Here is a 72,089-nt window from a genome sequence, read left to right on the forward strand (position 1 = left end):
TTTAAACTCATTGTTCTCCGCACTAAGCTGAATTTTTGTTTATCATTCTGCTTACTATAGATCTCAGAGCGGCAAGCAATGACTCGCCACAGAGTAGCTGTTACAATGTCTTAAGATTTTCCTGGCCACATTTCATTACGTTAATCCCACAGGATGAGAGTAAGACCACTACTACCATTTTGGGCCATATTTGAAGCCAGCTTGATTTTGTTGAACTGCATCAAGAGCTGCCCAGCAACTGCCTCCTAAGTCCAATTAAAGAGGGCAGTCCTGAATCCATTTAAAGAGTAAAAATCACAAGTAGCTATAAAGCAGGTTCACAGAAGAGAAACAATGGGACAGTAAGGAAGTACAGAAAAATGTCCAAAATAACAAAACCCACCATGATTAGAGAGGATCGGGAAGGGACAGGCAGGGTCAGGGGGGGCCAGGGAAGAGCAGGGAGGATGAGGGCAGGGAGGGTCAGGAAGGGCCAGGAAAGGTCAGGGAGGATGGGGGCACAGGGAGGGTCAGGAAGGGCCAGGGAAGGTCACGGAGGATGGGGGGCACAGGGAGGGTCAGGGAGGGCCAGGGTGCGTCAGGAAGGACCAGGGTCTAAAAAACAAGTCAAGGTCATGGGTTGGGGCAGGTCAGGCTCCAGGAAACAGACTTAAAAACAGCAACTAAGCTCTTACAGTAAGTGGAAATTTATTTTAAACAATATAGCATAATGGCTCCTGCCTTCAAAATGGAGTTAGGCAGATTCTTCAGTTCTTTTTAGCTTTCCCTTCAGTCACATTTTTCATGATCCAAGAGGAAAGCAGCCAAGGGTTGTTTTGTTTCCAAAGAATCTCCATTCTCTCTGAAGTCTTGTGAGTTGGGACTTCACTATGCTTGTCTTAGCATTCTCATTTTCTGAATTCCCACTAGATTGAGCCATACCTATGCACGTCTTTATCTAGTGTTTCTTAAGCAGGAAGCTCCAGACTCTACCACATGCCCGCCCCCCCAAACCAGTTCTGTGGTTCATAGACCATATGTTGCTTCTTGGTACACATTTTCCATATTACTTATTGCCTTGCTTTGACAAAATACCTAAGGAAGACAACTTAAGAAAAGGTCTATTTGGCTCACAATGAAAGGGTTCAGAGTCTCATGGTGGGGAAGATGTGTGGGCAGAAGCATGAAGCAGCTGGTCACACTGTCAGGAAACAGAGATGAAGGCTTGTATTCCACGCATTGTATCATTTCGCTTCAGTCTGGGATTCCAGCCCATGGAATGGAGCTATCCACATGCAAGGTGAATCTCACTGTAGCACTCAAGACCAAAGACACACCTTGGCAATTGCAATCTAGTTGACAATGGAAATTAGCCACCACAGGAGCTTTGAGAGAGGCACATTATAAGATATGTCTCCGCATTCAGAGGGGCTGATAAGATGTTCTGCCAATAACTAGACTACATAACAAAAATGTATGAGCATCTAAACTCAAATCTATTTAGGGTATATTTTGCTTCCATGTGAAATGTACTATATTTGTGTCTATAAATATTGTAAGGATTCAAAAATCACTAAAGCATATTGTTAAGATCATCTGTGGCATGGAAGACAAGAATTATCAAGATAATTAAAAATCATTATCAGGTAACAGTTTTGGTCCTACAATTAATCTTTTCCTTAGAGTCATCTTGTTTGAATTTCAGTCTGTTTGTATACTTACTGCCTTAATATCGAAGGCAAAACCAACTAGATTACTTGATTGAATAAAATAGACACTGATGTTGACTTTACCATTCTAAATTCATGGGTTCCTCTCTGTTTCTTATGAATGCCATACAGAGGTGACAGGGCTGCTCTAAAAGGTCAGCGTGTTCAAATACCTATGAATTAGGAAAAACTTCACTTTACTTTTGTTAAGTAAAAAACTACTAGATACGAATTTGCCAGCCTTATCTCTAAGCAAAATAAATGCCCTTCTCAGCTTTACACACCTATAATAAAGTCTATTTATTGTGTCTGGAAGTGGAAACGCTTAGAAGCAACAATGTCCATTTAAACAATTCACTAATTAGCTAATGCTCATTTCCTGCTGAATAGGCTAGGATAAGCAACGGTTTCCAGTGAGTGGTACACCCTCCAGTCCCATTCCCACGTGGTGTATGTGTACCAAAGCTTAGCTATGTGGCTGCAGTGGGCTATATCCATCTCTTGAACCTCCAAAATGTGATCTTAAAAGTGAAGTCTTTATTAATGTAATTAAGTTTTGAAAGGAGCTCATGTTGGATGGGGAGGGACACTTAGACCTGAGGAAAGGACACAGACACTTAATCAGTGTTCTACTTCTTAAAAAATGAAAAAAAAAAAAAGACCCCTAGAATCTGAAGGTAAGCAACGAACAAAAGGATTTGCCCAGAGCTTTCAGAGGGAGCATAGTGCTACTGACACCTTGGTTTTAGATTTCACAGCAGAATTTAAAAAAAAAAAAAGGAATTTCTGTTTTTTGTTTTGTTTTTGAGACAGGGTTTCTCTGTGTAGCTTCGGCTGTCTCACTCACTCTGTAGACCAAGCTGGCCTCAAACTCAGAAATCCATCTGCCTCTGCCTCCCAAGTGCTGGGATTAAAGGCGTGCACTACCACTGCCCGGCAATTTTTGGTGTTTCAAGTAATGCAGTTAACAATAATTTGCTATGGCAGCCCTAGAAGACTAATACAAATCAATTCTGCCAGGGGAATATCTCATTACCTTGATTGTATAAGCTAATGACCAGAGAACTGCAGTTTCCTTGACAGCTACATTGAATATTGTGCAATGACTAGATAAAAGTGTGGCCTTAGGCAGGGCGGCGGTGGCGCACGCCTCTAATCCCAGCACTTGGGAGGCAGAGAAAGGTGGATTTCTGAGTTCAAGGCCAGCCTGGTCTACAGAGTGAGTTCCAGGACAGCCAGGGCTATACAGAGAAACCCTGTCTTGAAAAATCAAAAACAAACAAACAAAAAACTGTTGGATCAATGTGAGTAACTCAGTACTAAAAGATGGGGAAGTGTAATGCCACCTACATGGATGATGTGATTTTTACCAGAAAGGCAATGGAGAACGCCCCTCAGTAGACTTATAGGGCCTTCCCTGTATGTGTAATTACTACTGGGGAACACAGATGCACCATGAAAAGTGAGACAAGGCCTAAATTGTATGGGAAATACTTACTAAGAATGTTTAGATTTTTAAGTTAAAGTGTCTAAGGCTTTGTGATAGCCCGTTTTAAATCACTTTCTAACCAAACTGTTCAAGACAAGAGGGTTCTAGCACTGTTAGGAGCAAATCAGTACTATGCAGCATCATTAACTTTAAATGCATAGGTTATTTCACTGCTTTTAAACCTTGCCACCTCATCGATGCTCTTGACTCTGCAGGTGCTGATGACTCCAGGTGATAATTTTCTGCTGGACAATTTTCCTGACAAGGCTATAACTGTGTGATTTCAAAGTTTCTCTGCTTGAAAGCCTGGGCATTTTTGGATGAGATGCATGGCATATATATATCTCCTATTATCAAGTGTTAACAATGAGTGTGTCTCTTCTGAGCTCTTTCTTTATACATGGTTGTCTTGTTACAGACCTCAGCCAAACTTTACAAAGACCTTTACCATTCATTTTCTACCATCTCCTATTTAGCTATATTGTTTAATGTGGCAGGGATATAAAGCTATATTCTGAGAGCAATCTATTACCAGATACAGCTAATCCATTGCTGACACATGAGTCAGTCAGGTCTGCCTGAATGCCATTCTCAATGAAGAACCACAGGTAAGCTAGAGACAAGAGATAATTTATTTTTATTTACAGTTTTTCTGAAAAAAAAAAAAACAAAAAACAAAACAAGTTATAAGAAAGCACCAACTATATACCAGTTAAAACTTTAAACTAGCAAGCTCTCTTAAAAAAAAAAGAGCAAAAATATTACTAAAGAACAAATAAATTAATGGCTAAAAGGTATTAACTAAACGAAACTATATTTTATTAAAATAGTTTATTGCAACAATTATACTCAAGATCAATACAAAGTTATTAAATTTATACACAAATGAATAAACCTGTAAGTATTAATAATTGTGAGTAAACAAGATAACATTAGCCTGAAAATCTATATGCAATCTTCTGAGGGTTGCTAACAAAGCTTTAGAAAATGCTGCAAATAAATATTGAAGAAACAACAGCAAAGAAAATAGAGTTGATGATGGGTTCAAATCCACTGATTCCTAGATGATAAGCCCTCTGGCAGGTGTGTGTGAGCAAATTACGTGTGCCTTCTAAGGGTGGCCGGAGAGAATCTGGCTTGCTCTTGCTTACTTCAGAGTCCAGGAAACTTCATAATTAGTTAAACATCCTAATTTCAGAGTCCACCCATGCTAAATCTACTTTTCCAGACATATCTTCCCTCATTATATGTATAAAAGGACACCACATTCCATTCCATGTACCTATAAAAGTACCTACTTGGTTTGGATCAGCTATCCAGACTGTAAGAAATCATGATTGATCCTGATGTAATTTGCACACCAGTTAGATACACCTGATGAAGTAGACTGCTGATGAATTAAAAATACAGTAAGGTGCTAAATGAATCTACTTCATTATGAAATGAAGACTTTGCTCAAGAATAGATTTTATTAGCCATTTGGTTGCAAATTGTCACTCTAGGTATAGGTGATTTATTCAGAGTACTTTTTAATGTAGATGAATCCGATGTAGTCTTTCTTGAAAGAAAACAATCATTTCTCCAGTTGTTGGGGGGTACTAAATGCTTCGTACACATTAGCAGCAAAGTCTTTCACTTGCTCCATCATCAGCAGATCCTGGTAACAATGATGACAGAACAGATTGCAAGAGGTTAGATGGTATGAAATTCATCTCTACAAGGCAATGCATCTGTCTTGAAGCTTTGTGTACTTAGGAACAAGGAGAAAGTAAGGGAAGGCATGCTTTTCTTACACTAAACCACAGGAAATACTGGTCAGTTTCTTATTTCTAGAAAATAAAGCATATAATTCTTACAGATGTAGTATATATCTATTTTATATGAACACATACACATACACCATACACATACACTTTATAGCAAAGGTTCTCAACCTCCTGATGGTGAATATAAAGCTGTGGGAAGAAATCACCTGTTGTTTTAATGAACTGAAATGTCATGTTTCCTTAAGGCAGGACCACAGGCCTCAAACTGCGTCAGTATTAATTGGGAAAAGGGAATTTCTTCAATGTAAACCAGACTCTTTAAAATTCTTACGACAGTGTGGAAGTTATCAGAACTTCCGATACATCTTGTCAGTTCAGAAAGAAGCAACATTCCTATCTCCTAAATCTTCTTTTAAATGTATTTTGAGAACTATAAAATGTTTTCCTTTAAAATGATGGGAAGTGAACTCATGAGGCCCCAGGGAGTGGGGAGGTCTGGTGGGGTGGGGACATCCTCAAGGAGACAGGGAGTGGGTGGGGAAGGTATGGGATGTGGAGCAGTCAGAGGGTGGACCGGGATGGGGATAAAATCTGGAATGTAAGAAAAAGATTAAATAAAATTTAAAAAACGGGGTGGGGTGGTGGTGGTGGTGGTGGTGCCGTTTTCCTGAGGCTGCTTCTGCACTTCTGCAGTATAGCTGCAATGCATCTCAGGCATCCACACACCTCCTGCAAGTGTAAACTGACTCCAGTACTCAGATGATAAGGTGTGTTTGCTTGGTTTTGGCATAGGTCTTGTTGTAGCCCACACTGGCCTTGGCTTGGCACTCCAGCCTTGGCCTGAATGCCAGGGTTACTGATGTGCATCGTCACACCCAGCTGCTGCTTATATTATTGTGTAAATGAAAAACACATAAATGTCTTAAGCTTAGAGATTTTTCCATTACTAAAAACCAAAACACAAGCAGGACCCAGTGACACAAAGATGGACACAGAGGAGTCCTCGGCTGTCTCCACCCTGAACTACTCACACAAGGAAACAAACAAAAACCATATTTACCATTAAATGGCATCTACCCCAGCACACCTTTACTAAATCAAGCTGACGATTACTAACTCATGTGTGGGTAGGGAGCTGCTTGCCACATTTGTGTTTATAAGTTCAGTCTGCTTCTACACCTGACTGGCCTGGTGTTCTATTTAAACAATCTGTTGCAAGTGCTCTGCTACTATTTACTCTGTGGAGCGAGTTACTGGACTTGGCCTTCACATGACCAATTTTCCTGTTGTTGTTTTCATTGTCTCTGTAGTTTTCTCAATCCAAAAGGCACAGTTTGGTGCTACATGGGGCCAACAAAAACATGAACATCAAGATAGTTATGTCTCTCAGTTCAGGGACAGTATGATGCTTTTCTCTTATTATCTTTCAGTTGATCCTGTGTGGGTTTCTATGTCCGTAGGAACCATAAGCTTTCCCCTCATTTTCTTGGACTCTTGAAGTCATGTCTGTAAATCCTAATGGAGCACTGACTGAAAGCACATTTCTTGAGCAGTTGGACTCAATATCTGAAGATAACCATGTCAAAGGCATTCCAGCCTTCACTACCACAGATCCATTTGCTCTTTGGTAAAGCCCATGGGTCCTTATTCAAAATCATGACTACAAATGCAGACAATAAAGCCTACCTTTTGGGTCTGATTATCAGTTATGTGGGTTTAAATTAAAATGCAATGTACAAAATTACTTAAGCCTTAAAGCTATGGCTGCTGTATTATTCACTGTTGTATTTTCATGAATTTGTTAAAATGGATGTTTACAGGTCATGCCAGACATGTTGGCAGAAGCAGAACTGTGTAAGGCGTAAGCTCAGTGACATGCCATCGGCCTTCTTTACTGGTTCTTCTGCAGTGTGAATGGCTAGCTCTTAGGTTTGGGAGGTGTGACCAGAGAGCACAGGGCAGAGCCACCTGGGTCTAAAGGACAGGCTAATGACTCAACAGGAGCGGAAGCCCCTAGTCATTGGCTCTGTACTGCCACAAGAGGATAAAGTCTCTCTAGAACACACATTATATGGCTTCAGAAAATGACACTAGGAAGACGTACATGTACATGGAGGCCTTAGAATCTGCACAGCACATCACCACAGCTGTTTGCCACTGAGCCATGCTGTAAACCTTTTAAACCTCGAGTTTGTGGGTGACTGAGAAACGTCCATAGATCCAAAGCCATCCTCTACTAGAGCACTTTCCAGAATGAACTCCGAAGGAGAGAAACAGTGGAGCTGTAGCTAGTGTGGGGAGAACTCTGTATCTTCTGGTGAGGCTTCGGCAAGCAGCCTGGTGAGGTACTCCTGACAGCTACTCTATTAGTTATGAAAACATCCTGTTTACCACATACTTTTAAAGTTTTTTTTCAAACTATGAAGAACTGCATTGTTAATGCAAAGTATGATGCTCCACAAATTATTGCTAGTCGCCAGGACATCCTCCCCGGAGCGCAGTCTAACGAGAGTTGGACAGCAGGGGAAAAGTACTGCTATGAATTTGCTGTTAAGCTCTTGTGGGCAAGCTTCCACTAGGAATATGGTTGCACGCTCTATTTTAAATGAATGATCACAGCAGGGAGTGTACTGTCATTTTGGAAACAACCATGAACACAGCTTCTTTTCAGTACTCCCAAGCTTCTCACTTACCTGCACAAAATGACTAGGCGTCTCACTGCAAACTGAATGGATCTGTCCATTCACTATGGGAATGATCTTAGCTAGAGGCAGGCTGACACTGGACAGACTGAAAACAAATTACCACAGCAGTTACTTTCTGAAATATACACAGGCATTTAACATGTTAATTATAAAAGTATACACATATCACTGAAGAATACTTATAGAAATATATTAATAGAAAACCAAAATATAACTTTCCCACGTAAAAATAATAACTAGAGTTAATTTTGTGGATACTTTCTTCTGACAATTTTTATATATTTTTATACTTTTTAATTCTTTTTCAACGAAAGCTCTCTACCATATTTTTGTCATAAGAACCTTTAATGCTTTCTATGTTTCTGTCTGTTGTTTTCAATGATTAGGTAGTAGCCCATACGAGCTATCGCACTGTCACCAGCTCCCTAGAGCCAGCACTCAAGTTCTTGTCCAAGTTTTTTCAATATTTATTTGAGTTATCTGTGTAAACAGAGTTCTGGGTCAAAGGGTACATGTTTAATGTCTGCAGTATCCATGCCAGCTGCTTCTGGTCTCCCTATTGAGTGAGAAGTCCTGCCTCGGTGCCTCTCCCGCACCACATACTCCTGTCCTTCATCTTGGTCCCCCTGACAGGTGAACACATTGTAAGTCTTTATTCCTTGTGAACTTTCAGTCATTATCTGACCAGGTTAACTTTACTATCATGTGACATTATACCAATAGAATTGCCTTCCAATCTCCCATGGGGTTTCAATAGTATTTTGATCATATCTATAGACTGATGTTAGGAGAAGAATTTAACCCTTTTATTTTCCTGGGTTTCTAAGTATAAAGTTCTGTGGCTGTCAAACAATATTTTTCCAGTTAAAAATGATCTTACATTTTGAAAGAATATACTTAACTTAGAAAATTATGAGTCAATTAACACCTTATTAGTTGTCTATCTTAAAAATAAATATAAGAAAATTCAATGGTGCTCTTAAATTTTGGTCTTTAAAATTAGTATTTTCTTAGTCTTTTTACATTCATCAGAATATGCAAAAGTACAATCTGAACACCCAATATATACAATCTTATTTAACACCCCAATATAGACAATCTTGTTTCTGTTTCTGAATGTAATAAAAATCAGTCTGCTTCATCAATAAGCATATTTGCTCTTGATTTTAATTTTTATTATATCAATTTTTATTTATAGTAAGATACAATAAATTTCTTTCAACCAACAGTAAAGATGATTTTTGTCCTGCTAACATTTTTATTATTTACTGTGCACGTATGTGTGTGTGTGTGTATGTGTGTGTGTGTGTGTGTGTGTGTGTGTGTGTATGCAAGGGAAGGGAAGGGAAGAGTACAAACTGGAGGAGTCAATTCTTTCTTCACACCATGCAGGTTACAAGAATTGAACGTGGGTCAGCAGGCTTGGCAGTAGGCGGCTTTACCAACAGAGCCATCCTGCAGGCGTTGTTTTATTAATATGTTTTTGTTATTGTTCCCTGTAATAGTTTTCCAAACATTTAGTCCTTTCATTTTTGATATTATTCCTAGTTAGTAATAATGCTGAAGTATAACTAAAATTCTATTTTCTGATGTCATTCATGTTATTGTCCATTCAGCCTTCCTTGCCTTTAGACCTAAAATAACTTTTTTTTTTTTTTTTTAACTCATCACTTGAAAAATCTTAAGGTTACTTTAAGCTCTAAGGTGAGAGGTGGAGAGCTGGCTCAGAGGTTAAAAGCACTGACTGTTCTTGCAGAGGACTAGGGTTCAACTCCCAGCACCCACATCAGGCAGCTCACAACCATGTCGTCCTCCAGTTTTTGGGGTTTTGGCCCTCTCCTGGCTTCCTCAAGCACTAGCACATGTATGGCAAATAGTAACACACATACAAATGTAATTTTAAAAAATTAATTTTTAAAATAAAACAAATGTTTAAAAATGAAAAGAATGACAGTGGTTGTAACATAAACAAATTCTTGATCTCACACACTGAGCTGCACTCCAACTGCATCAGCTCTTGACCAGCCGCCCTTCTGAACATCTACAATATCATCTCCTCCTCCTGCACTGCCAGCGTTTGCTACATTCACCTGGACCTTCAGGTCTCAGTTACATTTCGAGCCGCTCCTTAGTGGCCTGTGTTCTTTTGCTTCTCTTAGCACACATTACATGCTTCCCCATCTATGGTTTCCTATTTCATATCTGTAGCCAACTTCATCCTTCAGGACTTTTAGAAACACTTCCCTCATGTTGTATGTCATCACTGTTATACAATATGGTATGGAGGTTGCAGACATCACAGCTCTTTAAGAAAATGAATCAAAGGCTAGTGAGATAGCTCAGCAGGAAAAGTCCTAAGGACCCAAGATTGATTCCCAATCCCCACATTATCAGAAAGAATCATCTCCTGAAGGCTGCCTCTCCCATGCAGACACATAGACATATGTGCATGTACACACAAATTAATGCGATTATAAAAATTATTTTTAAAGCAGGGTCTTTCTATGCAACCCTGGCTGGCCTAGAACTATTGTAATTCTGGACCCAACTACTGTAATTCTTTACCTCACTTGGGGGAGTAACTTGTACTTTGACAAGTACAAGTGATCCTGGAAATTCATTAATTGGAGTATCTTGGCTACAGAGAGTAAGATTAGTCTTCAGCTGAAATCTATTTTTAAGGTAGGTATAAACTGTCTTAAGCATGAACTTTACTACTCTGAGCACTCTAAATACTCACCATTAGGGGCAAATTATCCTTTCCTGCATAATAAAGAAGGGACCTCAAGAACCAGCCAAAATATACCTTCTCTAGACCCAGGCTAAGAGTTACATTAGAAACCCCCTAAAAAAACTCCCAACAACACAGGTAGTAACAGAACTGACAAACATTACTAATAATTGAACCAACTAGGTATTCCCAATTCTATAATGACATAAAATGAATATGTTTAAGCCTTTCTGAAAATAATTACTGAAATATAAATAAAATATAACTATAAGAATAATTCATTGAACAATAATCTACAAGAGTGTCTGGTTATTGCTATGGTCAAACCACTGAATATAATTCAGGCCAATAGTGACTACCTTTTTGGCTTTTGATTCTAAAGAATTAAAGAAAAATGGATTTTGACTTAGTAAAACGGTAGTTTCAGAATGCTGTAGTAGCAAAGGTATGGGGAGGAAAATGCAAATATTATTAAGTTCAGAAGGAACTTTTGTCAGCTACTGGGTTACAAGAGTTTAATTTGCTGTAAGTGTAGTTTATCACCTAAGACTTCTTTTTTTTATAAAGAAATTACTTATTTTTATTTTATGTATGTTTGTGTTTTGCCTGCATATATGTCTGTTTGTATGAGGGTGTTGGATCCCCTGGAATAGGAGTTACAGACAGTTATGAGCTGCCATGTGGGTGCTGGGAACTGAATTCGGGCCCTCTGGAAGAACAGCTAGTGTTCTCAACCTCTGAGCCACCTTTCTAGCTCCCTAAGATTTCTTTTTATCTGGTACAACAATATAAACATATCCAAAGCATCACATTTTAAGAGCAACTGTTCATATTATAATGTTTTATATTCCATGTTACCTGTTTATGGAGTTACCATGTTGTAGGTCCTGTTCAGTTGGTCGAAAGAATTCTGCCATGTTATCTAGAAGCCGACTGAAGCCTCTGTTTAAACAGGTATTCAAAACTGTACTAAAATCTGGACTAGATAAAATAAGAAGTATAGCACACGTTTTAGATTCCTAGTGGGCAAAACAAATAAACAAAACAACCCTCCCCAATTCAATAACTATGTGGTTGCCTTGGAGAATCATTAACATTTCTAGTTACAATCTAGTTTTCATAGCATGAAAACTGTCTAAATTTACCAAAGTCAGTTTTTCAAAATTAAGCATAACAATCTGTTGTATTGTTTAGCCTAACATCATGAGACTATTCATTAGATTTGTTTCATATTAATATGCATTTTAAAAATGTCAGCTGGCAAAAAGACAAACAAATCTATCCAGTATAGAAGCCAGCATGGAGGGTCCTCAAGGACTAACAGTACACCCATCATGTGATGTGGCTATGCCACTCCTGAGTGTTTATCCAAAAGGGTCTTAGCATGTCACACAGGCAGGCAACTGCACACTCATGTTTACTGCAGCACTATTTACAATGGCTGAGTCATGCAACCAAGCCTAGGTGTGCATCAACAGAGAGATGGAGGAATAGTACAAACAATTTGGTATATATACAAAGTGGTAATGTTTGGAAGAAAATGGATACAACTAGCGCTAATCATATTAAATAAATGAAGCCAGTCTTAGAAAGACAAGGACATTACTGTTTTCATTTGTGGGCCCCACATTTTATGTGTACACACAAAATAGTATATAGATATGTGACATGAAAGAAGGCGCGAAGCTGGCTAGGGAAACGAGTAAGACTGCTGGTTGGGAGGGGGTGACAGGGAGCACGGATAATACAGGAGAGGCCAGCAGGGAATGGGGGATATACTTGCGGTACCCAACTCTGCTTCCCTCTGCTTTACATAGGAAATCCTACCTAAAGCAGAGGAAGACATCAAAATTTTAATCTTCAAACTGGGCGGTGGCGGCATACGCCTTTAATCCCAACACTTCGGGCACGCCTTTAATCCCAGCACTTGGGAGGCAGAGGCAGGCAGATTTCTGAGTTCAAGGCCAGTCTGGTCTACAGAGTGAGTTCCAGGAAAGCCAAGGCTACACAGAGAAACCCTGTCTAGAAAAAACAAAAAACAAAACAAAACAAAACAAATTTTAGGTAATGTATTAAATATTTGCTCTGGAAACTCTAGAAAAAAGTCATATTTACACTGAAAATACAGGTAACATTTATATGCACTCTACATACCTTTCCAGCATGTCTCTTGTCTCATTGAGAAGTTTAATAGTGGTAATATCTCTGGGAGAAAGCCCATAGGCCTGTAAAAACAAAAATCTATACTTCAGAGTTGCAAATATTACAAAGTCATGAATGAAGTAATCACAATAAAGACTCAAGCATTTGGGAAACTTGAGTATCTCTGCTTTGTCAAGAAAAAAATCCTGCCAAATGAAAAAATACGTACATATAAAGGTTTATGTAAACATGTAGGCAGTATTTAAAACATGAAATGAAGCGTACTTTGTAAGGCTTTCTTTATTTGGGATGTTTTGGATGTTTCTGGCATCCATAAAGAAAGCAAGTAGCAGATGTTAAGACTAATAGGGGACAGAGTGCTGGCTCAGTAGGTCAGTGTCCTTGCACCACAGGCCTGCAGACTTGGGTGCGAATTCCCAGTGCTCTTGTGAAAATCCAGATAAGGCTACACATGCCTATAACCCAAGCACTGAGGACAGAGACCATCTCAGAACTTGCTGGCCAGTTAGCCTAGCCAGAATGTCAGGTTCCAGGTTCAGTGAAAGCCTATCTCAATGCAGTTCAGTTCAGAGCAACAGAGGAAGACACACCTGCTCTGGTCTACACATGCTTGGGTACCTGCACTCTTCCGTGGATGCACCACACACTACACACACAACACAGACCAGCACACACTTCTTGAACTATTGAGACATTTTATTAGGATGTGTGAAGTTTCTCATTCTTCTTTCCTTTCTTTTTAGTCTAACTATTGTGAAGCTCCTTGTTTTATCCTATGTCTCAGTTGAACTCAGTATGGCCTGGATCCTTGCCCCATTCTCCACTCTCCATTCAACCCTGTACATTCTTTTTACTTTGTACCACTGTTGAATTCTAAGACTTGGAAATTGTTTTACAGGTTTAGACTTTTTAAATTCTCTTGCATTTCAATGAGATCCTATTTTATAATAATTTGCTAATTTCTTTCATTAATCTCTCTCTTTTGTTTGAAACAAGGTCTCCCTATGAAACCCAAGCTAGCCTAGAACTTAGTGAACCTCCTGCCTCCTGAGTGCACAGCACAGCTGGCTCTTTCATTAATTTTGTCTCACTGGTCCTCTTTACAGTCATAAAACTCTCTTGATGGGTCACAACTTTCCTTTCCTTTCCTTCCCTCCGTCCACTGTACTTTTTATTTCTTTCTTGCTTAATCACAGTCTCTCTCAGCACCCAAACAGGCAAAGAGAAAACCCTTGAGCAACGATAATGAACACTGTAGTCTACAGGGCCTCCCTGCTAGAGAGCAATCTGTTCCAGCCTTCTCCAGCTATATGTCAGAGCTATGATTCTCCAATAGCAGAGAATGGATTCAGCTGAACCTATAAATAATAATGTAAAAGACTTACTAATTTAAAAAAGTTACAGAACCTGAATATATAACCAAAACCCTTTGGCATTCGTATTGTTCTTAATGAGAAACTTCTGTAACACCTGCTCAGGGCATACTAGGGTACAGCGCACAGTAGGGTATAGCAACACCAGGACTGGTATTAGAACAGGCCTTGTTTGCTTCTCAGTTGAGTGGCTAGAGCTTCCTTCTGGTTGTCGACCTACAACCATTATTCATTCTTTTAAAAAACATTTTACCTTTTTTTTTAAAAAGGTTTATTTATTTATCATGTGTAAGTACACTGTAGCTGTCTTCAGACACACCAGAAGAGGGCATCAGATCTCATTATGGATGGTTGTGAGCCACCATGTGGTTGCTGGGATTTGAACTCAGGACCTTCGGAAGAGCAGTCAGTGCTCTTAACCGCTGAGCCATCTCACCAGCCCAAGGTTTTACTTTTTAACCATGCGTCTCTCTCTCTCTCTCTCTCTCTCTCTCTCTCTCTCTCTCTCTCTCTCTCTCTCTCTCTCTCTCTGTGTGTGTGTGTGTATGACATTACATATATATTAACGTTAGTGTTAACAAATACATGTATTAACATTTTATATATATGTAACAACAATTAAAGAAAAAGAGGACATGACTTTAAGCAAAGCTGAATGTATTCCTAGTTTCATTAAAATTTAATTCTGCAAACTGAAGTGAAAATTTTTATCTAGCTGCACAAAGCTCTTCATGATCTTGTCGATAGTATGCTTTTCTTCTAGGTTCTCTTTGATCTCATATAAACATTGCTAGCTATTCTAACTGAACTTTTCTTATGTTTAAGGCTTTATTAAATTCTTGAAGTCTAAGACTCAGAAATCCATACTTAAAGAGAGAGTAACAGATTTGAGAAATCCAGAGTATGAGTGAGACAATGAGAACTGGTTATGAACTGTACCTGAGCTGCCAACGGCGTCTCCTCATCTGGCATCATGTACTGGCACAGTGCAGACTTGGGTACATCTTTATCATTCCAAGAAGACGAATGCTCCTCAACAAGAATTCTGATTTCTTTTAGTTTTTGCTCCAAGTCCAAAAGGGACAAGGAATGTTTAAGAGAAACACTAGAAATAGAGGAAAGTAAGTCAGATAAATTAAAATGACAGGACACCCTTCATAGCCTTCCTTTTCCAGTAAGCTGGTATCTGACACCCTGTACTATTTAGTCTAGCCTGATGCTGCTGGATTGGAATGGACTGGGAAGCCAGCCACCAGATAAGGCCATTACTACAGAGCCATAGTAAGCCTTCACACAGATTTCACAAGAAAAGCCCTGTCATAATTACAGATATTATTAGTGTAAGGGATGGGTAGGCAGATTTTAAAGTATTTTTTATATTTCTAATTTGTTTGGAAACCAGTCAATAAACAATAAAATCTGAAAAATAGTCCCCAGTGTGAAAAGGCTGACATTGATCTAGTAGATTATAACACGTATGCAGGGTTGGTGTCTGCATCAGATGACCCAGTTCCCTACGACAGTCCTGTCATCCCCCTTGGCTCTGCAGTACTGAGGAGTGAATGAGAGACCTCAAGCATACAGAGCAAATAAATACTCTACATATGCCCATTCCACACCTACTTTTTCCCTACTTTTAAATTTGGAGACAGAGTCCACTAGTTTGACTGAGTGGGCCTTATCTGTAAGCCTGGAACTTGGGATCGTCCTGCCTCAGCCTCAGAGTACCTAGGATGACAGAACTGTGCCACCATGAGCAGCTCTAACTTTTATTTTATTACCAGAACAGGAAGTCAGAAAGGACAGAGGAATATGGCATACCTTCCTAAGATCCTCTGCACAGCTTGTTTAATGACAGTGACCAACTCTGTCAGGCCTATTAAAAGAAAAGCACAATTAAAAGGAAAACAGAGCCTTGTTCACTTAAAACCCTCCTCAATAATAAAAACATGCTTCCTGCAGATTGGAATCTTACCATCTCCAAGGAGGTGTTGAATACTTGATAAATACTGCTGCTGTACATCTGGGGGAGCAAGAATGGTCTGTGTAGAACAGAAATCAAGTTAAAGGTGCTTTTAAAGGAGAACATTCTTTAAAGTCTGTTTCTTAGAGCTGAGTTCAAAGTACTCAGAATAAGTAATATTTAGTTAAACATTGAACCTCTTAGAAGATAAAGTAGTGTATGCTCAAGTCTGTTATACTTACAGTGCCATTTTTGCAAACGGTTGCATTATCCAGGTAAATATATCCACCAATTATGTTTAATTGGACTCGCAAAAGAACCACCAGCATACACGTGCTATATACAGCTACAATACTTCTTGTGAAACCTTCAGAGAGAAGAGAAACCCTTTGGCATTGTGACTAAAACATCAATAAATGTATAAAATCATGACCTATTCCTTTGACTACTTTTTAATAAGCTAACTTTAGCAAATATAACAGTAAATGGATCAAGCACAAAAATATAACAATTTAAAATATTTTATACTTAAGGTGTCTCTTTATAATATACATATAATAATTTATGTTCCCCCTCTTCCTCCCAGTCTTTTGTTTTTAAGCAGGGTTGTACTCTGTAGCTGAGGTAGGCCTCAAGCTCAGGATCTTCCTGTCTCAGTGTCGGGATAGCAGGCTAGTAGTACTTCTCAACTGAAGTACTACTTATAAATATGTATTGGACAGAGAAATTATATGTTAGAAGCTGGGAAAGGAAAGCAATTTGGGCATGTAACTCTGTTGGTATGCTTGCCTAGTGTTCATGAGGCCCTGGATATCTCTCCAGCATGGGTGTGTGGATGGGACAAGGTAAAGCAAGACCTGAGGAAGTTGTAGCTTTAGAATTCAGAAGTCCAGAGAGCTAGCTTAGAACTTAGGAGGGTGGAACATGAAAGAACTCCTGCTATCAGTGACAGGTAAAAGTGAAGGCCAGTAGAGATTTGGATGAGGTAGAGAGGATGGGAAACAGGAAGACTTTGTCTCCCAGCAGCCCAATATGGTGCTCAGGGGCAGAGAAGGGAGCACAGGTGTCCACGGTGTCCACTGCTGTGGCCAGCTGAAAAAGCCCCAGTGGATTCAGAAGCACAGAGATGACTTCTGGTGCCTATAAGGACTGGTTGGGTAGAGACAAGAACAGAAACTAGGGTGTAGTATCAAAGAGCAAGTAGGCGTGAAGAAATGAAGAAAGAGAATTTTGAAATAGCTGTTCACAGGGCATGTGAGAAAGGGCAACAGCTGAAAGCAAATATAGGACACTTAGAAAGTTTATGTTGTCTTCCAAAGGGGAGGCTCAGGCATCATCTGGGAGATTCATCAGCTGAAACAGGTGAAGACATTGGAAACCTTTCTGGTATAAAGGTTTGAGACATATGTAAAAGGCCTAGGAATGTTCTTTGATTAAAATTTTTATTACTAATAAAATTTTGTGTAAAATATGAACTTAAAGGTGCTATTTAGATTGGATAAAAAAAATCCTTTAAAATACATGAAAATAAAATACCTAACATAAGCGCATACAATTTTTATACCATACCTTAAAACAATGATATCACTACCATCACTAACAAAGTGTTGTCTAGAAACAGACACTGACCTCCTTGCTTTATGAATATTTAGATTTAAACCTGGCTATTCAGTGAGGTAGGAAAAGAAGAGTCATGTACATACTATGATACAAAAAGTTCCTTTTACATCTAGCTCAAGGATGTGCTGTCATACAGAATATTCAGGCTTACTTATTATCTTTAGGTCCTCCCATATTTCCAGCTTGTTTGAAGGCCTAAAGGAAAAAAAAATCAGAAAACATGAAGATAATTATCTATATAAGTTAGTACTTCTTTGAACTACATAGAGCTATATTTTAAAGATTAAAATTAAAACAACTCACAAATTTTAGAAACTCAAATAACATACAAATATAGAAGAAACAAAGTCAAAAAAGATAACAAAAAATTATGTAATTCTTTTAAGAAATACTAACAACCACCTTTATTAGTGTACACCCTTCTAATCCTTTGTCCTCTTTTGGGGCATATACATAAGCATACTAAAACAGTAAAGTTTTTTGCCAGGAAGTTTCTTTCCTCTGCTTATTATCCTGTATATAATCAAGGAGATCCTGTGATCACTCAAGCATAAGTAATACATTTTTGTTGCTTTACAGTATTATTATAAGCATATAAATTGGCACATACGTTCGATGCTCAACAAACTGAAGATATTCTCCCTCTTTTTGTTCAAATCATTACTGGAGGCTATTCAGGTTGGCCCTTAAATCTGTTTGCCTAAGCCTTTACTCTTTAACTTTAACAAGAAAAGCTGTTCGGAGTTGATCCTGCTCTAAGCCTGCTGCAGATCTGAAAGTACCCAGTTTTTTTAAGAGTTCTGGCTCCTGGTGGTTGGGATTGCTGGAGAGCACAACCTTTGACTCCACTCATTCTCAGTGAGCTACGCTGGTGCTATGGTGGCTTAGTATTGTCTCAGAGGACTGTGTATTGAAGGCTTGGCAATTGGGGTGACATGTTTGGGGTGACATGTTTGGGGTGACTGAGCTGAAAGCTATAGGGAGGTTCTAGGTCATTACGGACACCTACCAGGGCATTTGGAGACCCTGGGCCATCTAGTATTATTCTTCTCACTTCTTGGCTATTATTAGGTGACAGCTTGCTCCACTGTGCCTGGCCCACAAGGACCATCAGAGAAATACATCTGCCAGATCTGGACTGGGAACTTCAAAATTACAAAACAAAATAAGCCCTTTGAAGACCTCTTACTATAAGGGAAAAATGACTACTAAGCTGTTAGATATCTATATAGTATCTATATGTATACATTTAAAGATAAACTATAAGCTTATACTGATAGTTTAATTCAAAGCAAGCTTTATAGGATTTTAATCTAATTTTGTTGACCTTATACATGTATTTTATTTTGTCCATACTAGACGCCAGTGAAAACAACAGTCATTAGTCTCCTTCACCCCTCGGTTCAAGCATAGTAGTCCTAAAATAGTTATGTAATATTCAAAAGGGATTAGAGTTTTAAATTCTATGTAACAGGAATATTTATTTTACTAAGAATATTTAATTACCTTTCTGATTTAAAGACATGTGGCATAGTTTCTGTCTTTGTGCTTATACAAAGTTTATTTTACTATAAATATTTGGTATAATATTTAATGATTAATATTTTATAATGACATAAAATATTTACACAGTTATAAAGACAAATTGATACAACCTTGTACGTTGAATGTTATGTTTCCCTATTCATTGATGATTTAAATATGCTTTCACTTCTGTTGTACTGCTTTATAAACATGTATGTATTTTTCAATTTATTTAAAACTGCTCCTTAAATAAATTAGGATACACTACAGAAGTTTTATTTACTAAAAAATAAAATAGCAATGTATCCAGGAGACTAGTCCATAGTAGCACAAGGGCATTACTTATTTAAAAAAACATTTGCTATGGGTCAGCAAAATGGTTCTGTGGTATTAAGGCCTGCTGCCAAGTTTAATGATCTTGAATTCATTTCCAGGACCAACATGGTGAAAGGAGAGAGCTAACTTCTGCAAATTATCCTGCTACTAGCATACACAAAATAAATAAATGAATGAATAAATAAATAAATACATAAATACAATAAAAACCACAACTAAAACCAAAAGAAGAAGAAGAAGAAGGAAGAGGAGGAAGAGGAGGAAGAAGAGGAGGGAGAGTAGAAGCAGCAGCTGGGTGGGTGGGTGGGTGGTAATGGCACATGCCTTTAATAACAGCACTTGGGAGGCAGAGGCAGGCAAGTTTTAGACTAGCCTGGTCTACAGAGCAAGTTCTAAGACAGACAAGACTACATAGAGAAACCCTATCTTGAAAACCCTAAATAAAATAAATAAATAAATAAATAAATAAATGTAATAAAAAAGCATTTTAAATGCAGTGTAGCACTGGACTGTGTGAATGCACTATGTAGATACAATGCAATACTTTCAGAGCACCTGTGTCAAAGAACAAATATTTTTATACAATATAATGAAAATTATTTATTAGAACACAAAGATACAAAATACGGGCCAATCATCCTTATTGTAATGGGACATAAGTTGTGTTTCAATATGAACTTCCGTTATAGGGCTAGAGAGATGGCTCAGAGGTTAAGAGAACATACCACTCTTCTAGAGGCCTTCAGTTTGGTTCTTGGTGTCTCACTCATGGCTCACACTGCCTGTAATTACAATTCCAGCCACATCTGATGCCTTTGCAGGCACCAGTATTCATGTGCACATACTACCCACCCCCATGTAATTAAGTAGTGAAATAGTAAAATTTAGAGTTATTCCAATTTAAGCTGAGCCATTATTAGAAGATAGGAAGTCCTTAGTAAAAGTAATCTGTACAGGGGCAAATTAGAGCGTAGGAACTGAAACCATGTTCACTAAACCTTATTTCATTTGGGGGACTTGGTGGGTGAGAACAGAGTGAGCGACCCAGGAAGCACTTTTGCACTGATAATCATCACAAACAGACTATGCCAGTAGTTTTAAAATCTTGACCTGAGGATTAAATGTAGCTTAGTGGTAGAACCCTTGCCTATCATGTCTGAGGTCCTGGTTCTCAGGATCACAAAACAAAATGAAAATGTTGCACACACACACACACACACACACACACACACACACACACACAGACACATACGCGTGCACACACACACACACACACACACACAGAGACACATACGTGTGCACACATACACACACACACCACACGCACGCACTGACTTCAAAGCACATAGGACAGGGAAAGCACTACCTGTGAAGGTCTCTTCAAGTGGACATCTACTTCAAGTTAAAAGCAACTTGACTTTTTAGTGTCACTAAAATAAATATCCACCCAAAACTTAGATGAATGCTTGCCAAGCATTCTATTGCTTGTGATGAGGACGTTGAAGGTTCTCTGCCAGATACTCAATCAATGATTGTTCCTTACTGCTATCATGCACCTGCCAAAACAAGGCTATCAGATCACTTGTTTATTCTTCATCAGTTACAAGCAAATGAGTTTAGAAAGCAAACCAACTTGCTTGGCAGGTTATATGAAACCAGAGGTGACTGGAGTATAAAAGCAGTCGTCATGTCGCAGAGCCTTGTTAGTCTGTTCTATACAAATGTCTTTCAAAATGGACACCTACCAACTGCAAAATAGTAATTACAAAGAAATGGAAGGAAATAACATTAAGGTTCATAAATATAAGCACTGAGTGAGAACTACAATTCATTTTTTTTCATTTTTTTATTAGATATTTATTTACATGTCATAAGATATCTCTTTTCCTTGTTTTCTGGTTTCCCCTCCAAAACAAACAAACAAACAAACAAAGAAAAAACCAACCCTGTTCCCTCCCCCCTCCCCCTGCTCACCACTACAATTCATTTTAAACTCTGGAATTTAAGAATTCATCTTCTTGTGTACTGAGTAATGTTTTTGCATGGTTTTGTAAAATCAATCTTTTTCTAAACTCCCATATTTTCCTTTAGTATTTATTTTATCCTGGAGTTAACGTGTTTGAATTGTACTATGTTTAACCCATTTCCCTTTGTCAATTCAATGCCTTAAACCTAAAGGTATTTTATTAGGTTTTCCTTTGTTTCCTGGGGCTGGCGATTGAGATGAAGGCCTTGAGGATGCCAAGCGCAGGCTCTCCCACTGAATCCTTCTAAGCATTTGGAATGGAGACAGACCTTTGTAGGATACAGGTTTGCTGAGGAGGAGGAAAGCCACCACGTCTCACTGCTACCCTTTTGTCTTATATAAAAGGCCAACTCAATTTGAATTGGTCTTTGCCTCTTAATAAGACTAAAGTCTAAGACAATGACAATCTATTTTCTGTCCTCTATTTATGCACATTCAAGCAGTAATTAGTTGTTTATCTGATGTGATTTATTTGTTCATATATCTTTTTATAAGCCACACTTTACATCTGCAAAGCAGAGATTAAATTCAGTTTATTTCTAAGAATGACAAACCACCTGCCACTGGTATTCTATTTGAATCAGATAAAAAGGTTTAGCATATGTTCATTATAATTTTGGGAAGTATTCTCTGAGTAACAGAAAATGTTTCAAAGACGGCTGGGAATATAGCTAAGTGACAAAATGCTTACCTCACGGGTCCAATCCCATTATTATAAAAGACAAAAATCCTCAAGTTTGCTGCTCAACCTGTCTGAGTACTCAGTCTCTGTTTGCAAAATGCAGATGATAACATGTGCCTGACAGAGATACTGTGAAATCACATGAGAGCATGCAAGTGTGGAAGACTCCTATCACAGGGTTGCCACAGAACTGCAAACAGTACTTCTTTCTCCCTTGCTACTTGAGGCTCATTATAGTCAAGAAAAACCACCTGATTAAGATTTCCTTGGTTTGGGGGTGTAACTTAGTGGTGAGCATGGGAAGGATCACATGGAATGAGACACAGGTGAGCACCTGGGTTTGCTTTCTCACCTGTGTCTCTCTCCTCTCTCCGTCCTTTCCCTTTCTCTCTCCCTCCTTTCCTTTTTCCCTCTCTTTCTCTCTCTCCCCTGCCTCTTTCCTTCCAGCCATATTACTTACTGAAACCACCAATGCCCATATTTTGTTCATTAAAAGAAACAGTCATTGGTTTCTGGAAGTTTCCTCAAACTAGCACAGAATTTAATTTTTTTTTGTTGGTTTTTTTTTTTTTTTTCCGAGACAGGGTTTCTCTGTGTAGCTCTGGCTGTCCTGGAACTCACTCTGTAGACCAGGCTGGCCTTGAACTCAGTAATACACCTGTCTTTGCCTCCCAAGTGCTGGTATTAAAGGTATGTGCCACCACCACCCAGCCAGAATTCAATTTCTAATGCCATGTGCATGCCACACACCACACATTAGGTCATTTATGTGGGTAGTGCTTTCTGAACTGCCACAATAATTTATCAGTATTATATGTTCATGTTATATTTGTCTATCATTAGTCATTTACTTATAAATTCATGTTCCTTATCCAAAACACTTCCCTATACTATGAGAAGTGCAATATTGAACATAAAGATTTTTAGTTTTACATTTCTGTTGCAGAGATGTATTCTATAAGTACTCAGCGATAAACTGTTGAATAATGTAAAAATGATACAAATATGTATTTAATTTTTAAACTGAGTCTATGTATTTTAAGCTCTAATTTTAAAAAAAGTTAACAAGGATGCATTAAAAGTATTTAGCTCATTCTACAACTTTTGACAGCATTCCAATAAACCAAGGAACATAGCAAGCTTTTACCTGTTTTTCAACAAAGCTGTTAGACTCTCCGAGTTGAGCTGCTGCATTAAGGCCTCTCTCAGTGTTGGCAGCATGGACAGCACTGTTCCACAAACAGAAAACAAAGACACTCACAAATGGCATGAACACCATCATTGAAATATTCATACTGCTTTAGGCTATACAATAACAGCAGCTAGCACCTAGCAAGAGTTGGGGGAACTCTCCAGGGGAGAGGGTTCCAATTATTACTATTAATTATATAAAACCACCTCACACTAATAAACCATGTATTTGCTTATGTTACTCCAACATTATTATATCATATTCAGAGCAATGTAAATGAGAACCAGCAGAAGACAGGAAGGAAAGTCTCTGCCCCCTGTTAACAGAGGGCTCTCTGAACTATGGTTTAGGGATAACTCCTTTTCCATCTTTTCTATACTCTCCAAATATTTCAATGTAAGTTTATTTCAGATATAATGACAAAGACTAAAGCCAATTTTTGTAGTCATATCTTTTGTTTCATATTTCTAATTCTAGGAAAATACTGCTTATTAAATACTATAAGACCATGTTTATTATAATACACAAAAGTGCATTCATCTAAGCTTTGAGTGGTCCTGGGTTTTGCTAATGGCTAATGACAAAAGGAGATACAGGACTCTATGGTAGGGAAGTATGAGCAAAAGTCACAGGAGCTACCTGTGTCTCTACAGGTGGCATAAGATAAGCATCCATAGAAATAAAGAGAGGATTAAAAAACAAAAAATAAAAACAAAACAAACTCCAAGAGACTACAAATAGCACCTTCTAGAAGGTAAAACTTGAGTGTACAGCTTTTCTCTTTTGATGAGACAGAAAATCCATACTTATATAGGAAATTTCAAGCCCTCTGCTGCTCAACATTGTACTTTCATCTTGCACACTTTGTAGTTTCAGTAAATGTCCTTACCCTGCATATTTATAGCTTCTTATACTGTTGCGATCATTAGCAAAAGAAGGGGTCCAAACATGAGTATCTCACCTTGGTATGTGTGGCTTGGTATATGTTTACTCTAAACAGTTAGTACCTGTACCTGTAGACTTTGCACCTATAGATTCAAACAACTGCAGATCAAAACATTCAAAAATTGTATCTATACTGGACATGTACCTTCTTTTGTTGTTGTTTTGTTTTTTTTTTGTTTTGTTTTGAGATAGGGTTTCTCTGTATAGCCCTGACCGTCCTGGAACTCACTCTGTAGACCAGGCTGGCTTTGAACTCAGAAATCCACCTGCCTCTGCCTCCCAAGTGCTGGGATTAAAGGCATGAACCACCACTGCCCGGCTTACCTTCTTTTTCTTGGAATTATTTCCTACATAATACAATAACTACCACTTACATTTTATTACACAGTGAAAGTACTCTAGAAATGATTCCAAGTATATGGCCTGGTAACTACAGGCCACTGAAAATAGTATGCCTCTTAATGTAATAGTTGAACATCCTCAGATTTTGGAACCAATTCTTCATGACTAATAAAGGAAAAGTGCAAGTTACCTTACAAACAAAAAACAAAGCAAAACAAAATCCTATATTCAGAAGATGGAGTTTATAGAGAACTAGTTTAACAATTATGGGATATAAGAACCTAATTTGAAGAGTCTTTCTGATTATTCTATTCTCCCCTAGCAATCTGTATGAACATTGAGCAGATATATTTCTGTATCTTCAGTCACCTGTTCTCTACAACATTTTTAAAGTTCTATTTATTTCACATGTATGTGTGTGCATGCCTGAATGTATATTTGTGTTTGTGTAGGAGTCAGTGGAGGTCAGAAAAGGTTGTTGCCTGCCCTGGAACTAGAGTTACACATGATTATGAGCTACCATGTGAATGCTGGGAACCAAACCCAGGTCCTCTGCAAGAATAGTAATTCTTCTTAACTTCTGAGTCATCTTTACACCCGCCATGCTAAACATTTCTAATCTAGACACAAATCACAGAAAGATCTGTAGGTTTGAATCTGCACCTCAGTGTTCTCACCTGTAAATTGAAGATAACACAGGCCTATCCTATAGAACTGCTGTGGGGATTAAGATATTTGTAAAGTTTACAAAAAGTAATGATTAGCTCATGGGAACAGCCTTGGCTACTATTAGCGTTCTTTTTTAGGGAGAAAGGGTCCTAATGATCTAATCTAGAATCTTATAAGAGGCAGGAATGTACCTGTATTTTGACTACTACATAGCATACTGTGATACTTTACCCAAACCACACAATTCATTACTACAGTCCAATAACTGTAGTTAGTAAGTATTTCTAGAAGTCATAATGTACTGTTTGTTCATTATAGCTTATGTTCCATTTGAATTTCCAATGCTTATTCAATATTACATATCATTCTGAATCTGTAGAATTGACTCATCATATAAAAAACTCATCTATAACAGTCCAAAAAAACAAAGAGCATTTTGTATTCTGAAACTTTATTAGTGATGTCAGCTAGGTACATAAACAAACATGTCATGTGTAAATTTAATGGGCTTCTCTCCTTCGTCTTTAGTAAACTCATAGTCAAGGAAGGCAAAGGACAAAACCCGAAGCGTTCCAGGATCTGCCAGCATTTAAACTGATGCTAACCTCTCAGGCCTGTGGTCTACCCAGCAGAGATCTCCAGGGGACAGATTTAATCACATTACCTGGAGCCTCTTGATTACATGCCGGGAAGTTGTCTGTCGAGCTTTTTGGAGACCCTGTGTTTTACCTCCTGGTGATCACGCTATGCTGTTTTCAGTTGTCTGTAGTCTGCTATCTGCTGAGGGTTGTGATGGTCCTGGCATGTGCCAGCTACATCTTCTTAGAGCACAGAATGAACCAGCAGATTTATTACTATGTTCATATCACTCTTAGTTCATAGTACTCAGGTAGGAACTCCTCTACCAGGGAACTGGACCTGTTAACTCACCAAGCTTTCTTACACTGGGAAGAATCATTTCAGGCTTTTAATTTTTTAGGCACAGTCTCACTATAGCTATATTGGAACACGGCTAAAAAGACTAGACTGGCCTTGAATCCGTAAGAACTGTTTGTCTCTGCCTCCTAAGCACTGGGTCTAAAAGTGTGTACCACCATGCCTGGCCCAGGTATTTCTAACCTCAACCTCTTCCTTTCACAAGTGTCAGAGACCTTCTTTCCTATTCCTGTTCCCTCTCCATTATTCTTCATTGGCATTTCCCCCAAGACATTGCTTACACATCTTCCCATTTGATTCTGAGAGGCCAAGTATGGCATAGGATTTTGTCAAACTGAGAGGTATTTTGAGATCTCAAAAGTAACCTTTTACCATTTTATGAAATCTTGCACAATAATCTGAAACAGACTATTCATATTCTCAAACCATTAACTGAGATGTCCTCAGTAGCATTAGCATGTTCAGTGTGACTACATGTCCACATGCTGAATGTGCCAAACATCTTATGTGTAGTATCTTGCTGTCTTCTCACAAACTACTTTTCTTTTTTCTTTTATTTTTATTTATTTATTTATTTATTTTTGTTTTTCGAGACAGGGTTTCTCTGTGTAGCCCTGCTGTCCTGGAACTCACTCTGTAGACCAGACTAGCCTTGAACTCAGAAATCCTTCGGTCTTTGCCTCCCAAGTGCTGGGATTAAAGGCATGTGCCACCACTGCCCGGCTCCTTCTCTTTTTTAAACGGGGACTAGTCCTGCCTGGCCTAGAACTTGTTGTAGACCACCTGTCATCAAACTCGAAACAATCCTCCTGCCTAAGGATCCCAAGTGCTAGGATGTAGATCAAACTCAAGAGCTTTGTGCATGCTACGCAAGCACATTCACCAGCTGAGCTACATTCCTGGTCCTTCACAATAGATTTCTGAAGTAAATTTATGATGGCCATTTTATAGGAAGGGCTGAGGTTTAGGTTAGCTCAAGAACACAGATAATACAAATCAAACTGGAAACTGGTCTGGTGATCAGCCTTTCCCTAGAGCCTCTGTCACCCTGGCTGTGCACATGAGCTGTCATTATGGACAGAAGTTTTGAATAGGGTTTCACAGAACAGAGGTATCTGACTACATATGATTACTTCAAATACACAACTCACATGTAGCTCTGAACTTATCTTCTCTTTTTGATCTCAGCTTTTCCATCTATAAAATGAGGCAAGTGAGCTAGCAATAAAGTCCTCTCAAATCTAGAGAAAAATTCTATTTATAAAGCTGAATCAGACACACTTAGCTTTGTAAATTCTTCTAAAGTAAGTATCCTTGAAAAGCAATGTTAGGGAGAAAAGACGAACTTTAGTAAAAAGAACAGACGACATAGATTTGAGAAACTAGTTTTCAAGGCATTACACCAGTTAGAACCCAACTCCTTGCTCTCTTCAAACATGAGCAGGCTGATTGTATTGTGGCATTTCCCCAGCAGGTTTCTGACTCTGGCAGTTACATTATTACCATTAAGTGATTGAGCAGATACTAGTGTAATACTTATGTCCTACATTGTCCTGCTGCAAACTTAAAGACTCTTTGCTGTGATCTACAAGGCCTCTCTCCACAGCTTTGTTTCCTAGCACTCATCTGTTCCTCTCTAGCTCCAGTGCCTGTGTGCTGTTTCTGAAATGTTTGTAACAATATTCTCATCTAAGGCATTTTCTCTCCCTATTGTACTGTGAGGCTCTTTTGCACACACCACCTGGTCAGAGGCATGAGCCCCCAACCACACTCCTCCCAGCTTTTCTTTCTGTACTGGATCCACCGCAGCTTAAGGTCGCTTATTTGCTGTTTGCCATCTTTTCAGCAGAAGATCTACCAGAGCTCAGGGGATCTTACTCTGTTTACTGCCTATTTCCTCAAGGGCAGGCACTGTGAACATCTGCTGAATGAAGACACGAAATGAGTATTTATTCTGTTTTAAAAATTCACATTGAAATTATGTATCTCTGTTAACAGGACTATTGAGTAGATTTAACATACTTTCCTCATCTTTTCCATAAACTCTAGCCTGAGACTATGAATTAATACAAGCCAACAAGCACTTGAATACACAAATATATATATGTATATATATATATTTTATGTATATATATGTATATATATTATATATATATATATAAATGTGTGTGTATGTGTGTGTGTGTGTGTGTGTGTGTGTGTGTCTGCTTACCTGTCATATTGCAAGTCCTCTGGTTGCTTTCAAAATGGTACTGTCGCCGAGCTTGGGCAATGTATTCTGCAGCTTCTCTTTCTTGTATTTCTCTAATTTTTTTCTGTCCATATTTTCCCAGGATATATACTCCTAAAATCATTAAAAAGCAAAACACAGTAGTATACTAACTAGAGTACTAAAAATTCTAACCAATATTTTAAGCATTTTTGATTAAATTATGAGGTTTATACTAGGGGCAAGCTCAGAATTACAGTTTCTAAAAAACTTTTATTAAAGAACTGAAAGAGGAAAGGAGATTATAGTATTTACTTATTTATTTTATATGTATACAATATATTTTAATATAGCCAAGTAAGAAAAGAAGAGATTAGTAGACAAGAAACAGAAAGGCACTGAATTTATAAAGTCTGGCAGCATCCTTAATAGTTAATTGAAGATATTCTAAACATTCAGCAACAGAGGATTATTTAAATAAATTATGATCTGTTCACATAATGGTATCTTATATAGCTATTAAAAACCACATTGCTAAATAGTTAATGACTCAAGGAAAGATCTACTTCGTACTATTAGGTGATAAAATAACATCCAGGAAGTTTATATTTTAATGGGATATACAGAAAAGTACATATTTAATTTCTAAAGTAAAATAAACTGTGATAATTGTGATTTTGTTTGCTTTTCTATATTTTCCATGTTTTCTTCAATGATCACATACCTTTAAAAATCTGTACAATAAAAGATTTAAAGGAATGAAAGAAAGGTATATAGTCAGGAAGACATGTATTTAGAAAAAGCCTGTATTAGAAAAAAGTCTGAGAAAATAAGAAAATGTAATTAACACTATCTAAAAACTACTAACTCAAATGACAAAGGGAACAGGAAGACAGCATTGTAACACAACAGTATAAAATATGGCAGGGTGGTCTTAAGCACAGACGATGTAAGTGGGTGCATTTTTGCCATATACTGGGTTGCCCTTGGTTTTCTTAACCGGGAATATGATGAAAATATTATCAGGATACACTGTCAGTCGTATCCCCTTCTTTATTTTGGACAATTCTACATATGCACACAGCATACTGAGATCATAGTCACCACAGTCCCTATTCCCCACTCCTATTTCTCTCCCACTCATGCTGATCCACTATTTTCCTCAAGCAGTCCCTGACATAAGATGGCTTGTTTTAACTAACCATCACTGATGAGGGTCAGATAGTTTACTAAATAGTACAATGAATAGCAGGAGTGGATTTATTTTCACAGACTAAATCAGTAAGTGTTCAAGACACTTGATTAGCTGAAACATTTTAGTACCATTTCTATAAACATGGAGGTGTAGCTCCAGCAAGACCTTTCTCCTTAGGGATGGCTTAACCTGGAACCCAGAAAAGTCTTTCAAATCAAATGAGTTACAGCAATGATAATGTTGCCTTTGTTTTGGGTACATGATTTTGTCATGGTGCCAAAGAAGAACAGAATTCAACAAGCTTATAGAAGAGGCCGTGTTACTGTTTTGTCTTTGCTAATAAGTGTCGATGTGTGCCAGAACTTGATTTCATTATAAATCCTGGCAGCAAGGGCTCAGGGGGATAACCATTTTTCACTTATCTCCATTTCCGTGGCTTACAGTATCTCCCAAAAGTTCTCAAGAATTATGTATAACATCCTTGGATTTGGTCCGTTTCTCACAAGCAAGGAAAAGGTAGCCATAAGGAAGTGCAAAGCAAACATATCCTAAATTATTTTCACTAAGACGGATGTTGTAGATGTTCTAAGATATTATATATCTTTAGATAGTTCCATAAAATTGTGAGCTAAGTAGGAATAGTATGGTTGTTGTTACTACACATGTAAATACATGCATTGTAATTTAGCTTCAAGAGCAAATAGAAATTCATAAAAGCTGTTCATTGCCTGTCTTTTCTGTAACACCACAGCAGTACAGCCACACTACCATTAGAATAAGAGAGAGACATATGGTTCATGCCCATAATTCCAGCTGAGGCTGGAAGATTACCATTTTGAGGGTAGCCTGGGATGTACTGTGAGAACCTATTCCCCTTTTCTCCCTACTAAGATCCCAAGAGAATGAAGAAACTGACTTAGACTTAGCAAAGTGACCCTCCAACAGGCAATTCTGGTTCAACTAGTTCTGAACACATTGCTTGTATCTTATCTCCATAACATATTACTGAAGGTTACATACACAGTGATTATTATCTCTCAAGTTATATTGTAAAATGAATTGTTGACGTGACACTCTTTACTTGGTAAGTGCAATATATTCTAGCTAAAGCTAAAAAGGAAAATAATTTGTTATGGGCTGAACTGTATCCACTCCCAGCTTGTGCCACAAGCTGATAAACTGAAGGCCTAGCACTTAGAACACAAGGTCAATACAAAGTGAGATCAATGGGCCTCAATCCAACATGGCCAGTGTCCTGACAAGAAGACACAATTTAGACAAAGATATGTGCAGAGAAAAGACAATTTGAAGGTTCCTAGAAGCTCTCTGTGGCTTTACAGCAGTTGGTATTCAGTTGCAGAAGACAGTGTGAAACAAGACAACCATCATGTGGCACAGCCTAGTACAGATCTCTTTCAAGTGACTAAAAGAACAAACCCTTCAGACACCTTGATCAGGGTTATTAACTTCAAAAGTGTAAGATATATTTTAGTTTTGTAAGTTTCTTACTTCATTATGGTCTTCATTATGGAAGCACTAGAAAAATCACACATGAAATTAGGCTAAGTCCTAGACATACTGTTTTACTTTAGTTAGCATTGATATTCCTAGCCAAGGTCTAGTTCACTTAGGATCCCATATACAAAACTCACAAACTGACTTCTTCTAATGTTTCTCTAGAAAATACTAAAGAAAGAAAGAAAGGGAGGGAGGGAAGGAGGGACAGAGGGAGCGAGTGAGCAAGCAAGCAAGCTATCAGTAGCTGACAGCCCCGGGGCTGTGTGTGCTCCTCTGGCAGCCTGGCTCTAGGACAGCCATTAAGTCAGCAGGTGCGGTGACCTGGGGCAGGCTGCTTACTCCCTTTGGATATACGTCTTTGTCAGGTGTAAAATAAAATAGTTTTAAAATTTCCTCTGTGGCTTCATTATTAGAAATTAAGATATCGATTAAATACCAAAGTAAGTGAAAATGTTCTGATGCTTCCTTTCATGGCCAATTAAGCAACATATCTTTGTATAAATCATTTGTTTTAAAATCATCGTAGTCTTGTCTTCCAGGATGAAAATTCCTATAGCACAACTATTTTCAATAACAATTTGAAATACTCCATCAAGATTGATTCCAATCAAGCAGATCCCTAACTTCTAATGTTTACATTCTATTTCAATCTTTTTTCAGTGCTGAGCAGAGAACTTGTCTGTGCTCAGCCAGTGCTGTACCACTTGGTGACATCTCCATTTCGGTACTGAGACATTCCTGAACTGTACTCTACACCTGAAGAAACAGAATCTGAAGAAAGAAGTGTACATTTTTCTGAAGCACTTTAAATGGTTTTCTTCCACAGGAAAGACTGAGAAGCGACTGTACACAGATCCTGCCTACATCACACACATGGCATACATAGTAAGGAAGCCATTTTACACTGTATTACATTCTTTCCATGCACACTCTTCAGACTCAGAGAAATGGTAGCTTACTCCTTGTGTATTCAGAGTTAGAATAGGCCTTACTTTTGTTCAAAAAAAAAAAAAACTAAAGAGATTAAAAATTCCAAGGCTTAAGATATAACTCAGTACTCTGTGCTTTTTAAGGAATTAGCGAATGAGTCTGGCTCCTCTGTTCTGTGACACTTTCTCTTGTCCAATGGTTTTCAAAGTATGGTCCAGGCATCCTTGGAGTCCATTTAGGGATTTATGAAATCCACAATATTTTTGTCATGAAATGCTATCATTGGAACGCCTACACTCTTTCCCACCAAACAGTTTGAGAACCATTGTTCTTCCCCAGCCTCATATGGATACACAGCAGTTACTATCCAAAAGGCAGAGGAATAGGAATTCTGACTCTAGAAGTCACACAACTCAAAGATCTGCCTTGCTGGGTTTTTCCAGAACTAAATGTCTAACTCTTTGGATCATACGTAATAGCACCTTACTTAGCTTTCAAAACATGCCACACCTCTTGTGAAATCTGCCTCATTTTATACAACTCCATGTTGCTACATACTACTAAGCTCTTTATTCAACTCTATCATGGTCTACTCACAGTATTTCACTTATTTCTTCATTCTTAAAACATTAAAGAATCCATTGAGGCATAGTATGGAATGAAAATATGCCTTGGGATGTAACATACTTGGGGTTGATTCTTATTTCCTTGTTAATACCTCAAACCCTTAGCAAGTTTCTTAAAGTCTAGGGACTCTAGTTTCTGCATTTTAAAATTGCCTAATAGTAACTATCCTGCTATCATTCTCAGTGGTTGGAAAGAACTTAGTTAGTATGCTGTTCAACATATGGTGGGTCTCTAATAAATATATGTGATTAAAAATATATAAATTATACCTATTTATCATATTGTCCCCAGTAGTATAATCACTTAATAAATATTTCTTAAAATGTAAGACAGGAATTTCCTCATAATATAGAAAAAATATGAACTCTTTACATATAAAACTAGGTAAGTTCAACTCTTTTAAGATTTTTTTGTTTTGCTAAAAACCAATAGTGCTTCGATTATACCTCTGAATCTTTTCCCCTCCCTTTTGTTGTTGTTTTGTTTTTTGTTTGTATGTTTTTTGTTTTTTGAGACAGGGTTTCAATAAGAAGCTCTGGGTGTTCTGGAACTCACTGTGTAGAACACACCTCCAACTCAGAGCTGCCTGCCTCTGCCTCTAAATTCGAGGATTAAGGGTGTGCCCTACTACACCTAGTTTTTTCCCTCTTAATCTCCAATTATAAAGCTCTCAATAGTGTTTCAAAAAAATCTATTACTATCTCCATATGCTCTTTAATCTTGCCTCTATTTCTGATCTGCCATTAAGTGCTTCATAAACCTTCATAAGAGCTAGGCTCTCCATCTGAAACTGCTAGAGATAATTTTCTTTTCTTAGGTGGAACAAAAATTTTTCTTTATATGTCTTCCATGACAACTTTATCTTTAGCATATGTATTCTATAGTATTGGCACAATTTATATACCTTAGATATTAGAGGCTGGAGGTAATATAAAATAAATGTATCTATAAAGCATTTCCTAGAAAGTATTAACTATTATTCATTTGTGCTATACCTCACAGATATGCAGAACATGGTTATTATCTTATCAATAACCTATTATTTTAAGTTATTTTATTATACACACACACACACACACACACACACATATATTTATATGGATCAGAGGATAATGGTAACATTTCCTAAAACTCAAGTTTTCAAAAGTCTTTTAAACCTTTTTGTGTTGTTCAAAAGATTCCCTTTTTAAAATCTCATAATTATGAATTGAGGGTTGTCTTATCAAGACACAAGCAGTTTGCGTGTGTGTGTGTGTGTGTGTGTGTGTGTGTGTGTGTGTGTGTGTGTGTTGCTTATTCCCTGGGATTCAATGCAGTAAGCCTAGGCAAGCGCTCCACCACAAAGTTACAATTCCAGCATCAAGATTTCTATCCTATGTTTCTCTACATCTCCTTTCAGCCAGTGAATGCAACTATATCACCAAAATGGACAATGACTACCACCTTGCCAGTCCTGACAACACTGCAGTCATTAGCACTGTTGATACATATTTTGTATTTTAAAATTGGAAAACAGAAATTATCTATTGTATATTTTACAGCAACATGCTGTTTTCAACTTACCTTTAAACACCACCTCAATAAGCAGATTTAAGATAAAGGCCCTAGAATATTTCGAAACTCGTGTGAAAGGTTGAAAGCAGAGTTGACAAACAGAATGAAAATCTAACAGGAAAGCAAAAGAACATTGGAAGGCAAATGTATCTATACGAGAATAGTGCTTTGAAAAGAAACTTCATTGGGGTAGATTCTTGAAGGCCCTTGAGGGGAAAAGGGCCGGGAAAGAGTGAGGGGCAAAGGGCACAGAGAGGGACGATAAAAGAACTTTAGAGGTTCTCCTTTGACGGTTGGGCCAATCCCTTTGACAAATCCCGGTCTAGTATCAGTGGGCCCTGCCTGTTTTATAAGTCACCTCTGTCACTCCTTTTTTGCCAACGGCCCCTTCTAAAAGCATGTTGTCACTCACCTCCAAGGACTGTGCCCAGGAAGATGCATTTCTTTTTGTGACGTTTCAGAAAATTCCACATTGATCTCAGCATCTTCAGACCCCGGGTTGTGTGGGTTGCCTAGGGGAGAGGGGCTGGCTCACCGTGTCTTCCGTCAACCTGGCCCGGACCTCCGGTAGCAGCGCGGTGGCGGCGTTAGGTGCTCTCCAGAAACCACAAACGTTTCTTTGCGCAGGGGTTGTCGCCAAAGCGGAGGAAGGGGGCGTGGACTACAGCGGAGCAGCAACGCTTTTGGTCCCCTAGCCGCCGCTTACCGATCCGGGACGCCTGAGTCCGTCCACAAATAGCTCCCGGGTGCCTCGCCTTTTTCCGTCTTCCCGGAAACAAGGGCTCGCGCCCGCCGCGTTCCGCTGTCCTTTCTCCTCTAGTCCCTGGGCCCGGAGTCTCTGAGTGGCCGCGACATGGAGGAGAAAGTGGAGTCCACCACGACTCCAGACGGCTCGTGCGTGGTGTCGATACAGGAGACGGAAAAGTGGATGGAGGAGGCGATGCGAATGGTGAGGAACCCGGCTGGTGATGCTGAGAGTGCAAACTTTCTCCCGGCCACATCCCGACCAGAGTAGTTGAGCAAATGTGCCTGGCGCTCTTTCTCATCACCATTATCTATCAGCTCTGAAAATACATGAAGCAGCAGCTTGTTTTATTCTAGGGGAATTTTCTTTAGCTTTGTCTCATAGTAATTGGGGTTGAGGGAAAATACAGAAACTGTTGGATTGGTGTGTAGTATGTATTACAGGGGTCTTAGCTGCCATCTGGGGATATGTGCTTCCTTTCCATGTGTACACATACTTTCAAATCCATAAAGCCACATTATTTTATGGTTTGCTCCCGACGCCCTTGAACATATGTAAGGAAGCTGATGTTTCTGGTAAAGGGTCATATCAAAACGTGTCGGTACAATTCTCACTGATGATGTATTTACTCTTTCTACAATTCATTTCTCTGCCCTTGTATTTCCTTCCTGCCATCCCTTTAGAGACTGCTGGTCATGGAGTGCTATGGTCGTATTTACATGTTTTTCCAAGCTTATTACCCATATTGATGTGTGGCAGGGATAGACATTTTGTATGATATGTATGTATACACAGTTTGATGCTGGGTTTTCATTCTGTGAACATGGAATATACACCAGTTTGTTTACAACATTGTAACGAACTTAAAACTGAGCTCAGCCTTTGATGTTGGGATGTTATTTTGCTTATTCTTTTACAAAATTAAAATATTTCAGCTTTTTATTCTAATGGTTATGGAAGTTCACATTCATAAGAAATTAAAGTCTAGAACATTTAACAAATTATGTAAAAATTACTTAAAAGTCCTGACCACCAAATGGCATAATGGCATAATGCATTCTTTTTTTTTTTTTTTTTGGTTTTCTTTCTCAGAGCCTGGGGTGGGAAGAAGAGAGGCTTTGTTCTTCTGTTTTCGAGTTGAGAATTTGTTGGTTTAAGGAAGATCAAGTCGCCATTTCAGTGGCTGAGCTTTGGCCCCTTCCAAAGAAGGGCAGCTTCTTAAGTTCAAAGCCATCTACACAGTTAGACCTATTTTGTTCCAACTCTTTTGCATTTGTGACAAGGGGAAGGGACTGCCTGGAAGAAGTGGGAGGGGCATTGGAAAGTCTGAGATAGGATGGAGTGATCTGGGTTTTCAGCCTCAGGTTTTGAACATGTCAGTTCAAAATGCATGCACATTTGTATGTGTATGTACCGGGAAGCAGTCCCTCTAAAGTGACCCCCACAGACTGCGGCGCTCTTCAAGCTTCATGTTCTCTCAACTGCCGTTGCATCTGCTCAGCCACTCACCAGCATCCTGGCCTACAAGTTGTGCCTTATCAATTATGTTGTATGTCTCTTTAAGGTAGCCCTATCATTTCTAGTGAGATAAATTTGCTGGAAGAAAAAAAAAAAAAGAGAGAGGACTCAGAGGAACTAGGTACCAAGAAGCCTAGGCCTCTGTTGACTTGGGAGCAGAGAAAGGCCGCCAAGACAGCAGTATTCTGCAGCATGTTGAGGACACAGTGGATAAGGCTCTGAGCACTCCCTGTCTCTTTGCTTCTACCTATGTGCTTTCCACTTGGTCGGGAAGTTAAAAATAAGTTATTATTTATGTGCGCACGTGTGTGGAGCAGGTGCACATGTGTGTGTGCGTGTGTGTGCTTGCATGTGTCTGAAGATTACAGGACAACTTTTGGAAGGAGAGAGATTTTTCTCCTTCCACTGTGGGTTCTGGGGATGAAACTCATCACCATGCTTTCACAGTGAGTCTGGCCGAGCCATCTCACTGGCCCAGTCTTTGATTCTCTTTTGCATGTTTGAAGCTGTTCATGTCGTCGTATCCTGTGCTCCAGGATGAAGGCTTACTGAAAGCCTTGTCACATGTCTCTCCTTGTCCTCTTGTCACTCAAACCACTCTAAACCAAAAACCTGATGAAGAGTCTAATCAGTGAAGTCACACTGGTTCCTAAAGAGGCTTCGGAGGGAGAACGATGCAGAGAACTCTGCACCAGACACTAGTAGTTGCTCCAACTTAGTAATGGGATAATGAGGGAAGTCAAACTTCCTAGACTTTCATTCCAAATGTCTTAAATGGCGAAGTTAATTTGACCTCTCTGTGCCTCAGTTTCCTTATCTACACAGTGGAGCTCAGTATCCCCATCACATTAGGAGAATGAACTGAATGAATTTATAGTTACAAAGTGCTTAAAATAGTCCCAGACCAAACCACACTTATTAAAAACAACAACTTGGCTACTTAGATTTTTCAACCATCTCATCTTGAGATGTAGACGTAGCATTACCTCTTAAGAGGCCTGTTGAGAGAGGGACAGTCAAACGCTGAGCATCTGACCCAAAGGAAGCCATTCCTTCAAGCCGGTGCCTTTCGTTCCCACCATTCCACCTAAATTACCTCTCTCGCTGCCTTGGCACAGCTGACCCCCCTTTCTTTTTGGCCTGCATTTTCCTAGGGTCTTCTAGAACAGTCAGGCCTGCCTGCCTTTCTCCCTCAGTAGGCCTGATACATCCTCCTTTGGCTTAGTTATTAACTTTTCCCTTTGAAATAATTATAGGCCACAGGAAACTGCAAAAAGTGTTCTTAGAGAAGGCCCAGTCCTTCAGTGTTCTTCAGTGTAACAGCTTGCCCAGCTGTCACTCCGCTATTAGAACCAGGAATACTCTGAAGAATTTATTAAAGTTTCATCAGCTCACTCTGTGTGTGTGTGTGTGTGTGTGTCTGTGCAACATGGATCATAGACTTTTGAATGTTTATTTTTTTAAAACAATTTCAGTATATTTTCCAAGTTTGTGCCATTTTTTACATAAAGTATCCTTAAACTTTCATGTGACTCTTAGAAGTTGTGGGAAAGAATGACATCCAGTCCAATCATTTTTATGGTATTGGTACTCCATGGGATCATATCTATAATCTTAGAGAGGCTAAAAAAAAAAAAAGTAACCAAGTAGAATTTTATCAAGGGAAAGTATTATAGACAAATATTTACAGTTATTTATTCCCCCCACCTCTTTGTAAATATGTGTATCATCTCTGAGAAGGGGTGGCCTTGGTATTTTAAGAACACTGGTCAAAAGCCATTGATTTCATGGGCTTTTAGTGAGAGAAAATGAGGCACGGGACCTGGGAAGGGAGACATCCCTGAGTTCTCCTTGACACAGACACCCAGCAGAGAACACAGCACAGCATAGCCTAGGGACACCAGCTTTGAGACGGGAAAGCACAGCCATGTCTCTTTGCCTAGGTCATTATCCACACCTCAGTTCTCACTGCATCTGTTTTTATCCGTAGCCTTCAGAGCACTGAACATCATCATCTCTTGTCACGGACTGGGGTTTCTTACGGGGTCTCTTGTTCCTCGGGATGATGGGTTCTGGCCAGGTGTGCACGGGATTCGGCTTTGACAAACAGACTAGACACGAGTGGTGTAAGGTCTGAGTGTATTTCTTTAAAATGACACAAGGCTTTTACAATCATTGTAAAAGAGAGAAATGAAAAATCTGGCAGCTCAGTAGTTGAGGTACATCTGAGGCCATCTAAAACACACTAGATCTAAAACATCAGCCATCTCCTCTGGACTGGTGCAGCACCCCCAGGCTCTGAGTATGTTCGGGCTGCATGGTCTTCGCCAGAGTCCCGGGAGGCTGCGGGTGCGCCAGCCAGGAGGGTAGAGGCTTGAATCTCGAGTCCTCAATGCTGAATCTTCAATGTTGAATGCTCAAATCTCGAATGCTCAATCTCTTGAATCTTGACTGGTGCTGCACCCCCCGGGCCCAGAGTGCTTGGGCCCGGGGGGTGGGGGCTATGGACTGTATGAATCTTAGGTCCTAGTCCACCTAAGTTCTGGTTCTCGTCCGAGTGTGAGCGAGTCCGAATGCTGAATGCAGACTGCTGAATCTAGAATGCTCAATGCTGTAGACTGTCTCTCACACACACACTCTCAGATTAAGGTCCTGCCCATTTTAGGTAAAACGCCCACTATGCTAATCTGGGGAAGTAGAGACAGTCTCTTGTTTATTCTTAGGAGTGGTTCAGCTGTAGTACATGACTGAAAATGAGGATTTTACTTGACCTTGTCCTGGGATAAGTCTCTCATTCTGTGAGCTTCAGGGCCCTACCCACAATGCTGGAGGCATTAGTTAGAATGGCTTAACATTCCAACCCAGGGTTTGACTAGGACATTGGAACATTGGTGAAGGTCAGAGAGCAATGTCCGAATTTTCTTTTTCTAGCTGTTAAGAAATGATATCTTGGTGAGCTCCTAGCACACAAGTACGAGGACATATCTGGGCTACCTCTGAGTTTGGGGTGCCAGGTGACAATGTGGAGGCAGGAGACTGACTTTCCTTGAAGTTTACGCCTCAAATATTGCCATCACGCAAAGTGTGCATGGCAATCTCTCAGATTTTCCACCTTTGTGTTTCAGGCCAAAGAAGCACTCGAAAATATTGAAGTTCCTGTTGGCTGCCTTATGGTCTATAACAATGAAGTTGTGGGCAAGGGAAGAAACGAAGTGAATCAAACAAAAAACGTGAGCACTGAGAACATAATATATATATATATATATATATATATATATATATATATATATATATATATATGGTGGGGCCAGTTGGCAAGACAAGACCCAATGTGTTCTGTGGGGCAGTTCCCTGCCCTGCGCCCTGTTTAGAGTTTGAGCACTTGTGTGTGTGTGTGTTAGTAGAAGTGCATGTGTGCCTATGGAGGCCGCAGGTTGAGGTCAGGATGTCTTCCTCCATCACTTTCCACTGTGTTTTGAGACAGTATCTCTCTGTGTACCTGGAGCTCATCAGTACAGCTCGGCTAGCTGCCAGTGAACCCCAGGGATCTCCCTCTTTTCTGCCTTCTGTACCGGGCTTGTCTGTGGGAATATATGGCTGAGACTGACTCTGATTCTGGGTAGCCTGATCTCAGGCTCTCTGTCTTTCCCTGTAAGCACCTTACATACTGAGCCATCTCTTCCCTGGAGACCTTTTTTCTTCCTTTGTAAATGATTTTTTTTTTCATGATTGTAACAATGATAAAATGATTTTTGTTTTGTTGTTTTCTTTTAGAGATCAAATTTTCAGAAAAGTTAAATGAAACTATAAAACTATAATAGATAAATTTCCTATTTCTACATTTGTGTGACCTTAGCCAAAAACTAAGAAATGGTTACATCTTTTTAATTTCATTATGTTTTCTTTTAACACTTGAGTGAAACAAAAGAAGGAATTTTGTTACATCAGAATGTCAGCCCGGAAGAAAGTGCACCTGCCTTGTAACATTCGATGTGAAAGTTCCCCTTTGCAAAGCTGACCCATTTAACTAATAATGTGTTCCTTTTAATTTCTTTAAGGTTTTTTTGTTTGTTTTGTTTTGTTTTCTTGGGGGGAGGCAGGGAAAGACCTTCAAGTATAAGTGGGAGGAAAGCATAAAAAGATTATATTAGAGAAAACATTGTTTTGGATATTCAGTCAAATAAGGTCTCCAAGGTGAGCTGTGCTCAACTACATGAGTTTCAGCTTTAATAATTTGGTGTTATTATGATCAGTTTGGAAAATTCATGGTTTCAAACAATGCTTCTTAAGCATGCCATCCCAGCAGTGTGTCAAGGTGGACACATTTGGGGAGTGGAAGTAGGTAAAAGTGCCATGCAACATTTTATGATTCTAAAGTACCAAATGGATTCAAGCATAACGTAACGCCAGTGCTGTTCTCATGGACTTTGATCTTACGTGCTTTGGGAGCATAGAACGGTTTCGTGTCGGCTCTGGGGCTCTGGGACCTTTAGAGTTCATCCATGATGTTTAGCAAAAGCTCACGCCAGGTAGGAACCCAGATTCACAAGGCAGTTATGAGAACATAACAACATTCAAGGTAGACAGATAACACACATGCTGCAGTTAGAGAATGTGTTGATGCATACCTAACAGTTGTGTTGTAAATAATTGCCACAGCACTTGATTTTACTCTGTGGTTTGATGGAAGATGTTTACCATGAGAACCAATGACCTCCCCAGGAACTTTCATTTCGTAGACACTTTGGAGTTAAGAAGGTTATTCCCCTGTCATGTACCTTGCATAGACTTGCTCTTTGATTGCAGCATAGAAAGGCCCTCGGCCCCAGTGAGGAGACCAGACTCTGCTTTGGGATAAGATACCCACAATGCTCTTGCCACACACACCTGCAATGCCCTCTCCCTGGGTACTTCCAATGCATGATAAGGCAGTGACAGCTTACTGTGTTTTCTTTAGCCGTAAAAGAGTGACTTAATTCACCAAAGGTGGGGGCTGGTGAGATGGCTCAGCGGGTAAAAGCACCAACTGCTCTTCCGAAGGTCGTGAGTTCAAATCCCAGCAACCACATGGTGGCTCACAACCACCCATAATGAAATCTGATGCCCTCTTCTGGTGTATCTGAAGACAGCTACAGTGTACTCATTTATAATAATAATAAATAAATAAATCTACAAAAAAAAAAAAAAAAAGCCAGGCGGTGGTGGCGCTCGCCTTTAATCCCAGCACTCGGATTTCTGAGTTCGAGGACAGCCTGGTCTACAGAGAGAGTTCCAGGACAGCCAGGACTACACAGAGAAACCCTGTCTCAAAAAAAAAAAAAAAAAAAAAAAAATTAGCAAAGATGATTCAGTTCAACTGGTATTTATTGAGAGCTTTTAAGAACTCCATCTCTCATGAATCCTGAATCTGAGCTTTACAGGCTCCGGTTGGAGGAATCTTTAGTGTTAAGATCTCTTCTGTTGGTGCAGAGCCAGAATGATACTCTCTTCTGTAAAGTTCTTCTGGCCCGAGTTTCTGATTCTGTAATCACCCCAGGCTTTTTCCTGTCTGCCAACACCTATCACAGCATTGTGGGCCAGTGCCACTGCTTTTCTCACCGTGCCTCAAGTTCCAGGAAAACAAGCACCGTTGCTTCCCCTCACCCAGTGTCATGCTCTTGGAGACTGATTCTTCTTTGTTTTGTTTGTTTGTTTGTTTTGTTTTTTGTTTTTTTTTTGAGACAGGGTTTCTCTGTGTAGCCCTGGCTGTCCTGGAACTCACTCTGTAGACCAGGCTGGCCTTGAACTCAGAAACCCACCTGCCTCTGCCTCCCAAGTGCTGGGATTAAAGGCGCGTGGCACCTCTGCCTGGCAGATTCTTCTTAACACATAAAATTTAGTTAGCTTGTATAGAGCTAGGACCCAGTATGAATTGCTGACAAATGCTATTGTCACCGATATTATAAAGTATTGCATAGAGTGGTTTGCATTAAGCTATTTTTATTTTGAACTCTTTTGTTGGTTTTCTTTTTAAAATCAGTGTGCAGAGTAATGCGTTTCTTGGTGAGGTTTTTCTACACGCTCTTTGGTGGCCTCCTTCTCCCACCCAAGGTTTCAGCCTTTCCCTTCCCAGCTCCCTCCCCCACTTCTGCTCTCTTGTCACTTGTCATATGTTGCTCTCTTTCTGTTGTTGTTGTTGTTGGTTGGTTTCTCTGTGTAGCCCGGGCTGTCCCAGAGCTTACTCTGTAGACCAGGCTGGCCTGAAGCTCAGCGATCTGCCTGCCTCTGCCTCCTGAGTGCTGGGATTAATGATGTGTGCCAGCACCACCTAGCTATCTTTATTCTTTTTTTTCTTTCTCAACTTACACTCCCTTAACAACTCTTATTCCCCTGAAAGACCCCCAGAACTGGGGAGATCCTTACTCAAGTCTCGGGATGACGCGACCACCCAATCACTCACGAGAGACCGAACTTGCTGCAATCACATGAGGTTTATTGGGGATACCGGTACCGGGGTTGATCTCATGACTTTGCCAGTCAGACCCAGAACACAAGAAGTGTGGGGGTATTTAAGGGAAGCTGGGGGCGGAGAGAGAGTTACCAAGGAAACAGAACATAAAAACAGTGGAAAATTTCTGAGGGACCTGACCCAAGGTATTCAGTTAGGGAGGGAACACATTCATTCTAGGTATGTAATCTTCATCTACTGGTTGACAGGGTGGAGAGTCTCATAAACCACTAGACCTTCATTCTTAGTTCCGCCCTCATTGTGGATCATTCAGGAGGGGCAGGTATCGGGAACCAGAGCCCTGAGGCTCTGGGTTCCTGGAACTGGCTATTTTATATTTCTGGCTGGCTACAGTGGCCCTCCATGTCCTTTTAGGTAAAGGTTATACACCATACATTTGTATTAAATGCCCTCATTTTAAATTCTAAGATTCTCCAGCCTTTCACCCCTCTCACTTTTTTTTATTTGTACCCCTGCAAATACTGTATATACTATGGAATGTACATATATGAAAATTTAAATCTCAGTTCCACCTTTGAGATAAAACGTGGCAGTATCTTTTGTTCTAAATCTGGGCTACTTTGCATAAGATAAAACTTTTGGGGTTGGGGAAATGGGTGAGATTGCTTGCTGTGCAAGCACAAGGTATCTGAATATCCTCCAAACCCACATAAAAAACTAGGTATGGCCATTCAGGGGCCCATGGCTGCCGAGCTGTGGGAAGGCTAGACTGGAAGATATCTAGGATTGCTGCAGCCGTGCCCCCAGTTCAGTGAGAGAGTATTTTAAAGGAACAAGGCAGAATGTGATGAGATGGGACACCTGACATCCTCCCTATCATAACCTCTGTATGCATGCAAATGGGTGCACATACCTTCACGTATGTGTATGCATGTACTTTGTGGTGCTTTGTATAAAAATGGCCCCAATAGGGTCCCATGTTTGAATGTTTGGTTCCCGGTTGGTGAACTGTTTAGGAAAGATTAGGAGGTGTGGCCTCATTGGAGGAGGTGTGTCAATAGGAGTGGGCTTTGAGCCAGACCTAGTCTCTCTCTCTCTCTCTCTCTCTCTCTCTCTCTCTCTCTCTCTCTCTCTCTCTCTCTCTCTCTCTCTCTCTCTCTCCTCTTTCTCTTCTCTCTCTTTGTTTCTTTCTGTCTCTGTCTCTGTCTCTCTGTGTGTGTGTGTGTGTGTGTGTGTCCGTGTGTTCCACTTTCTCAGTTTCTCTCTGTCTGTCTGTCTGTCTCTGGCCTGTGGATCAGGACGTAAGCTCTCAGCTGTTGCTTCAGCACCATGTCTGCCTGCCTGCCACCTTGCTCATGCCATGATTGTGGACTAACCCTCTGAAACTATAAGTAAGCCTGCAGTTAAATGCTTTCTTATATAAGTTGCATTCATCATGGCACCTCTTCACAGCAAGGTGTAGCTGGCAAGGATTCTCTCCTATTGTGTATATCGTTTCCCTTGCTGTGCAGAAGCTCCTAAAGTTGTCGATTACATTTCTATTGAAATTTTTCGTTTCAGAAAGTTTTTACCTATATCTGTCTCTTGAAGTGGTTCCCAATTTTCTTCTAGGGGGTAAAGCATTTCAGATTTTATATTAATATCTTTGATCCATTTGGCATTGATTTTTGTATAGAGTAAGAAAATGTCTTTAATTTTATTCATGAATGTAGATATCCATTTCCTTCAATACCATTTTTTGAAGAGGCTGTCTTTTTTCCAATATATGTTTTTATACTTCTCAAATATCAGGTAGTTATAGCTATGTGGACTTATTTTGGGTCCTTTATTCTCTCTCACTGATCTCTATGTCTGTTTTGTATTGTGGCTGTGTAGTGTAATTTGAGGTCAGGGATTATAGCTGTCCAGAGTTGTTCATTCGGCCTAGGATTGCCTTTACTAGTCAGAGGTGTGTGTGTGTGTGTGTGTGTGTGTGTGCGCGAGATTCCATACTAAAGTTAGAATTGATTTTTCTAGTTTTGCAAAGAATGTCATTAGAATTTTGATAGGGATTGCATTGAACTTGTAGATTGCTTTGGGTAATACAGTTATTTCTGCAATATTAATTCTGCTAATCCATGCTCATGGACAGGCTTTCTGATTTCTATTTTCTTTGATTTCTTTCTTGAGTGTCTTAAAGTTTTCACTGTAGTGTCAAGGTCTTTCACTTCATCAATATGATTTTTACTTTTAGATCTTTTTAAACAGCTGTTATGAAGGTGAGCTTTTCCTCTTATTTCTTCCTTGGATAGTTTGTTATTGATATATAGAAAATCTACTGTTTTCATCTGTGCTGATTTCCTATCCTGCCACTTTTCTGCAAGTGTCAGATGTGAAGGTTTTCTGGCAGAACTCACAAGGCTCCTTCTCATGTCATCCAACAATGAGATCATTTCATTTCTTTCTTTCTGACCTATGTGTCTTTTATTTCTCTTGACCTACTACTCTAGTTAAGACTTTGGGCAGAACATTGACTAAGAGTAGAGAAATTGGTCACTTCTGTCTCCTGCCATGATTTGGAGGAATGTTTTAAGTTTTTCCCTCATTTAGTTTATTACCTGTAGGCTTGCCATATGTGACCGCTATTACATTATATTAAGATACAACCCCTCTATTCTTAGTTTCCTCAGGACTTTTTATAATGAAGCTGCATTGAACATTGTCAAATGCCTTTTCGGTATCTATTGAGATGATTGTGTTAATCACATCTTTGACATATTTATTGCATATTGTATATTGTATTTATTGATTTGTATATGTTGAGCCAACCTGGCACCTCTAGGATGAAACCATCTTGATTGAGCTGTAAGCTACTAATGTGTCAGAATACTGAGAAATTTTGCATCTATATTCATCAAGAAAGACGGTCTATGCTTCTTTGCTGTGCCCTCATGTGGTGTTGTTATTAGGGTAAGGCTTACATTGGAGGGGGAGTTCAGTAACATCCTTTCCCTTTTGATTTTGTGGAACAGTTTGAGGAATATTAGTACTAGGTCTTCCTTAAAAGTTGGGTAGAATTTGGCCGCGAGTCCATCCAGCCCTGGGCTTTTCTCTGTGGGATACTTTTGATTACTATTTCAATTTCATTGCTTGTTATATATTTAATTTGTCTATATCTTCTTGACTTAATTGTTGGCATATTACATGTGTTTAGGACTTTGGATTAAGTTATTTTAAAGGTTTGTTTATTTATTTATTTATTTATTTATTTTGTGTGTGTATGTGTTGTGTGACCCTATTCTGGGGAGGTGTGAACAAATGCCTACTCACCTGATAAGGAGGCAACAGACCAAAAGTAAGGGTGTCACTGAAGTCCAGCTTGGTCGACCAGTTACCATTATTTGAGCTACTAACAGGAAAGCTCGCCCCAGTGTGGAACCTGGAAGCCTGAAGCTCATTGCACAACTTGCAGGCAGCTCAGTAAGTGGGAGAGCATCTCTTTCAAGGACCTTAGGCATCCTGAGCCTCTTCCTTGCAGAATGGCTGGAGTAAGCGTGTTTCTTATCAGCCTTACTCCTATATGCCCTTGAGGACGGAGAGGCGTCTAGTATATCCAATTATATTTTTTTACTTTGGTTACTTTTTTCTAATGTGCTTGATTCAAATAATTTCCACTAAGTTTATATCCTACTTTTATACTTGGTATACTACAGTTCTTACATAGCTGTGTTCAGCTCTCATGATATGTAGAAAAAAATGCATTTAGGCATGCAGACAAAAATTCAGTTTCAGGGACTTCCTGAAGCTTTGAGTTGTTTACTTCCTGAGTTTAAAACACTTTTCTGCAAGATGGAACATTTCACACCAACCTGTGTCTTGAGAAAGTCACATCTAAGGTAGAAAACCTTATCTGCACGTGTGCATGTGTGTGTGTGTGTGTGTGTGTATGTGTGTAACGCATACCTGTAGGTACTTTCAGAGACAAGAAGAGGATGTTGGATCTCCTGGAACTGTTCACTGGAGTTACAGGCACTTGTGGGCCACCCAAGTGTGGGTGATGAAATGTGAACTCGAGTCCTCTGCAAGAGCGGCAAGTGCTCTTACCCTTTGTGCCTTCTCTCTACCCCTGCATTAAAATCATTTTAATAAGAGGAAAGAAGAGTACCTAAGTAGCATCGGGCCGCACTCTGCTTGGCGTGGCTCAGATGGCTCCAGAGCTGTAGAGCCAAGGATAACAGCAAACTCTAGTTCAGACATGGCGGATCCAAAGTTTGCTTGAGGTCCATAATTAGTACATCACTGTCAGGATTCCACCTTCAGTGTAATTGATTCCATATGCTGAGAGATTTCTCCTGTAATATACCATCTCCCATGAAGTATCTGAAATCTCAAGTGTATGCTTATTTAGAGTCTGTTGTGCCATAGGGCGAATGTGATAATGTTCTCGTAAACTCAATAAAAATTGGCTTTAGAGTGAGGTCAGTTGAAAATCTATTTGAAACTAGAGCATAAGCCTATGAAAATTGCAATCTTCCATTAAAATATTCAGACATGGGGGATATCTTTTTTTGAGACTTATCTCCTCTATAATATTTTAATGAAAAACAAACTTCCCCAAGGTACACAAGGATTTCACTAAAACTATAGCAAGGTTTGCGTGGTACAGTGGATTAGGCATCCCTGTTGGTGAGGTTATGGTATTTGCATTGGGGAACAGCTAAGGGTGTCCTGAAACCGATGTTCTAATACAGTCAGAAATGGTAAAACTGCCTTTGAATTGACATTTTGCATATTTTAAAGACACTAGCTGTACGAAACAGACAATATCAATGCAAATCTCTCTCTCTCTCTCTCTCTCTCTCTCTCTCTCTCTCTCTCCCTCAAGGCTACTCGGCATGCTGAAATGGTGGCCATTGATCAGGTCCTAGATTGGTGTCACCGACATGGACAGAGCCCTTCCTCGGTATTCGAACATACTGTGTTGTATGTCACTGTGGAACCGTGCATCATGTGTGCTGCTGCCCTGCGCCTTATGAGTATCCTTTGGCTTCTCGGCTTCCTGCCTTCACCTTGCCTGTGAGCAATATGTGGCCAGATACACAGCCTGTTGTTTTCTCTTTTTATTCTTTGTTTTTCTTTTCAGCATTGAGAATGGAACCCAGGCTCTTGCACATGCTACATCTGCTCTATCCCTGAACTGTAGCCTTCCCCAGCTTTCAGTTCCTTAATGTGTGCAAACAGCATTATGAAACACACTGTACAATTTAGCCAGAAATGGGAAAAATGGTTTCTACATAGCAGAGTGACAGCCAAGAAAGAATTGAATTCTTAAGCTAAGGGGAGAAAAGCTCAGAACTAACTTAAACTCTTCAGTCAGGATAAATCCAAATTAAGGTAGAGCGCAGGAGACATTCTGAGGCATGTGCTTTGCCTTGTATGACATTTTATGTGTAATTTAAATATTTTCAGTTAATCCACTTTTGCCTGGAATACCTATCACAAAGAACAAAAAAAGGGGAGAGAAATTAAGTTCAAGGTAAATAAGAACTAAAAATGTCTGCAGATACTATCATTGTACATGTGTGGAAATTAGTTAGTGCTAGACCAAGCAACATAAATGCTGAGTGCAGTCCTTCTCTAGACTGTATTTATTTATTTCATAGCATCAAGAGCCTCACACATGCTAGGCAACTATAGGCCAGCTACATAACCCATTTACTCTCTCTGTTTTTCTTTTCATTGTTGAGGTTGGACTGAAATTCCTGACCCACACTCCAAAAACTAGGATTATAGGCACATGCCATCACACCAGGTTTCTATCCAAGTTTGACATGTTAATTAAATTTATTTATTGTGAGGGGCATGGGCATGTCATAACATTTGTGTGGCAATCAGAGGACAACAGAGTCAGTGTTCTTCTTTTTCCATGGAATCCTGGGATAAAGTTAGGTATTTTCAAAGGTAAAATTCCTGAATTCAATTTCCAAATCTGCAATGATTCTGAAAATACGTTGAGGAAAGAGCAGAGAATTGATTTGCATATGAAGCAGAAACACTCAGCCCCCGCTCTGTTTGCAGTTGCCAGGGTTTGTTTGTTTATTTCTTTACTATTGTTAGCGGCACCCATGAAGGACTCAGAGGACAAGCCTGAGGACTTGGTCCTCCCCTCCATCCTTAAGGAGGCCCCAGGCATCAAGCTCAGGTTGGCATGGTTGCAAGGCAAGTGCTTTTACCAGCTGAGCCAACTGCTTGCTAGATTTTTAACTTCTACATACCTAAAGTCTCTTTCTCCTCTTTTGTATGACTGAGTTTTATTATTTTAAATACAACAGTAAGCTCGAATTGTTTTGATGTCTGGGCTGAGCTTTCCAAGGTAGTTGGCATCAGGCTGCTCTTGCCGTGGTTCTCCACATCCCATGCAGGACCTTAATTCTGTGCTATAAATCCCGCTGGTCGTCTACGGCTGTCAGAATGAACGGTTTGGCGGTTGTGGTTCCGTCTTAAACATTGCCTCTGCTGACCTACCCAGTACTGGGAGTCCGTTTCAGGTAATAGAGTCGACTGTGCATTCCTTTCTTCCCTCCCTCTCTCTGTTCCTTCTTCCTTTCCTCCCTCCAGGCCCCCTTTCTTCTGTTTATCTGTCTCTGGATGGACTTACCAATTGTGTGTGGTCAGTATTCCAAGAACCCATGACAGGATCAGACAGTATGGTGGGGCCCCATACTTCTGTGAGTTCTTTACATCTCACTGGAAGAAAATCTGTGTCTCTTCCCTGAACGGAGTTCACCAGCACCTTATGTGGGCTTAGAGACTGACACTCTCTCTGTTGGGACAAGTGGTGCCAGCTCTGTGCTGTGATGGCAGACCTTGGCCTGCATTGTTAAGTGAGATACTGGTAACACCCAACAGTATTTAGGGACAAACTCCACTGCTGGGCCACATACCATTACTACTATCTACTTATTGTTTTAATTTCATTATTTTTTGATGCCTTTTAATGCCTTTTAATGGTGAGGACCCCTTCCCCCACCCCCAGACCAGAGAACCTACGTGTCTTTCGTCTGTTAGAAATTCTACTTTCCCTGCCACACTGTTGAAGGTGTTATTGTTGAAAGTGTAAGCATTAAGAATCTGTATATCAGGATCCATTCCGTTTTTTCTGTACTGGTTCATTCTCCAAGGTGGAAGATTAATCCCAAAGCATTATTCTCAGAAACGAGTAAGATTCAATGAATTCTGGAGTTCTTGAAGGTCTCAAGTGTTCCTAGGATGTGGTAAGGGCTTACAGACCCTAATCCTGTGCAGCACAAGTTTTGTAAGTCTCTTTGCCTTGCATTCTTGCCTCTGAGCATAAGCTTTCCTAGCTTCTGCTGTGTTTAAGAACATCACAACGGCAACAGGGTGAATGGGAATGAGGGAGGTTGATGATTAAAGACGTCTCGTAAAATGACTTCATTTTCCCACTCATTTCTAAGAGCCACCCAGACGCTGCTTATATAGCACAAATACACGGTACTTCCTTTATGAGAAGAACCTAAGTAATTTCTCAGAGTTTCTGAACAAAGCTATGATACATCCCTGGGTGTCAGACATGGTGGGCACTACTGTCTAAAATGTAGGTGAGGAGCTAAGGAGACAGTGCAGTGGGTGGAGTGTTGGCCATGTAGCATGAGGACCTGGATTTGGATCCCCAGATCCCACTGAAGGCCAGATGCACTTGTGGGTATCTGAAATCCAGGGGTCCTGTGGTGAGATGGGATGCAGACACAAGAAGGGTCCTGGCCAGCTAGCCTATACTTAGTGTCAAACAACAAGAGAGCTTGTCTCAGTAAGGTGCAAGGTGAGAACAGGCACTTGAACTTGTGCTCTGGGTGCCGATACATATACATATGCACATCACACACGCACGCATGCACGTACGCACGCACACATGCATGCATGCACGTTGGTGACATGAAAGCACAAACAGTCTGTCATGTGTCTCGGTGTAGTCAGTCTTCCTCAGCCAGAGAAGTTCGTTTGTAGTTCATCTACATGGCCACGTTGAGTCAGTGGAAAATGAATGCCAAATTACGTTCTAAGGTCTTGTTAGCCTCTAAAGACTTAGTGTGCCTGGCTTCTGGATACTGTGTTTTCTTCCTTTTCTTTGATTCGGCTCATGGGACAGAGGACAAAAGTGAACTTGGATCTTACATCAGAATTAAAGATTTTTTAAAATATGGTATGAAATGATATACTATAATATGATAGAGTATAAAGTTCACAGGAAAACTTGTGGATCTATTGTTTTAAAAAAAGATGCTTATTCATTTTTTAGTATTTCTTTCTTTCTTTTTTTTTAGTTTTTGGTTAGTTTTGGTTTTTTCTTTTTTTGGTTAGTTTGTTTTGTTGGTTTGTTTGTTTTGTTTTTGGCTGTTGTTGGTTTTTTGTTTTTTTTTTTTTTGACACAGTTTTTCTGTGTATCCCAGGCTGTCCTGTAATTTACTATGTAGTCCAGGCTAGTCTCAAACTCATAGAGATCTGCCTGCCTCTACCTCCTAAGTGCAGGGATTAAAGATGTGCACCATCACTATCTGGTGAATACACTTTTTGCTAAAAGCTATATACATATAGCTCAAGTTGGTACTTTAGAATGCCATCTTGGTATCTGGACCTATGGGTTTATTATTATTATTATTGTTATTATTATTATTATTATTATTATTATCATTGTTATTTCCCACCTGTAACTGTGTTTCTCTCAGAGGGATTTTGCATTTCTCTGTGCCTTGTGAAGGTTGCCGTGTAATTCTGCTGAACAATGACAGAGCAGCGGTGCTTTATCAGACCTTGGGGAAAGGGCCTGGTGTATTCAGTTGGACATTGGAGAGTGAAGGTGGACGAGCTGGAAGGCACCAGGCCCCGCACACACTGACCAACAGTGGTTAGGGTGGTGGTGTCCTAGAAACTGAGGGAGGAGAGGACTTTAAGTGAGGCTTGTGTGTCCGTCCGGTCATCGTGACTGCAGAGCTGTGTTAGGAAGGAGATCATGTTTCCATCAGTGCCTTGCGATGCCGGAGAGGCCGCCTCCGTGGGGCCTTGAGAGCTTAAGACGGTGAGGAAGAGAGTGAGGAAGAAATAGGACTGAGGGAGAATTCTGGAGTGTTCTAAGGCAAGGGCAGGGCCGCACTTTGTAAGGGGAGGAGGAAAGTTACTGTTACCGTGGGGAAAACCCCTAGGCTGGAGCCAACTGAGGCCCCAGGAAGGGAGCTTCATTCTCAGCCATGCCCCTGCGAAGCTAGCCTCCGGTCTGCAGGTGCTTGGCTAGGCACCACTGTGAGGGATGGCTGTCTCACTTCACAAACTTTAACAGGATGAGTTAGATCCTTTCCGGGCTCTCTAGACGAGTGCTAAAATCCCAGAGCATTTGGCCCCATCTCATATGGCTTTAATTTATTTCCCCTACGCTACCAAGCCCTTTAGCCTGCTTACACACACGCGCGCGCGCGCGCGCGCGTGCGCGCGCACACACGCACACGCACACGCACACACCCCACCCTTCCCCCTCTCCTGGAAGTGTGTGTCCTCACCTCTGTACATGTTCAGCTTTTGTCTTTACTCCATGTTTCATTAAATGTTCCTTACTCTCTCTTTGTATTTCTTCTTACACATATTTTCATCTCTTCTGGCCAGATACCAGAGCAAAGCCAAGCTCAACAGCTTCCTTAAATCTTGCATAGCAAAACTAGAAAAAAAATTTTTTTTTTCCCTGTAAAGGATCAGGTACTAAATATTTTTTACCTCTTGTGAGAGAAATGTCTCTGTCACATAGTATTTTATACTCTGAAAAGTATAAAAACCATTGCTTTGCTAGCTTTACATATTGTAGCTCTTAAGGGAAGGCTTCCCCTACAGAAGTTCTGTTCCCGGGGGCGGGGGGCGGGAGTGGGAGTGGAGGGGTGTTTCCCCAGTGCAAGTGTAACAGTTCTGCTCTACTAGGGGATGCTCTCCCCAGTGAAAGTGGTAGAGCTCTGCTCTGACAATGAGGAGCCAAGGAATACTACAAAAATCACACCACACAACAAACCCCACACAAGAGATTTATTGAGACGGAAAAACCCAGGGTAGCTGCCTAAGCAGGAGACAGGGTTTAGATAGGGTTTCTGGCTGCGGGGTGGTGTGGGGGAGTGGCAGTGGGGAGCGGGGCGAGGATTCGTGGGATTTCAAAACCTGAGCTTGGGGTAGGCTCAGTGATTGGTGGTTTTCTGTGGCAAGCTCAGGGATTGGTGGGATTCTGTTTCTTGTCCCTGGTCTTGGGCTTGGGGCAAGTCAGGGCCAGGGTATTTTAGCTTTGGCCCTTTTACCCTACACTAGCTTGTCATTCTTAGCTGTGGACGCGATTTGTACCACTAAGAATAGTCAGTCGCATTCTATGCTTGGAGAAATTTAGCAGGTAAAAATATGAGCTTCAGCCCAGCATCTCATTTAATCAGTACATCAAACCTGAAGTCCGGTTACGTACTACGGCGGTTTAGTGCTGCCCTTTAGCGTAGCACTTAAACTACAGTTTAAGTGATGTTTGGTTAAGGCTGGGTGCCCATTCTTTTCGAAAGGTATGCCTTTATTCATGCTTTTATTTTTCCCAAGTAATGAACATCGTTTGGGGTCCATTTATGTCGTTGTAACTGTGTATGCACCACTGTGGGGACATTTAGCACACATCCAGTCACGGCCGATGCTCACCTCATGTTCCCCCCTTCATCAGTGCATCCCTGGGTACCGTGCTGAGGAAGCTGTGGAGCTCCTAAAAACCTTCTACAAACAAGAAAACCCAAATGGTGAGTTTTCTCCTGGTGGAGTGGCCCACCTAAAAACAGATCGGTGTGACAGAAGTTTGGTACCCCTTGCTTTCTACTTACCTGACTTTTTTTTTCTTTCAGCGCCAAAATCAAAAGTTCGAAAAAAGGATTGTCAGAAACCCTGATGCTGTAATGATCAAAGACTAGTACCTTTTGGAGACCTGGAGAGAACTCCTTGACTGAGAGCTGCTAGCATCGTCAGTCACGTTTATATGTTATTACTGTGTGTGAAAATGGTGTCTCTTGTCATTTGCTCTGTTAAGGGAACAAACTAGCCCTTTTAAAAAAGTCTGACAATGTAAACAACTATTAGCTCTTCCACCAAGCTGAAAGAATGTTTCCAGGAAGGGAGGGATTAAGGTTTGAGGTCCCAGAGATATGCAAGCAGTGCCCACTCTTCACCCACAGCTTTAACCCCGGGCTTAATGAAGCTCTTTGTGGCTGTGGAGATAGCCGAGTGGTAAAGTGCTTGCCATGCAACCATGAGGATTGGGTCCCCATCAGTGCCAGGTAGGCTTGGTGGCCTGCCTGTAATTCCAGTGCTCAGATAACAGAGATGGGCTTCCAAGATCCCAAAGCAAGCTAACTAGTTAAGTTAGCCCTTATGGGTGAGCTCTGGGGTCAACTGAGAGATATCTCCTCGATAAGTAATGTGAAGAGTGATCTAGGAGGAACCCCCGTGTCAACCTTAGGTGTCACATGTCCATACGTACTACCCCCCCCAACCAGATGCAGACACATCACACATGACACCACACACATACACATGCCAGGAAGAAAAGACAAATCTTTGGAAGATTGATCAAGATCAAAACAGGAAGTAGAAGAGAGAGAGAAAGCGTTGACATTTTACTGAGTGCATTCAGACCTGGCCCTTCACCAAACTCCACCAGGGCACAGATCTGGGCTTGTCCTAATTTATATTGACTTTATATATGACCATGTATGTCGGGGGTTCATGTGTGTGGGTGTGGAGGCAGAGGAGACGCTCGGGTGCTGTTCCTTAGATGCAGTGCCACTCCTCCTTCCTGATTTTTTTTTTAAAAGAGATTTCTTGAAATTTACCACTCAGCTAGGTTGACTGGCCAGGAATGCCCAGGGTTCCACCTGTGGCCTCTAGCACAGGAATTACAGGCACGCACCTCCACACTCGCTTGCCCTCCCTCCTCCCCTCCCTCGCTCCGTCCCTCCCTTCCACCTATGGCCTCTAGCACAGGAATTACAGGCACGCACCTCCATACTCGCTTGCCCTCCCTCCTTCCCTTTCTTGATCCGTCCCTCCCTCCCTCCCTTCTCTCTTTTAAATGTGAATTTTGGAGATTGAACTCAGGTCCTCCTGCATTTGATTGACCCAACCCTAGGACAATTTTAAAAAGTATTTAGATAAAACAGATGCTTCTTAAACAAGTGTTTGAGACTTTTTTTTTTAAAAAAAATCATAGCATAATGTTACAATAAAGTTTTATTCATGCCTTCTTTCAAGAATAGTCTTTAAATAGTGGGTGCTGGACAGATGGCTCAAGAGTTAAAAATATATACTGCTTTTCCAGAGGATACAACTTTGGTTCCCAGCACCATCTCTGGGCAATTCACAACCTGTAATTCCAGTTCCAGGGGAACCAATACCCTCTTCTGGACTCTGTGGGTACCTACACTTACATGTGCACACAATTCCACTACACACACACACACACACACACACACACACCACCCTTTTCCTTACAATGGAGCAACTATCCCTGTAACGTCCATTTATTTCTTCCCTGGAAAAAGCCAAGACCTTATACTCTCAAAACAAAGACCTTATATTCTTCAGAGAGAAATGAAAATAGTCTGTTATATAACTTGCTGGAGGATGACAGTTGCTGCTGGACGTAATGGTGCACACTGCAGCCCCACTACTGGGGAGGTCGAAGCAAGAGAATAATGAATTCAAGCCTGGGCTATGTAGGGACTGCCAGGACCCCCTCTCCTCTCCTGCCTCATCGTCCCAATTAGAACCAGTTACTGTTCGGAATAAGAATGAGAAATGACAGTTACAAGATTGAATAAAATGATCCATTGAATCCGAGATAACAAATGCGGATGATAAAACTTAAATTGAGTATCTAAAAATTTGACCTCCCAACAAAATCCAGGGTCACTGGAGCAAGGTGCGGCTTTTCTGGGCCGCCCTGGGCGCAGTGTGCGTCTCTGCCCAGAAGGGGGCCTCGCTGTTCCACCGCAAGGTCAGTGCCAGCGCAGCCTCAGTTTCTTCAGCGCGTTCAAGTCCTTGATGCAAAGCGTCTGTGTTTGTTGACTCTGCCATTTGAGCGCTGTCTCGGACTTGTTTGTTTTGAATTACATTACAGGCTGGAATGTGATTGTGGCGGTAGTATTTTTATATTGCCTGGGGGAGTAGCTAATCACAGTTACATGCTTCAGAGGATTTATAATTGCGTGGTTTTGTGCGTGTGCGTTTTTTAACAGCATTTCAGAAGTTTTATGAGCGAAGAGTATGCAGGATTTTAAATTTACAATAATGGCCTGTGCACCTTCTCTTCAGTCTTAGCTACTTTAAAGACTGTCTTCTCATTAAGTTTTAGTGCCTTCACTGGTGTGTTCCTTTTTGCAGTTGGTCATAATTCATTCCTGGTCTCCTGCAAGCAGACATCATTATATTTACTGGCTTCATATCATTTTGGGGGAATTATTTGTACTTGAAACAACCTGGGATGTTATCCTTGTAGAGTACCATCAGATTATTCTGGCTGTCTTATGACCACTGGGCTCATGATAAACCTTTGAAAGTGAATTTAGTTTGAATTTAGGGGGAAAATAATAATAATAAACGTAAAAGCATAGAGCCAGAAATGTGTGGCCGTTATTTTATCCAAGAGACAAGAACTGCTTAGGAAGCAGAGAGATAATACCAGAAAATAAGGCAGTGTGCATGTTTTCCCTTCTTGGTTTTAACAGATGGCTAAGTGGCATTTCCTAGCTCCTAAGCAGGGCTGAATGGTTTAATTTCCATTTACCACCTTTAAAATTCTCTTTCCAGTTATTGACAGAGCTTTTGCACACAGGCATAGTTTCCTGGGGAAAATTGCTCTGGATCAATTTCTCTAGAGTAGGGATTAGTGTTGCCACCCCAAGATCACTGTGGATGTCTTTGACATCAATTGTGCAGAATTCAAATGCCATGTCCACATGACGGTGAGGAGCTATAAATATGTATACAGCAAAACTGTGTTCAGTGCCCTCCAGCAGGCTCTGCCATAGTGTCAAACATGGAGACACCATGGCCCACCTCAAAAGCTTATGCTCAACAGAGCCATTCTAGTTGTGCCTGCCAAAGAGACCAAAAAAGAGTCGTACTTTGTGCATGAGATAGTTAGGAAGGTGTAGGACATAGGCAGCCTGTAGAGCCACTAGCCCTGTTAAGAGAAATTGGGGAGAAACAATCACATCTAAGCTGCTTGCAATATCCAGTGTTTGCTGGGTCCAATCAGCAATGAAAAAATCATATCAAGATATCTTTGCATTTCCCGTCTTGTACACTGAAATATGGAGAAAACAGCCAGCGACCCAATTGTAGGCAAGATGGCTCATTTTTCTAAGGGCTTTCCCTCCCTATTTGTCGCCCGGGTTGGCTTCAGACTTACAGCTGAGGGTGACCTTGCATTTCTGATCCTTCTGCTTGTCTAGCATGCAGGCACTATAGGTGATTGCTACTCATGCTGGGTTTGTCACTGCTGGGGAAGCAGTCTCCAGGCTTCATAAAATGCTAGGCAAGCAATTGAACTACATCATAGCCCTCTCTCCAGTTTTTTGTTGTTTTAAAGTTATGTCATACGTTCTCCCGGTCCTTCACCAGGGAGCACTTCAATATTTATGCATAGAGTGCTGCCTCTACCATCGCCACTCTGTAACTAATGATTTGTTTTAAAGGCGCATTGGTGTTCCAATTCTTCAGCCAGTTGGCTCAGCTAAGCCCCGGGGAGAATTCCCTCCAGCCCCTCGAAGCCACCTCCACCCTAGGGCTATGTTACTCTTCTCTGTTTCAACCTAGAACGTTTCCGTCATCTTTCATATTGCCGACATTGGATGGGCTGTGTGAGAGCTCTCCCACCGACCCACATCTCCCTCCGTGGACAGCTCTTCCTACCAGTCACTGCTGCTTGCTTCTAGTTAGTGCGCTCTTCTTCAGGGTGGCAGAGTGGTCTTTTTATTTGGTGCTTTCTCATCTGGAGGCAGACAAAGGCCAGCAGACTCTACAGGTGACATAAATTGTGCACACTTGGCTAAGATGTCTGACTTAGTCACTGTGGACTGGGTTTTTCTCTCTCCGGGGCAGTGAGTGATCAGTCTATGGGGGAAGAAATTGTGACTTACTTTTTTTTTTTTTTTTTTTTTTTAATAAGAAAGTACATTTGACACTGATGGAAGAGGGGAGGAAGATTCATCATATAAATTCAACGCAGCTGTTAAATTATTTGATTTCATTTTTCCTCTGTATTGTGTGTTCCAAAATTCATAACTTTTGGAAAGAATATTTTAAACAGCACAGTCAATAAAAAAAATGAAAAGGAAGATCTAAAACTAAGTACTTTCATTCTTGACATCCTCAGCAAAAAAAAAAAAAAAAATCATGCAAATTTCATTATAACTGATAGTGTTGTGGAAAAATGGTCCAAGATATTTCTGACATCACAGACGCCCTGTGCTAATACAATAGGACGTTGATTTCTACGCTGATGATTAGTTGTCCATAAAATACAAGGCATTGGGGTGGGGGCGAGGGAGGGTACACGCGTTTCCATAGGGGCATCTTGAATTAAAATATTTTAGGCACCACCACTTGAGTGTAGGTAAAAACAAGAGCTAAGACTAATTCTTTTTTTCATTTGTTTTAAAAGTAGCGCAGCTTTTCATTTTGAAAGCTCCGGTGAGGCCAACGCTGGTGCCGCCTGGCTGTTCCACATCAGCTGACCTCGAGCAGTCTTGAGGAGAGGAGACATCGGCAATTGATTTCCCTGCCTTTTGGCAAAGGAACGAGACTGCATTGACTTCATCCATGCAGCCAAGTGCCAGCGCTTTCCTTACTTCACAGGGCACTAATTGTGTGTAGTAAGACCCGACTGCTGATGTTATTTTTATGGGTCAGGCGGGCGAGCATGGCTTTTGGTGAAAGTTTGACATCTTTAGGATCCTACATGTTTGTCCGCTGAGCTAATAAAAGCGGGCTTGGGGGAGTGTGTTTCGCACCTGATTTCCAAGTGGACTTTTACACGCAGGACACCACATATCAAAGATAGCTAGTAAGGAAACTTTGCGATGATGAGATTCGACAAAGGCTGCTGACGGCCAGGCTTTGGTCAGGTTCCAAAGCCTCTGAACCAGGCCACAACATTGGCCCTATTGCCTGCTGGGTCTGCAGAGCCTGTTGCAAGTGTCCTATTAACTCTCTTTAGAGATCCACCCCCACCCCATAGGAAGCTAAATTTTTCATCCCCACAACTGAAGTAAAATGACCTTACTTTACCTTCAGCAGGACTCACAGATTAATGGTAACAACGCCCAATTCTGTCTCCTGATTCTACCCACACCCCCACCCCTCCATTCTGCTCCCTGCTTAGAAAGCCCTGATTGTTTTTATATCTGGGCTTTCATGCAACCTCACATTACAAATGCATAGGGTTGATACCTCTCTAATCCTGAATAAGGTTGTTATCTTTCCCATTTTCACAAGTATCAGGATAATCTCTTAAACAAGTTGAGAGTGTAAACTGAAATCTAGAGAAGGGGCCCACAAAGTATGCCTTGTGGACCAAAATCTACCCTAGTGCCTATTTTCATATATTCTATATTTGATCAGATTCTTACACTTCTAAATGGTTGGGAAAAATCAATTGAATAATATTTAGGGACTTGTAAACCTAAAATGAAAATAAAATTTCAATAAATCTTCCGGGGTCATGGCCACTCCTGTTTCTTTAGTGCTACACATGAAGTCCCTGGCTCGCTCAGTCTGGCCCTTTAGAAAGCATTCCCTGTTTCCTTTTCAGGGTGGAAAGAGGAGGAGGCTGGATCGCCACCATGCTCATTCGAGATCTATGACTTTGCAGCTGGGTAATGTGGCTCACTGTTCAGCTTTGCCTCGTTACCATGACTTTTGAAAAGTTTGTTTATAAATATGGAAGCAAGATCGGAGACACTAAAATATTTATTTTTGGCTTCAGCTATTACTTCTTTATGTATTTTAAGAGTAGCAAGGAGAAAAGATAATGTACCATTTTATTTGTGTTGAGAATGGATGCATTTTATTTATGACTATGACAGAAGGTTCAAGCCTTCGCCCTCTTTAACAATGGTTACTTACTATGGTGCCAGACTTTTCTGACTTTCAGATTTTTAGACTAGTTATAAACAAACAGATATCATTTGACACATTGTTCCTCAGATGGGCGTTTGTCCTATACTGCTCATGGCTTATTTAAAATATCCAGATAATGCAAAGTTAATAATTAAAAGAATATGAACTGCTGCTGTTTCCATTAACTACTTAGATTGAAAAACACAGCTGGCTCTTGAAAATTCTTGGAGCAGACGACCGTAGATCGACTATTTCAGCTCTGGCCTGCTGCTCCTTCTCCAGGGCTCTCACCACTTGTTTCTCCTTTGCCCTTTAGGGAACAATCCATCCTGACTTCAAAGCAGCATGCCCACTTCCGCTTAGGCTGTCACCTGTGAGCATTGGTAGGAAGTCTTTCCTTCAATGATTCTTCTGTACTGGAGACCAAAATAAAGATGGCTGATTTTTTTTTTTTTTAAATCAGCAATGTCACCATTATGATTCAGATGATAAATGGTTTCAGGAGAGATTGTATTTCCTGTTAAATGTTTTGGTTACTTGTCTGTGTTTATCCTTGTGTTAAGTGTGTGTGTCTGTGCGCAGATGCCCACAGATTGGCTCCCCTTGGAGACTTGAGTTGCAGGCAGTTGAGAATCACCCACTGCAGGCTCCCCTCCCCAAATTTTCTTTTGATCTGGAAGATATTCTATTCTCTTTGTGATGAGGTACTCTGGGCAGGACACCAGGAAAGCCAATGTCTGCCTCTCGAAATGGGTCCCCTCCACAGGTAAACCGAGCGCACCACCCCTGTTCATCATTTTAAGTTCCGATATCAATGGCGGAGGCCTCAGCGTTATTGTGCGGCTTTCTCTCGAAGCCTTACCACCTCTATGAGATATTTCCTAAATACTCCAGCCCACAGTGCTCATTTGCTTCAAACTCCTACTGAGTGTCACATAGTTTAATACTCAATTGCTCTCTAATTACAGTAATTAGATTGTAAGCCGCTCAAAAGCGAGGATTTAGCCCAATCCTAGGCCCAGAGGCAGCTTCAGTCAATGCTTGCTGAGTGATGGATTTGCATTTCTGGATGCTCGCCAAGCAGCAGGACAAACGGGTGAATTAGCACCACCACGGGGTACTGTCCTTTCAGATTACTGGGCAAACCTGATGTCTAGCTGTCTAATGCACCCCCCCTTTTTTTTTAGCATAGGCCAACACGGCCAGACAGCTGTGCAGCCAAGGTAACATGGCTTAAATTCCAGATGTTCTCCAGTTCGTTTCTGCTCACTGGAAGCCTACTTAGGAGATTTGGGTTTCCGTGCTCCCATTTTCAGGATTGAGATGCCAGGAAGGACGATCAGGAAGGGCACAGAGACGCATAGCTTTCTTGTGACACGCCCCCCCCCCCCCGAAAAAAGGAGAGGGGACACCAGTGAAGAAGTTCCATGTTAAGATTTATATAACTCTTTTGCTAAATTAGCCCAGAGACTGGATTGATATTTTAACCATAGACCCTTGAGAGGGAAAGTCAGCTGGTGAAATTGCTGGAGGTGACATGCCAATCTACAAAGAAACAGAATGTGGTTTTGGAGACCACCATGGAAATAATAACTTCAGTCATTAAGTGGAGAAGGAGAATGAGAGAGAAACCGGAGAAGTTTTCCAGGATTGAGAAGTTATTTTTATTATAAACTAACCTGAGGGCGACCGTAGGTTTTATTATTATTGTAACATTTAAAGTCAAATACCAATGGCGTTATCTCTTCGTGGTGATTACCCTTGGCAACAGTGGAGCAGGCACTCCAGTGGGGAAGTGCATCTCCAGTCTTGGCTTCTAAGTTGCCATTTTCATAGTACATAGGGGCCTGGTTATGTGAGCAAGGCTCAGTAAGAAACAAATGGCACAATTCATGTCTTAATGAAGATGCTCTCTCTCCCACCATCTTGATTCTTTTCAAACCATTGGCACAGTCTCCATGGCTGTAATCAACCATGAATAGAAAGGAAATGGATGTTCAGTTCCTTCATTTGTTTCCCTGCAGACCTGGTTGGTAACCAATCCCAAGTCTTTATAATGCTTTGCTACTGGCAGTCTCACTAGAGGTCCGCTGGGCTCTGGGAAAGCCTGTTCTGCTTGGGAACTGCCATGGACTGGAGATCAGTGTTTACGCTGTGAACTGGAAATCGGTTTGTGTTTCTGAGTCTGAGGGTGAGGGGTGAAGGTTGATGCTGCGATAGTCTCGTGTGTGTGCTTTTGACCCTTAGGTATTTTGGAGAAGAGAGAAATGAGACAGATATGAGGTTGAAATGATCAACGATTGGAGGTGTTAAGTCTCAAGTCATATTATACTGGCAAGCATCCCAGGGCACAGCTGCCAAAGGCCCCTGGATTTCACCAGATCCCCAAATGCTGTCTCCTTTGCCTGTGATGGAGCCAGGGAAGGGACATGAGTGGAGCTGAACTCTGGACTGAGGTTTGCCTGTGGAAGCAGCAGATTGAATTGATAACGGGAGAAAGTTTGTATTGTTAACTTTTATAAGGTGGCAGTGATTTCAGGAATTTTATAGTGTTGGCATGTGACTCGGGTCTCACTTTCATCTGGCACGCATGGTTCATCCTGCTGGGCTGTGTAGCATTAGCCGAGCACACTTCAAGATGAAAATTGCGATGTCTGTGGCATTGGCATCAATGTCTTGACTTGTTCGAGCATCTGGGGCCCACAGGCAAGAGAACTTGCAAAGCCTCTGAGAGGCTTGATTCCAGGGGGAGTGGAGAAGAGATACAATGACCAGGACGTGGCTCCATGAGGGAGAAAATGTGGCTTGGTCGCTTCTCTCCCAAGCCCTACTTGAGAAATACAACAACAGTAAGAGGAGACTATAGCCCAGGTTAGTGCTCTTTCTAAATCATTAAGAGAAGTAGTCCAAACAGCAAGGGGACTGGTGTCTGTCTACCTGAGGGACAGTTGGTCTGCTTGCCCGGATGGTTAAGTGAAGGCCATTTATGTGTCTATGTGATAATGGGCAGAGTCACTGAGTAAAGTTGAAGGCCTCTGAACTCTTTCTTCTAAGAGGCTGAGTGAGATGACAGAATCCATGAAAAAAAATCATTCTTGGCATTTGTCCAAATTCTCCTTGACCTCTGCTCCTTTTATGTCAGTGACTGTGGCTCTTCCTCTAGTGGATTGTGAAATCAGAGGTGACCTGTATCTGTGACAGCTCCAGAGCTGGTGACCTGTTCTGAGTCAAGTCATTTTAGGCTCACCTGTCATAGACAGCAGTGCAATCCATAGAATCTAGCAAAGCTAGGAACAGAGCTACAAGACCTCAGACTCAACTGAGGAGTAGCTTGTGACTGCAGACGTTTATGGACTGTTTATTGTGTGCTAGGCACAGCTGGGAGGGCTTTTCAGCTATAACTTTATATGATCCCTGCAGCAACTTGAGGAGGTTCCTGTTTTAATTCGAATTCAAGGACTGAGGCAATCCTTGCCTCCAAAGGTCTACAAAGTTTAACCTGCTCAAGATTACAGAGGGGCAAGAGCCAGAGTTTAGACTCCAGAGCTCGCCTTTCCCATCATATTAAACCACCAAGAGGATTGCCCAAACAGAAAAAGAGCAAAGAGGGTGGTGGTAAACACGGTTTCCTGCCTATCCCTCCCCTGCAGCAGTAAAACCCTGTAACCCACACAGGTTTAGTCATGAAGCCAAACCCAGCTCTCTCAGTAGACTGTGGCTTTGAATGTCTTTTCGTGTGGGTGTGTAGATGGGGGGGGCGGGTGTTGGTTGGTTTTGTTTTAAAAATACTTAATGTAAATTTTGTAGAAGGAAATGAACTGCTTACCTTGTTAAGAACAGAGCTCAGGATATGTATTAGCTTAAAGATATAACTGAATCATTGTCTTGGGCCTTCACAAAAACTGGCAAATGACATGATTTTGGAATAGTCACAGATGAATTTCCCATACATTTGCATATTTTGTAATTGTTCAACAAAAACAATAGCACATCAATATTACTATCATGAGGTAGATGCATAGCTGGTAGGTTTTGGTAGCAAGTGTCAGTAGTTTACTATAAGGCCAGTGCTGTGTAGCGAAAAGCTCCCGGAGCCTCATGGGCACACACAAATAACTTGTTTACACATCTGTCATATTGGAGAGGTCTACTAATGTTGGCTGAGCTGGCCTACACTATGTGGAGTTCAGCTCACTGATGGGTGATCTAGCCTGACTTTGGGTAGGGTAACTGGAGCAGGCCAGCTCCTTCATCTCCCACAGTCTCCAGTATGCTGGGCTAGTTACGTTTAGTAGGCTATCCCAGAAGTGCAGGCTCTGAATAAGCTAGTTGAGTTCATTACAATCTTCTGCTGGTCTTGTGCCTGCTAATATCTCATTAGCCAAAGTAAGCCACATGGCTAAGGCTTAGAGTAGATGGAGCTTAGTTGCTTTATACATCCCATTAGTTCTTGTGGAGAAGAGCTAGAAAATAACATGGCAAAAGAATGGATACGGGCAAGGCTGGAGAGATGGCTCAGCAGCCAAGAGCGGTTCTGCTCCTGCAGAGTTTAATTCTCAGGACCCACTGGATCAATCTCTAACTCCAGTTCCAAGGAGTCCAACATCTTCTTCTGAACACTGTAGGTACTTGCACTCACATGCACATAGACATAATTAACATTAATTATTAGTAAAAATATTCACCTTTAAATTATATAAAATAAATTTTGTTTTATATATTTATATAATAAAATAGAATAAAGTAGTATAAATTATTAAATTAATATATTAATAAAAAAGAATGAATACTAAGTATGGTGAACAATTTTGTTTTTGATCTACAACATATTTTCACTTTACAAATAGAGAAACTGAGACTTCCAAAGTTATGTAGCCTAGCAACACAGGTATATTAAGCTGAGGGCTGGATTTTAAAGACTAAGTTTGCCTTTCCTCAGATCAGACGCTCTTAGCTATGTGCAACAAATGAATGTTTTAAAACTGACTTTGACTCCAACTTCTTTCCAGACATCAACACTCTTCTTCACTCCCTTCTTATGGACTCTTGCAAGTGGAGACAATGTCCACTCTTTGACAGTAAGTGATGGTCACTGTCAGGAGGTAGTAGCAAAGTCTCTGAGATGACTTTATGATGAAAACCATGCACATAGTTTTAATCACTGCCCTTCATTTTGCATTTTGCAGTCTTTCAGCTTTTTCTCACCTGTGGTAGCTTGGAAATGTCATGTGTATAAAAGCAGATGACTTTTTTTTTTCTTCTTTCTTCAGTCATCCCAGCAACGTGCCAGTCCATCCATATCATCAGTATCTTTTCATGAAAAAAAAAAAGCCCTGTACAAATTGCCCTGTACAAATTGCTCTTTTGAAAAACAAGATGCTAGCGACACCCCTAAGCCAGTCTATAAAGCTGTCCATCTCATCTGTTGGCAAAAATGGGATTCTGAGCTGACTGAAAGTCCAGTCTCTTTATCAGATACTCTTTCTTTTCTTTAGGTTGGTTTTGACTTTAAGTTCTTCTACTTTCCAAAAACTGGCATTGCAGGCATATGCCATTATATTTGTCTTTCAGACACCCTTTCTGCAAGTGTCTTAATCCAGCTCTACAACTTGCTTGCTATATTGCTAGTCTTTTTGATTAAGCCAAGATCATGATGCATATTATGAAGAAAGCAGGAAATCGTTATATACTTCTGTTGACCCTAGAGGCGGAATAGCATAAGCTTGGGCATCCTAAGATACACTGCTTGACCAAAGTGTATTCCTAATGACGAAATCCACCATATATCCTGTGGTGCTCATTCATCTGGTCCTGTCCTGCACCACTAACAACATAACAGGGCCAGCCACCTGTTTCTTTGGGGAGAACATATTTAGTGAGCTTAGAGAACCACTGAGGATCCATCAGGATCCCTGAGGGTACTCTGTGTCTAAGGCAGGGTTGAGGATCACCTCTGAATGCATAGTTATCTTAAAATAGGAGGGATACTACCTGGAGAATGAGGGGTAAAAAAAAAGCCAGTGATCAACTGATTGAGACAAGCTGAGAAATTCAGTTCTGTGTCCCAGTGAATACAAACGTCTGGGATCCTGAGCATGTGCTGCATCTGGCTGTTCTAGCCTCTCGTATCAGGAAGCACTGACCCGTGGCTGCATGGGACTCTACACAAAGAGGGCAAGAGCTATGTAGGCTTGACTGTTTGAACTTAGCTCTCACTGAATGTCTGTTGGCCAAATGTACCAAGGATGCTTCTGTGGTTCTCCTCTCCCAGAGACTCTGAAATGCCCTTTATCTTATGCAATAGGAGTATCCAGAGGTTGAATAGTGTGAGAAGTAAGTAAAACACAATTTCAATAGTTAATTGCATCCCAAAGGAAAGCTTACTAATTGTGGCAAAGAAGAGAGAATATGGCTATAAATCAAAGGACTCTCCTCTTATTGGTGCTCTGCTTTGGATCTTGGTCATGTGACTCACAGGTAGTGCCACATATTTAATCAGAATAACAAATGATATGTTACTTCTGAAAATGCTTCAGAAATTAAAGTTCCAGGTGAAGTCCAGGCGTTATGATCATGTAAGATACAAACTGCCAAAAGTAGCCCCAGATAACTCCAGGAAATTATAGTCAAGGCAGAGCAGGGAGTGGGTCTTATCCACCATGGATCCAGCTCTCCCTATCAAAATGCCTACCTAAGACTTTGACGAAGTTACTGAACTGTCCTCAGCAGCACCAGAATTATGAAGACACTCTGAGATAAATCGCTCTTTTTTCTTTTTATGAATGAAGACTTTTCACGTTTATCATGCAGGTTATAGAAACTACACAAATTGTTGGATTGCCCAAGATGGACTTTGACTGAAGTAATAATGAATAAAGTACTATTTGCTGATTCAATGAAATTTGTACCTTAATTATGACACATAATTTACATAAGGCAGAGTTCTACTTATGAAATAAATGTCTTATCTTAATGACTCACAAGACACAATCAACCCTTTCTCCCTCAAATTAAACTGAACAATAAACAAAAACAGTACAGACAATAAGAGAGTCCTTATTGGGAATCTGAGGCAGGAGGATTACCACAAACAGAAACCTATTCTTGGGCTGATTGAAAACATGAGTTCCTGGATACATAACAAGACCTTCTCTGGAACCAGCAAACCAAGCAATAAGTAGAATAAAAGGGAAGAAAAGTGAGAATCAAAACAGAAAAGGACCCACTGAAAGTCAGGAAATTAAGGACTCAACCCAAGACAGAGGGTCTTTTATTTACTTATTTATTTATTTTATTATTATTTTTTCTCGAGACAAGGTTTCTCTGTGTAGTCCTGGCTGTCCTAGAACTCACTCTGTAGACCAGACTGGCTTAAGACTCAGAAATTCACCTGCCTCTGCCTCCCAAGTGCTGGGATGAAAGACGTGCGCCACCATCACCTGACTGATCTTTTATTTTTTTAATTAATTTATTTTTACTTCTTCACTTTTCTATTTTCAGTCATCCCCTCCCACAACCCTTCCCCCATTATCCCTTCTCTTCTGAGTGGGTGGGATGCCACCTGGATATCCCCCAATCCTGGCACTTCAAGTCTCTGCAAAGCTAGGTGCTTCCTCTCCCACTGAGGCCAGAGAAGGCAGCCCAGCTAGAAGAGCATACCCACATAGAGAACAGCTTTTGAGATAGCCCCCACTCCAGTTGTTTGGGTCCCACATGAAGGCCAAGCTTCACATCTGCTACTTATGTGTACAGCCAAACAGTGGATGGAGCTTGGGGACTCTTATCAAAGAGTAGGAAGAAGGATGGAAAGTAAGCCTTAAAGGAAGGAGTTGGGCTTCTAAGGCCAGAGGATAGAACGGGGAGGTTGGAGGACCGTGGAGATGGGACTGTGGTTTAGATGATCCTGGCTGGATACACAGGATCTTAGCCACAGTCAGAAGCCTCTGTCAGCGAAGGGAGCAGTGCTGGGTTAAGGCTCAAACATGAAGGTGTTTTGGAATGCACCATCAGAGCTCACAAGGAATCAGGAAGGGATTAGCAAATGTCCCTGCTTAGGATAAAATTAGCATGAATTTGACCTGCCCTTCTCAGTGCCTGGATAGAAACTCTCCTTGGTTAATATCCAGAAGTGAGGGTTTCTAAAACCTTAGACCAGATTTTGAAGATAAGATTTATTCAGGAATTTGGCCTTTGTTCTTAGCCTTGGATCATTACTGAACATATTTAGGAGACAGTGGAGTGGCACGCTTTGTTTGTAGTGGTTCTATCCCTTATTTAGAAATGGATGTTTGCCATGGAAGACCTTGATCTTGCTTCCTTTTCACAGGATGAATGCGCTGCTAGAAACACCAGCCATCTCCATGTTGACCTTAGCACTGAAACAGGATCGAGCTTAGCCACACTCCCCCTTCTTCTGTGCTTGCTCATTATTTATCCTGGACTTATCTCAAAGACAGATTAAAGGAGAAAGCATGAACCTACAAGCAATCCTTAACCTCAAATATTTGATCTATGTCATCACATCTGAGTAGTTCAGAATCTGCTTAGAAAAGACAAACTGGAGAGTTTGGCTTCTCTCTGCCCCTTTGGAAGAGTCAATGGCAGCCTCTCTACAGGCTTAAGTCACCCAATAGTAGCCCTTTCTAAATCTTAAGGCAGTATACAAGCCATCGTCCTGTGGCCTGGATCTGTCACTCCAAAATTAAACCAGATGCTACTAGCCTCAAGAGAAGCCTGTAAGTCCAGTTAAAAAAAAATAATTAATTTTTTTGTGCATTTCTAAGTTTAAGTATCTATAATTGTATTTAGTTAGAGTGAGGTACCTCAAAATATTAGAAACATAATTTACTGGGTATCTCTTCTGTCTTTAAGAGACCTGTCAGTGCACAGTAGGTAGTTTGTTTACAAGGAGACAATGAGGCATTGATGTGGCCAGTCATTCTAATAACAATAACAACTGCTAAGAATTATGTTGGCTGAGCTCATAATTTGTAAACTCCTTACAAATGTTACCTATTGGTTATAAGTAACCACCAGATAGATAAAAATATTGGCTGCCATAATCAATCAAGTAGGGGCTCTTATGACCACCCCCTTTCACAGATAGGGACATTAAGGCTTCTAGAGATTAACTAGCCTGGGTATCACACAAGGCCAGAACTGAGCCCACATCTGGATGGTTACAAAGCCCATTTGCCACCATGTATTATTGCTTAATAAATAGCCCTACAGACAACCTTATGCTAGATTTTCAACAAGGAGAATTTTTCCTTGCTGCTATCTTAAGACTTTTTAAAATGAAACTTTAAACATTCATTTTAAATGAGTTTTATCCCTATAAAAGTCATCCAAACAGCACAGCAGATTCTCAAATGTTAACTTCTTACATAACTTCAGTGATCAAAAACAGGAAATTAATATTGATATGATTCTGTTCATGGCCAATAAGTTTTATGCAAATTTTACCGCTTTTCCCAGTAAGTCCCAGGGTCTCAGCCAGGAGGACATGCCTTTGTCATAGCTCCTTCTAGCTCAGTTCTGTAGTGCATGACCTTAAGCAAGAAGGTCTCCTTCAGTCCTTACCCCGGCTGCTTTGCTTGTTTGGTGTCAGTCGCTTGAGTCCCGAATGCTTCCTTAATCTTCCTTTGTCAGCCATGACTCTTTTAAAAAAAAATGCTGGCCAGTTTTTTTTTTTTTCCAGAAACATTTAGATTTGGGTTCATCTAAGGTTTCCTTATGAATAAATTTGGGTTGTGCCCTTGTTAGCTTTGTTAACTCTCTGAGTTACCCTGTGCATTTCTGAGTGTACTGCAGCAAGGCCTGTCCTAGATTGATTTGTTGAGTTGCCACTGACACTGACTTTGATCCTTTAGCTAGGGTGAGTTTAGCCAGAGTTCTCTGCTGTAAAACATTTCCCTGAAACTAGAAAGCTTTCATTGGGAGTATATTTTGAGACCATGGGACTCTTGTCCCTTCTAATTTTGTCACTGGTTCGTGATTCTTTCCTAACCTCATGATCGCCGGCCGGGTGGAGACTGGCTTCATCCCTCAGCCGCTTCATCCCTCAGCCGGGTGGAGACTGGCTTCATCCCTCACCTTTACTTCTAGGCTTACTTAATTGGAATTCTATCGTGAGGGAAAGCTTTCATCTATTTACTTTTTTTGGTTATTTATATCAGAACAAAAATCATGGATTTGTACTTTTTTGAGACCCAGTCTCACTATGTACCCTAGGCTGATGTGGAACTTGGTGTGTAAACTAGACTGGCCTCCAACTCACAGAGATCTGCTTACCTTGGCCCCCAGAGTGCTGGGCTTAAAGGCATGTACCACCATGCCTGGCTAAAATCATGGATTTTCTTTTTGATTCTATCATAGCCTATTCCTAACATTATTATATTTAAATTTCTTCATATTCAGGATAATGCCTTCAGAAGATTATTGTGTCTTTTGATATTTCCTCAATCACTTAAATTTTTGAGACTATAATTTAATTACACCATTTCTCTCTGCCCTTTCCTCTTCCCAAGCCTGCCTCCTATACCCCTCCTTGCTCTCCTTCAAATTCATGGCTGTTTTTTTGTTTGTTTGGTTGGTTGATTGGTTGGTTTTTGGAGACAGGGTTTCTCTGTATACTCCTGGCTGTCCTGGAACTCACTCCGTAGACCAGGCTGGCCTTGAACTCAGAAATCTACCTACCTCTTCCTCCCAAGTGCTGGGATTAAAGGCATGCACCACCACTGCCTGGCTCATGGCCACTTTTTTTGCTAATTGTTATTGCATGCACATATGTGTACACATAAATGTTGCTAAGTATATGCTGTAGAGTTCATGTGTTACCTGTATGTGTGTTTTCAGGGCTGACTCTCTGGCAGTGGGGAAGACCTCTTCTCCCTCTCTCAGCTTTCTTTGGTTGCCCAGAGTTCTCTAGGTAGGGTTGAGGTCTCATGAGCTTTTCTCTGTCCAGTTTGACATGTTCATTGCTGTCATGCTTGTCCAGTTCGTGTGTAAGCAGCCATGCTGGTGAGACGTCACGGATGTAGCTTCTGATATTAACTGCTCTCGGAGTTATGCTGTGCATTTTCAAGGGTTTCTCAGCTAGACCTGCGCCATGTTGAATTGCTGAGTCTCCCCTGCAGCGTGGTTCGAGCCTTGGGTGCATGAGTGGTTTGAATGTGCATCCGTTAGTATGGGGCTGCAAAGCTCTTCATTTTGCTTGGTTGTGGTTTTCTGTAGTGGTCTCCAGCTGTTGCAAAGGGAAGTCCCCTTGATAAGGATTGAAGGCTACACTTACTTGTGGGTGTAAGGACAAGTGTGCATACACTATGATTAGGGATTCTGCTGGGTTAGTACAGGAGTGGTTGGAGATTCTCCTTTCAGTAGCTATGACTTCACTAGCACTGTTTCCAGGGCTAGGCATGGTTTCCCTATTTTTTTTGTTTTGGCAACAAGTGAAGTTCCTGGTTCCCAGTATATATTCTGTACCTATTGTTGGTTTAGGATACCCTCCACACCTTCTCCAAGAGATGGAGGTGTATTTTTACATACCAAAGCAGACCTGGCCTCCAGGGTCTTCCAGAATCCTTCAGTTCCTACCTGGCATACCTTGTTCCCAGCCCTGAACTTTCCAGCCTAGGGGCTGAGCTGTCCTTCCCTCGGGGGCTCCTCCCAGACATTTTGCACTCTCTCTCTCTCTCTCTCTCTCTCTCTCTCTCTTTCTTTCTTCTCCACTTTTCTCTGTACACATGCACCCCCTTTTCTTCTTCTCTCTTTTGCTCCTGCTCCCCTTCTCCATGGCAACTTCCCTGGCATTGGTCCTTGGGGTCAGTGAACTCTCACACCTGAGAGCAGCTTCCCAATTGCCTTGCCTTTGATAGTATTTAATCTGGCTTTGTTCGGCTCATTTCACTGGCTTCCGAGAAATAACCTATCACCTATATCTGAGATATGCCATTGTGCAAGGGACTCTGGTGTCTTTGGTTGAGAGTGGTAGTTAGATGCCCAGATACAAGTACTGGATATGC

The 72,089-nt window shown here is 40.7% G+C and overlaps 2 protein-coding genes across 7 annotated transcripts; one reads left to right on the plus strand and one right to left on the minus strand.

Moving 5' to 3' along the window:
- Window positions 1–4,625: 4,625 nt before the first annotated feature.
- Pex3 (peroxisomal biogenesis factor 3) lies at window positions 4,626–34,912 on the minus strand. Of its 5 annotated transcripts, none has more exons than XM_031380447.1 (13): window positions 34,542–34,569; window positions 34,193–34,233; window positions 28,363–28,494; window positions 23,214–23,295; window positions 17,650–17,693; window positions 16,121–16,245; window positions 15,891–15,957; window positions 15,737–15,791; window positions 14,855–15,020; window positions 12,534–12,604; window positions 11,238–11,360; window positions 7,637–7,733; window positions 4,626–4,834 (listed from the first exon to the last, which is right to left on the minus strand). In XM_031380447.1, exons 3-13 carry the CDS (start codon window positions 28,367–28,369, stop codon window positions 4,751–4,753), a joined length of 921 nt encoding a protein of 306 aa, XP_031236307.1. In that variant the 5' UTR covers window positions 28,370–28,494; window positions 34,193–34,233; window positions 34,542–34,569; the 3' UTR covers window positions 4,626–4,750. The 5 variants fall into 5 exon arrangements, with proteins under 5 accessions (XP_031236307.1, XP_031236306.1, XP_031236308.1 ...); XM_031380446.1 differs by having other exon boundaries at window positions 34,193–34,294; window positions 34,542–34,566; XM_031380448.1 differs by lacking the exon at window positions 34,193–34,233 and having other exon boundaries at window positions 34,542–34,575.
- Adat2 (adenosine deaminase tRNA specific 2) lies at window positions 34,913–56,554 on the plus strand. 2 transcript variants are annotated; one of them, XM_031380449.1, is made up of 6 exons: window positions 34,913–35,132; window positions 39,572–39,676; window positions 47,759–47,909; window positions 49,315–49,421; window positions 53,618–53,690; window positions 53,793–56,554. In XM_031380449.1, the coding sequence occupies exons 1-6, from the start codon at window positions 35,037–35,039 to the stop codon at window positions 53,834–53,836; spliced, it is 576 nt and encodes a 191-aa protein (XP_031236309.1). In that variant the 5' UTR covers window positions 34,913–35,036; the 3' UTR covers window positions 53,837–56,554. The 2 variants fall into 2 exon arrangements, with proteins under 2 accessions (XP_031236309.1, XP_031236310.1); XM_031380450.1 differs by lacking the exon at window positions 39,572–39,676.
- Window positions 56,555–72,089: the final 15,535 nt, after the last annotated feature.

This window comes from Mastomys coucha, unplaced genomic scaffold (assembly GCF_008632895.1).
Source record: "Mastomys coucha isolate ucsf_1 unplaced genomic scaffold, UCSF_Mcou_1 pScaffold2, whole genome shotgun sequence".
Lineage (NCBI taxonomy): Eukaryota > Metazoa > Chordata > Mammalia > Rodentia > Muridae > Mastomys > Mastomys coucha.

Bases quoted from the DNA above. Each gene is read 5' to 3' on its own strand.
- Pex3 (XM_031380444.1), bottom strand. From the start codon at position 34,668: ATGCTGAGATCAATGTGGAATTTTCTGAAACGTCACAAAAAGAAATGC. The intron at 23,296-28,362 runs GTAAGCAGACAC...TTTGTGGAACAG, and splicing joins GAGGACTTGCAATATGACAG to TGCTGTCCATGCTGCCAACA. The intron at 7,734-11,237 runs GTAACATGGAAT...ATTTGTTTTCAG, and splicing joins CATGGTAACTCCATAAACAG to TCTGTCCAGTGTCAGCCTGC.
- Adat2 (XM_031380449.1), top strand. From the start codon at position 35,037: ATGGAGGAGAAAGTGGAGTCCACCACGACTCCAGACGGCTCGTGCGTG. The intron at 39,677-47,758 runs GTGAGCACTGAG...CTCTCCCTCAAG, and splicing joins AAGTGAATCAAACAAAAAAC to GCTACTCGGCATGCTGAAAT. The intron at 49,422-53,617 runs GTAATAGAGTCG...CCCCTTCATCAG, and splicing joins GTACTGGGAGTCCGTTTCAG to TGCATCCCTGGGTACCGTGC.